The 72,089-nt window shown below is 39.4% G+C and overlaps 1 protein-coding gene and 1 long non-coding RNA gene across 2 annotated transcripts in view; both read left to right on the top strand.

Moving 5' to 3' along the window:
- The first annotated feature begins 42,306 nt into the window (after positions 1–42,306).
- Positions 42,307–47,793, top strand: LOC121992840 (intracellular protein transport protein USO1-like). Its single transcript, XM_042547435.1, has 9 exons — positions 42,307–42,497; positions 42,579–42,729; positions 42,826–43,029; positions 43,118–43,240; positions 43,565–43,602; positions 43,694–43,775; positions 44,104–46,102; positions 47,053–47,189; positions 47,326–47,793. Exons 2-7 carry the CDS (start codon positions 42,652–42,654, stop codon positions 45,904–45,906), a joined length of 2,328 nt encoding a protein of 775 aa, XP_042403369.1. The 5' UTR covers positions 42,307–42,497; positions 42,579–42,651; the 3' UTR covers positions 45,907–46,102; positions 47,053–47,189; positions 47,326–47,793.
- Positions 47,794–71,881: 24,088 nt separating this feature from the next.
- LOC121990347 overlaps positions 71,882–72,089 on the top strand; it is a 1,150-nt gene continuing 942 nt past the window's right edge. The window contains exon 1 of the long non-coding RNA XR_006114563.1: positions 71,882–72,089. This exon is cut by the window's right edge and continues 86 nt beyond it. This is a non-coding gene — a long non-coding RNA (uncharacterized LOC121990347).

The raw sequence follows: 72,089 nt of genomic DNA, 5'->3' as shown, positions 1-72,089 counted from the left end.
TTAAATACATCTAAATTGTTCTTAGTTCTAAGAAGACAGTCTACCTTAATGTCCAAGTCCTATTTCCAATCATTACAATTGGGACTAATAAGTCTTTTTCTATAGTATGACTACTAGGGATTGACAAACATCCTAAGAATCACAAAAATATTTGGTCAAGATCAACTCCTTAAAATCTCCATGAATTTTGTGTATACAAAATCGAAGAAGAGATTTTATTCATTAATTTTATTATCTCGTCAACTTTACTTTATGACGAATAAAATTAATAGTTGATCTATCTTTGATCAAATATTTGGTCAAAACTTTTTGAATTTAAAATAAAATATTGATTCCTCAAACAATATTATTTAAATTCACCAACACCTCAAACACCGTGAATTTTGCATGCCACGTTAGTGTGGACGTATACAAATTCAACATTTGTAAAAGGAGGGTTTTACCCATTAACTATCTTGTCAACGTATCTTTATGACAAATAAAATTATCTCAAACACCGTTAATTTTGTATGCCACGTTAGTGTGGACGTATACAAAATCAATCATTTGTAAGACGGGTTTTAACCCTTTAATTTTATTATCTTGTCAACCTAGTTTTATGACAAATTAATAGTTGGTTTCATTTGGTCACACAAATAATAGCAGTGACTCCGATGGGGAGGATACTATTAGATGTGTCTAAGTGTATACCATTACTTGACACTAAGTCCATTAATAAGATTATGCCCCTTCCGTTGGGGAAGATCACACGCTCTTAATTAACTTCCTATAGTCATCCAAAAATGGAAGTCTGTTCTAGTGATCCACAAACAAGCTCATCCGTTATGGAGGAAGGCACTCAGAGCCAACGCAAGCTTGTTTGCATCACTTACAAACCAGTAATGGAGACCATGGGATTTATTTAAAATCCCTCTCCCACTTAGTTATTTATAAACGAGGAATTTTAACTATGCTAGCCTACTAGTCATGTATACTAACATGCACACAATAGAAAAGCAATAACTAGAAAATCTAATTTTCAACTATTATGGCTTTTATCTCTAGTTGTCCTCCGTGTGTTGTCATCCCAACCTCCTGCCACCGGGTCTAGCTGTCGCATCCATCTTGCTACTAGTTCCACTACGCCTCTGGTCCTTAGAAGGTTCCACGCTTTGCAAGATTCGATCCGCGACATACATAGAATTTTACATTTTGATCCTATATTCCATAAAAGGAATGTACATGTATCTAGATCAAAAATAAAATCCTAATAAAACTAAATACAGCTCCTGCTGTATTTTATAATACAATCATGCACATACAGATAAATGCCCTTGACATGTCCAAGGGTCCAATCACACACATAATAACTAAAAGCCATAATAGTTGGATCCTGCATCCACAAAGTTAGCACATCCTACTATTAACCTGCCTAAATTATGTATGACATGTGCATAATTAAACTAATACCAAATACACAGAGGCAAAACCCTAGCTCTGATACCAATTGTTGGTTGCTACTCAGAAAACTTATAGGTTCCACTGTACAAAAATTTTGTACAAAGGTCTGAACCTTTTCCTAGCTACCATGTGTTCTTTTAAATTAAATTTTGGATTGCCTGCGGAACTTAACACGTTTGATCCAAAACTTAATCTATTTGTTCTTTTAGGTTTTGACTTGGATCTCCTGCGGAACTTAACACGTTCGACCCAAGTCTCCTTAAGTTATTAATTCCATTAAATATTAATTTCCATAAAAGGTTCCCAGTACTGACGTGGCAAGGCACATGGCCTTCTTGGATATGGGAGCAACCACCACCGACTAGACAAAACCTTTAATAGAAAGCTAATATTTAATTTCCTAAAATAACTTTAGGTTAACCAAAGAGAACAATCAAATCACAAGGAAAAGAAAGAAACAAAAGAACACAACTTCGAAAAAACATATTCGAAATTCTAGAACGTAAGCCTCTTGTATTTGGTATTATTTCCATAAATAACTAGCATAATGCGGAAATAAAATTTACTAGTTATACCTTGTAGAAAAACCTCTTTATCTTCTACCGTATTCCTCTTCTAACCTCGGACGTTGTGTGGGCAACGATCTTCCGAGACAAGAAACCACCAATCACCTTCTTCTCCTCCTAGCTAGGTTCGGCCAACAAAGAGGAAGCTTCACCAAGGAAGAAAAACAAAATACTAACCAAGCTCCAAGAGATGCTAGCTTTCTCTCCTTCTTCTTCTTCTTCTCCGAGTAGTATCCGGCCACCACAAGAGGAAGAGAGGGAGAGGTTGGCCGGCCACACCAAGGAACAAAAGAGGGAGAGGAATAATAGATGTTGTTTCTTGTGAAGGCACCCTCACCCCTTCTTTTATATTCCTTGGCCTAGGCAAATTAAGAAATTTAATTACAATAAAATTTCCTTAATTTCCTTGACATGATTTAATTGAGAAAAATTAAATAAAATTTCCCAATTTAATCTCTAATGGCCGGCCACTTCTAGAGGAAATAAATTAGACAAGTTTTAATCAACAAATTAAAACTTCCTAATTTGTTTCCGGAAATTTTAAAAATAAAATTTCTCTTTAAAAATCTCTTCATGGTTGATAAAGGAAATTTCTATAATTTTAATTTTATCAACATGTGGATAATTTTTAAAGAGAAAATAAAATAACTCATCAATCTACAAATAAGGAAAGAGATCTAATATCTTTCTTTAATCTTTTGTAGATCTTTTACAAGAGAGATATTTTAATTTTAATTCTCTTTAAAAAATTATTTCTTCCACATAATAAAAACTAAAAATCCCTTTTTAATTTAATTTGGCCGGCCCCACTAGCTTGGGTTCAAGCTAGGGCCGGCCACCCAATAATATTCCTAGGCCGGCCCTAGCTTGGTTCCCAAGCTAACTTGGCCGACCCCTTATTAGTGGGTATAGAAGGTGGGTATAGGTGGGTATAGAACTCTATAAATAAGAGGCTACGATAGGGACCGAGAGGAGGAATTGGTTTTGGTCTCCCGATAAAATTAAGCATCCCGTGTTCGCCCCGAACACACAACTTAATTTTATCAATGATAATTCATTCCACTAGAGAATTATCATTGAACTACCGCACCAATCCCAAATTACATTTTTGGGCTCCTTCTTATTATGAGTGTGTTAGTCTCCCTGTGTTTAAAATATCGAATGTCCACTAATTAAGTGAGTTACTGACAACTCATTTAATTAATATCTAAGTCCAAGAGTAGTACCACTCAACCTTATTATCATGTCGGACTAAGTCCACCTGCAGGGTTTATCATGACAATCTTTATGAGCTCCTCTTGAGGACATTATCAACCTAGTATCTCTAGGACACAGTTTCCTTCTATAATCAACAACACACACTATAAGTGATACCATTTCCCAACTTATTGGGTTTATTGATTCAACGAACTAAATCTCACCCATTGATAAATTAAAGAAATAAATATCAAATATATGTGCTTGTTATTACATTAGGATTAAGAGCACACACTTCCATAATAACCGAGGTCTTTGTTTCTTTATAAAGTCAGTATAAAAGAAACGACCTCAAATGGTCCTACTCAATACACTCTGAGTGTACTAGTGTAATTATATAGTCAAGATAAACTAATACCTAATTACACTACGACCTTCCAATGGTTTGTTCCTTTCCATCATGGTCGTGAGCTACTGTTTATAATTTATAAGCTACTGATAACATGATATTCTGTGTGTGACACCACACACCATGTCATCTACAATATAAATTAATTGAACAACTACATTTATCATAAATGTAGACATTCGACCAATGTGATTCTTATTTCTAGATAAATGTTTATACCAAAAGCTAGGCTTTTAGTATACACTCCAACACTTTGCCCGACCGAGCATATATGAGCACGTGGGTACTCGTTCGGTTTTCGATCGACCGGTAATGTACTAGAAGTCATTCATAAGCCTAAGTACCTTTATGCTCGGGCGGACTTTGCTCGGGCGAGCATATATGAGTACATGGATGCTCGCTCGACCTTCGATTGGCCGGTAACATGATGAGAATCATATATAAGGCTAAGTGCCTTTACACTCGGGCGGAATTTGCTCGACCGAGCATATAGGAGCACGTGGGTGCTCGCTCGGCCTTCGATCGACCGATAACGTGCTGAGAATCATATATAAGGCTAGGTGCCTTTACGCTTGGGCGGGCTTTGCTCGACCGAGTATATATGAGCATGTGGGTGTTCACTCGGCCTTCGCTCGGTCGATAACGTGACGAGAATCATATATAAGGCTAAGTGCCTTTACACTCGGGCGAGCCTTGCCTGATCGAGCATATATGAGCACGTGAGTGCTCGTTCGGCCTTCGATCAGCCGATAACATACTGTGAGTCATATATAAGGCTAAATGCCTTTACGCTCGGGCGGACTTTGCCCGACCGAGCGTATATGAGCACGTGGGTGCTCGCTTGGCTTTTGATCGGCTGATAATATATAAGGCTAAATTCCTTTACGCTCGGGTGGGGTTTGTCCTGCCGAGCGTATATGAGCACGTGGATGCTCACTCGGCCTTCAATCGACCGATAACATGCTGCGAGTAATATATAAGGCTAAATGCCTTTACGCTCGGGCGGACTTTGCCCGACTAAGCGTATATGAGCACATGGGTGCTCGCTCGGCCTTCACTCGACCAGCTATATATCTTTTCTATCTTTCTCGACCTTGACCTCTCCTTCACTTGCCAGGTCGAACTATCATAACTCATATCACTAGCCTCCCCTTCAAGTCTAGTCAAATGAGGTATAGCCGACTGACTAGACCTAAATCTACTTCTACCCTTTTAATAAATATTAATTTCTCTGAACATTTCATATCTACTACAATGATCCCGTTGTTAGGACCTTCGGATAGCGGCTAGAGAGGGGGGGTGTGAATAGCCGACCTCAAATTATCGTTTCTTCCTACAATTTAGGTTAGCGCAGCGGAAATACAATGTAGAAACGAAAGTGGAGAAGATCAAACCTCAAACACGATGATGTAACGAGGTTCGGAGATGATACTCCTACTCCTCGGCGTGCCCGTAAGGTGGACGAAGCCTATCAATCCGTCGGTGGATGAGACCCCGGAAAACCGGCTAACTACAACTCCTTCTGGGTGGAGAAACCTCGCCACAAACTCTTTTACAACAGCAATAAAGGAGTACAAGATAGAGCAAGAAAACAAGAAGAATATGAATGTAACAACACTCTGCTTGTCTTCTTGTCGACTGGAGTTCGATGAAGCAACAACTTCACGATGCCAACAGCAACTGATCAGCAAACCAGCCGAGGGAAGCTCACACGAAGCTTCAGAAACATAGAGCATAGCAAAGCTCAAATCACAGTCTCGTGAGAAAGAGCAGCACTTTCCTTCATCTACTGTAGAGGTCTTATATCCTGCACCTACGAAGAAGACAAAGAAGACACAAAATCTAGCCGTTGTGTCTCAACGGCTAGGCCTGGACCGATCAGGCCCTAGGCTGATCGGTCCCCAGACCGATCAACCAACTCTCTGTGAGAGTTGGCTTCGAAGCCTGATCGGTCTGTGGACCGATCAGGCTATAGGTGGATCGGTCCACAGACCGATCCCCCTACCTTCTCTGCCTCCTGATCGTTTCCTGATCGGTCTGGTGACCGATCAGATAACTTATAGTGAGCCACTGTTTGGTTACTGATCGGTCACCAGACCGATCAGAAAACCCATAGTATCACTGGATCGGTCTGCTGACCGATCCAATGCCCATGTGGATTTAGAGCTTCCCATCCCTAAATCCTAAGGCCTTCCTGGTCTTGAGAACGAGCTACCGAGCCCTCTCTGACCTAGTCCGGAGAACGAGCTACCGAGCCCTCTCTGACTTCCTCATCCGGTCCAGAGAACGAGCTACCGAGCCCTCTCTGACCTAGTCCGGAGAACGAGCTACCGAGCCCTCTCCAACTCATGCGGTCCGAGAGCAGGCTCCCGAGCCCTCTCTGACCTAGTCCGGAGAATGAGCTACCGAGCCCTCTCCGACTTCGTCCGGTCCAGAGAACGAGCTCCCGAGCCCTCTCTGACCTAGTCCGGAGAACGAGCTACTGAGCCCTCTCCGACTTCGTCCGGTCCAGAGAACGAGCTCCTGAGCTCTCTTTGATCTAGTCCGGAGAACGAGTTACCGAGCCCTCTCCGACTTCGTCCGGTCTAGAGAACGAGCTCACGAGCCCTCTCTGACTTTATCCAGTCCAGAGAACGAGCTACCGAGCCCTCTCTGACTTCCACGTCCGGTCTAGAGAACGAGCTCCCGAGCCCTCTCTGACCTAGTCCGGAGAACGAGCTGCCGAGCCCTCTCCGACTTCGCATGCCAAGCTTCCATACTTGGACTTCTCCCGTGCCAAGCTCCCTGCTTGGACTTCTCCCGTGCCAAGTCTCCATACTTGGACTTTTCCGTGCCAAGTCTCCATACTTGGACTTTACCCGAATCAGGTCAACTCAAGTTGGGTCAACCAGGTCAACCTTGACCAAAGGTTGCACCCACAATCTCCCAAGTTTGTATTCTTGTCAAACATCAAGATACAACTTTTCTATTCTCGTCAAACATCAAAATACAACTCGAGTCAGGTCAACTCGAGTCGGGTCAACCAGGTCAACCTTGACCTAAGGTTGCACTAATAATCTCCCCCTTTTTGATGTTTGACAAAAACCATAATCAAGTTAGGTTAACCCGATAACCTAACTCAGGTTTTCCAATAGTTCTCCAATGTTCTTCCTCGAACATTCTCTGAACATTCTCCCCAAACTCCAATGTTCTACCTTGAACATTCTCTAAACATTCTCCCCCTTTTTGACACACATCAAAAAGAGTGAATCAAGGTCAAGAGTTTCTTCCTAATGAAAGTCTCATACCTTTCATTGAAACCCTTAATTTTCCCCTTGATACTTAAGACAACAATCAACTTAGTGATAATCCCATGTCACTCATCCTCAGAAATCGAGTAAAAACTCCCCCTAAAAGTCAACTCCCCCTTGACCATTAGGTAAAACTCCCCCTAAAGGTCAACTCCCCCTTGACCATTGCACCAACAATGTCTTGGAGAGTTTCAATCCTTTAGAAATCTAAAATACCAACTTCCAGCTGAATTTTCAGACAATCAGTCGAAAATCAACATTTTGGCACGCTCAGCCCTTTACTGGATCGGTCACCAGACCGATCCACACTTCCCTGGATCGGTCCAGTGACCGATCCAGACCTCCCTGGACCGATCAGCATCCCCTCTGATCGGTCCACAAAGTTCTGATAGGAATTTCTGATTTTTCTTCCGAAATTCAGAAACCCCTAAAAATTCACAGAAAATTCCAAAAATTATAAAATTTTGAGGATACATTCTTCATAACATATATTATCATGGAAAAATAGTTTTCTATGAAAATAACTTCCATTTTCAAATCTTGATACAAAGTTCGAAAAACTTTGAAATAGCTCAAGGTTAATCCATCTTTGTATCAACTTGCTCAATGATGAATATTATCACTAGAAAAACTTCATCAAGGTTTTTCAAATCAATTTTGAAATGATTTTAAACCATTCAATTTAGGACCACAATCTTAGGGCTAAATGTACATGACTTGTACACAAGCTTTCCCTATGATCCTCAATTTAGAATTAGGCTCATCTAGGTACAAGAGCTATGCACCTTGATCCTAACTCATAATCCTAATATCTCACACACATCTAAGGTGTATCAAACACATCCAAGTCAATTTTGATGTGAGATATGTGTTTAGGTCATCTTAAGCTAAGTTCTCATGCATTTTCTAGACAACAATTTGATTTCCATATCAAATTGAGTTTTTATCCTTAAATCAATTTAATTGATCATACATGCGAGAGATAATGACATGGCATAAAATAATATCATAAGTGAAAACATGTGCCAATGTCATGATGTCATGTCATAAAGTATGAAACTTAAATAAGGCATGACATATAACTAACCTAAGCATTATCATGACATTTCAAATGATAATAAAATAAATATGATGTCATGACATGGCATATGACAAACAATATATGGCAAATAACATATAAAGGTATAGAAAATACCTAATTCTAGCCTTAGTTGCCATTTTTTGATAATTTTGATCATTTTGCCACAAATCCTATATTCCTAAGTGTAATAGACCTAAAATCATATACTAAAGATTTTTAGATCACTATGTGCCAATTAGATTGATCCTAGAAAACTCCTCAAATGTGGTTGGCACATCCTAATCACCTTAGGAATAATTTTTAATTTCATTTTCAAGGCTTGGTTATACCTTGAAACTTCCTAAAATTCCACCTTTTGCCATGATTAGTTTAACTACCTATCCAAATAAGATGGGCACACCCTAAACCATCTAGCGTGATGAAATCACGCTCCTAAGAACCCAATACCTATTTGAGCTCATTGGGTTCACTAAATATTCACTAGGGATGACTTCCCAAGCAACCCTCTTAATGGCCCTCCTAGGCTTTAAAGCCTTGGTCATTTGGGACTCATCAAAATCAACACTAGGGGTGACTCCCCTTGTGACCTTGGTGATGGTCTTCCTAGCCCTAGGTCTTGTTCCATAATCGAATGGAACATTATGGTAAGTGGGCTTGACCACTTGAGACTTAGGTTTGTGACTCAAACCTCTCATGTCCTTGGGCTTTTGCTTTTGACCCTTATACCCTAGAGTTGACTTCTCCAAATTCTTAAGGGTCTTTTCTAAAGTGTCAAGTCTTGACCTCAAGACTTGATTTTCCTTCTCTAATACCTCAAGTTTTAATTTATCATTTTTCTTTGAGGTATTCCTAGGCATATGTCTAGTTGTTTTAGGATTCCTACCTAGGTTTTCCTTAACCTTAGATGAGTTAATCCTAGGGTTGACATTTCTAGTATAGTCCTTATCTAGGCTAACATGTTTTGCACCTAAGCACATGTATCGGTTTCTATAGTTATCATGCTTATCATTATTGACAATTGCAATAAAGCTACTAGCATGTGTCTTATTAGAATTGCAATAATGTGCCTTAAAGGGTACCTTAGGGTTTGCCTTAGCTCCCCCCTTAGATGCGCTTCTTCTCTTGTCCTTGTGAGGTTGCCTCCCCCTCGGACATTGGCTCCTATAATGTCCCCTTTGCTTGCATTGGAAGCACACCACGTGCTCCTTGCCCTTGCGTATCGGGACTCCGGCTTCCTTGACTTTTGGTGCCGGTGGAGTCTTCCTAATCCTCTTTGGACATTTGCTCTTTTAATGCCCATATTCCCTACACTCAAAGCACATTATATGTAATTTACTTGAAATTAAGTTGCTTGAGTTACCTAGTGTTGAGGATGAACATAAGCTCTCTTCTTCATCCCTTCTGGAGGTAGAGACTTCTTCTTCTTGTTCCAATCTTGAAGAAGAACTCTTCTCCTCTTCTTCCTTAGATGTTGAGTAGCCCTTAACTTCTAATTCCATACCTCCATGATGTGAGCTACTTGGCTCACTTGACTCCTCTTCATGACTTGAATTGGAGCTCTCCTCATGGAACTTAGCTAAGTTGTTCCACAACTCCTTGGCATCGTTGTATCCACCTATCTTACACAATATATCATTAGGTAATGAAAATTCAAAGATTTTCGTTACCTCGTCGTTGATTATGGATTGGTGGATTTGTTCCTTCGTCCACTTCTTCTTCTCGAGAGGTTCTCCTCCTTTATCCATCGGAGGAATAAAACCTACTTGTACACAATTCCAATTTTCTAGGTTAGTCATAAGAAAGTACTTCATTCTTACCTTCCAATACGCGAAGTCGTCGCGATCGTAGAAGGGTGGAATCGTGATGTCTTCTCCAAGTAGATCCATTCTCTAGCTTGTGCTCCCCCGGGTGTTAATCCGACGAAGAGTGACCTCGCTCTGATACCACTTGTTAGGACCTTCGGATAGCGGCTAGAGAGAGGGGGTGTGAATAGCCGACCTCAAATTATCGTTTCTTCCTACAATTTAGGTTAGCGCAGCGGAAATACAATGTAGAAACGAAAGTGGAGAAGATCAAACCTCAAACACGATGATGTAACGAGGTTTGGAGATGATACTCCTACTCCTCGGCGTATCCGTAAGGTGGACGAAGCCTATCAATCCGTCGGTGGATGAGACCCCGGAAAACCGGCTAACTACAACTCCTTCTGGGTGGAGAAACCTCGCCACAAACTCTTTTGCAACAGCAATAAAGGAGTACAAGATAGAGCAAGAAAACAAGAAGAATATGAATGTAACAACACTCTGCTTGCCTTCTTGTCGACTGGAGTTCGATGAAGCAACAACTTCACGATGCCAGCAGCAACTGATCAGCAAACCAGCCGAGGGAAGCTCACACGAAGCTTAAGAAACACAGAGCTCAGCAAAGCTCAAATCACAGTCTCGTGAGAAAGAGAAGCACTTTCCTTCGTCTACTGTAGAGGTCTTATATCCTGCACCTGCGAAGAAGACAAAGAAGACACAGAATCTAGCCGTTGTGTCTCAACGGCTACGCCTGGACCGATCAGGCTCCAACCTGATCGGTCTGGGAGTCTCCTGATCGGTCTGTGGACCGATCAGGCCCTACGCTGATCGGTCCCCAGGCCGATCAACCAACTCTCTGTGAGAGTTGGCTTCGAAGCCTGATCGGTCTGTGGACCGATCAGGCTATAGGTGGATCGGTCCACAGACCGATCCCCCTACCTTCTCTGCCTCCTGATCGTTTCCTGATCGATCTGGTGACCGATCAGATAACTTATAGTGAGCCACTGTTTGGTTACTAATCGGTCACCAAACCGATCAGAAAACCCATAGTATCACTGGATCAGTCTGCTGACCGATCCAATGCCCATGTGGATTTAGAGCTTCCCATCCCTAAATCCTAAGGCCTTCCTGGTCTTGAGAACGAGCTACCGAGCCCTCTCTGACCTAGTCCGGAGAACGAGCTACCGAGCCCTCTCTAATTTCCTCATCCGGTCCAGAGAACGAGCTACCGAGCCCTCTCTGACCTAGTCCGGAGAACGAGCTACCGAGCCCTCTCCAACTCTGTCTGGTCCAGAGAACGAGCTCCCGAGCCCTCTCTGACCTAGTCCAGAGAACGAGCTACCGAGCCCTCTCCGACTCCGCGAGCCGAGTCTCTGACCTAGTCCGGAGAACGAGCTACCGAGCTCTCTCCGACTTCGTCCGGTCCAGAGAACGAGCTCCCGAGCTCTCTCTGACCTAGTCCGGAGAATGAGCTACCGAGCCCTCTCCGACTTCGTCCGGTCTAGAGAACGAGCTCAGAGCCCTCTCTGACTCCATCCAGTCCAGAGAACGAGCTACCGAGCCCTCTCTGACTTCCACGTCCGGTCCAGAGAACGAGCTCCCGAGCCCTCTCTGACCTAGCCCGGAGAACGAGCTGCCGAGCCCTCTCCGACTTCGCATGCCAAGCTTCCATACTTGGACTTCTCCCGTGCTAAGCTCCCTGCTTGGACTTCTCCCGTGCCAAGTCTCCATACTTGGACTTTTCCGTGCCAAGTCTCCATACTTGGACTTTACCCGAATCAGGTCAACTTAAGTTGGGTCAACCAGGTCAACCTTGACCAAAGGTTGCACCCACAATCTCCCAAGTTTGTATTCTTGTCAAACATCAAGATACAACTTTTCTATTCTCGTCAAACATCAAAATACAACTCGAGTCAGGTCAACTCGAGTCGGGTCAACCATGTCAACCTTGACCTAAGATTGCACCAACACCCGTGACACCCTCAACATATATCTTGTGACCAAGTTAAATAGAGGTGTGATCCTAATTTCTACAACACCAACCTTTACTCTTTCTTGCTTCACTTTCTTCTAGAGATATTTTTGAGAGTTATGGCTTCAAATCTTTCTCCTTGGGATCAACTATTGTCCGAGAAAGAGAAGTATTTGGCGGAGGCTATACAAATCTTAGATCTCCATCACTCACACCAAAGAGAGCTGGAAGTATGTCTACTAGCAGCTCAGTCTCAAGTTCAGTCTGAAGTGGCTTTGAGGAGCAAAGCTTATTTGGATTTAAAGTAGAAGACTGAAGAATTAGTTGATCTGAGGGCTCGATATGCTTCAGAAATAACCATTTTGACCAGGAAAGCTCATGTAGACGGTCTACTAATATTACGACAACAATAAGACTTGGACCAGCAAAAAGATAAGGTAAATTTTTTGCAAGCCGAATTAGATCGGGTCAGATCAGAGCTAGCTTCTTTGCCACAAACCCAAGCGGGTGAATCATACAAGTGCAAGAGGACAAGACAAACATCTTCTCTTTGTCCAGGCTACCATTCCACTACATGCCCATACTTGGGATAGGCAGAACAATCTGGTAGCTCCCGGAAGCAAGACAAGTAGAAAATTATTTATCTGTTATATCTGTTTATGGAAGATTCACGGAAGTTCAAGAGTTATGATTATATATATAATTACTGATGACAATATAAAGTTCTATCTTTATATTTGGTTATACTATTTACCTCACCAAGTATTTATTATTATTTATTATTTTATTTTATTTTATTTTTTTTACTATATTTTGAGATTCGCTTGGTTTTTCAAAATGATCTCGTTGGTGATTGGTCCTTTAACGGAAAGAGAATACTCAAAGATATGGTGGCTCAGTATATGATTTGATCTGTTTTGTCTATCATAAATGTCTCTTCCTGGGTGAGCGCCACATAGCATTTTCCCCTTTTTCTAAGCAACCCTTGGTACGCTTTTTATTCGTGTCTTATCACACATTCTTCTTAGTAGATCAATGACTCTCCTTTGTTGAATCGTTTTAATTTAACGACGATCCTTATATTGCCCTAAAATCCTAAGTCTTTTTTTAACTCTTTACTCTTCATCTTCCTCTAGTTACTTTTTGGTGATTCTCTTTTCTGACTTCCTTCAACAACTCACGCTTCTTCATCTTCCTTGGTCTTCTTCTATGACTTTCTTTCCTTAAGGACTCAGTAAGCCGCTTATTCCTTGAGTGTTTCTGTTTTTCACCATGGCTGAAGAATCTTTACTCCCTTAGTACGCTCAAATTCATTCTTTCTTTACCATTGTCGACCGAACTTCCATCCGTTCTCTATATGAAATCCCTAAAGAATATGGTATTAAGTGTTGGAGCAATCCCACTGGTCCGTGTGACCATGTGTTTTGGTGTTTGGGCAAAATATTTAAATTAGGTTCATCCTTGTATTTGATATGTGTATATGAGTATGCAGGTTTGTAAGATATACATATGACTCAGGTTGATGGCTTCGGGTCCGGTGAATGATGGAGTATCGGAGGGATCGTGGACAAGGTAGCAAGGACAAAGGATGAGGGAAACGACTTCGAGGCATACGCGAAGGATGACATTGGGACAAGCCGCGGGCTTGGGTGCATTCGAGGGAAGAGAGCCAAAGGAAGTAGACTTGAAGGCAAGAGGTCAAAGTTGTAATGAAGAGTCAAGTGAGTCGTAAAGGTGAGAGTCAGAGTGCTGAGAGATTGTACTCGGGTTCTAGTCGACTGGTGGTTTCATCAATCGACTGGTGTAGTTGACTGGACAGTTGACTGGGAGCAAACAGAATGCTTCTGTTCACTCGACTAGTGTGGAGCAGTCGACTGGTACTTTTACCAGTCAACTGGTATAGAGCCATTGGGATGTAACGGTTGAATCTCCATAGAGGGCAGTTGACTGATGATTTTGGCAGTCGATTGGTAGGCGGAGTTTTCCAAACCGTGGCCTATATAACCAAGGCTTTGGAGCTTGGTTAAGGCTGACGAAATTAGTGGTGGTAAACCCTAATTAGTAGTCTAATAGTACTCAAGGTTTCCCTTGTGTCCAAGTGATCCTTGGTGAGTGTTGTGGTGAGGTTTTTCCACCCACAAGGAGGTTTGAGCTAGCCGGAGTTTTTAGGGACTAATCCACCGATAGATTGAGGGATCGTCCACCTTACGGACAGCAGTGGAGTAGGATCCCTAATCTCCGAACCACGTTAAACAACGTGTTAGTGGTTTACATTTCCTTTCTTAGTCTTAGTCTTTAGCTCTCCTTGTTTATATTAGTTTGTATTCTGCTACTTAAACTAACAAATGTAGGAAGCACTATTGATTTGGGGGCGCCGTCCATTCAACCCCCCTTTTAGCTGGCCACCGATCCCCTACATTAAGGTTTCGTAACCTGACGCTCATCCCTATCTTCCTCTTGATGACTGCATTACCTTTTTCAAAGATCAGTTAGTTGCGGGTTTACTCATTCCCATTCCTCCATTCTTGATAGATATAAGTCAATATTTTGATATTCCTTTACAACAATTTACCCCAAACACTTTTAGATATCTATGTGGATTGTATATGGTATTTCGCCTTTTCAGTATACCTCTTACTCCTCAATTTTTTTTCATATTCTCTTATCCCAAAAAAATCAGAGCCAGGAGTATTCCACTTTCAATCTCGTCCGAAGATGGTGTTCTTTGAAGAAATGCCTTCATCCATCAAGGTTTGGAAATCACTTTTTTTTCTTTATCAAATTTCCTAGGTCCGTCACCTGGTCTACTAAGTGGAAATCTTCTTTCCCCTCTCTTCATGACATAAGAGAGCTTTATCAACAACCAGTTTTTTCTGAATATTCCAATAAATTACTGGGTCATCGCTTTCACATTCACCAATGGATACGCGGTAATCTTTTATATCTTTTTGGCCTAAGTCCTGTTCAAAAGAGCCTATAATGTTTCTTTGGTAAGTTCTGACATTCTATCTATCACTCATTTATTAACTAAAATACTCTTTTATTTGTTGTAGTAGATGCTATATTCAGAGCTTTGGTTGACAAGGCAATCAGCTTAGAAGAGGAAGAATTATTAGCTAAGGAATAGGAGCTCAGGGCAGAACTTAACATCGCATCAGCTCAAGCATCTGATGCTTCTTTACCTGAGCCTTCTACGCAACTAACGCTCACTTCTAGTTCTCATACCACTTTTGGGGAGGCATCCACAAGTTTACCTCCAGAGGGCGCCCCTTTGGAGTTATAAGAATAGGCACCAGAAGCTACTTCCACAAGAAAATGCTCCGGGTGGAAGTTAACATTAGTGTCCCTCCCCAAGAAATGAGCTATATTTGCTCCTAAGGATATACCTATAGGAGATATTCAACCCTCTTCTCCGGAACCTACCCTCTCTTCCTTATACGCTACGCTTGCTTCACCTATTCGACCACTAGAAGATCCTTTTCTTCTAAGTGTTGATTTGGATCTTGAATTCATGATGATTTTCCTAGAACCACTTCCTTTACCTACCCAAGGAACTCAGGATCCTCCTATACTTCTTTTCTCTCCTCCTTCTCTTCATAGTTCCTTATCATCTTCTTCCATATCTTCTTCTACCCTCCTAACATTATTTGGGGAGGGGGGGGGGGGGGGGGTTCTTTAACTGTAGTTTGGGCAGAGACATGTAAAGAACTTGAAAAGCTCACCTCTGCTAATCTGGTCGATAGGTTTTCTTTCGAGGAAACTAAGGTAACATGCCCTTGGTTCCTTTGTTCTCCCTCATTAATGCATTCTAACCATAACTTTTCTTTGTACAATGGTGGGTAATAGGTATGAGTGTGACCCACCAATTATATGATTTATCTCAAGAAAAAAAACACACTCAAGAAGCAAACCCTTGGAGCGTCTTCCTCTCACACTTCTAAAGAGTTAGCGGAGTTATCCAGCCAGTTACAAGAGACTCAAAAACTTCTCAAGGCAAAACTTGAAAATTCAAGTAAATGGAAAGTTTCTGCAGAGAATTTTGAATCTCGAGCTAAATCAGAGACCATCCTTCTCACTGAACTGACATCCAAAGTGGATAAGTATACTGCTGAGAACACTCAATTGTCATCTTAGTTACAAACGTTGAAGGATGCCCATACTCTAGAATTGACTGCTAAAGATTCTGATTTGGAATCTAAAAACTCTGAGCTAGACTCTCTACATTCATCCTTAACCACAGTTAAAGCAGAGCTTTCCTCCAAAGAGTCTGAATTAAAAGCCTCTCAAGATGCTCTGGCAGATTATAAGGCTGGTGAAGATGAAGGATTTGAAAAGAGGAAAAGAATACTTCTAGAATCTCCTGAATTCAATGCTTCTATTGCTGCTTCAATTGGCAAAGCCTTCACCCATGGAGCTGAGGGGGGGGGGGGGGGTGTAAAGCAATTAAAAAACAAAGGACACCTAGTTTCTGCCCCTCCAGCTAACTTCTTAGACCGTCGGGAATTACTTGATAATATACCCCCCGATTTGTTTCCTAAGCTGTTCTAATTTTCAAAATGCTTCTGTAATGAAGAGCAATTGTTAACTTTTTTCTTATTTCCTATAAGAAAATTATCCTTATTTGATAACAATTTTTGTCCAACTCCTTCCGATCGGGCAAGCTCACTCCTATGTTTAATTTCGCCCGCACTTAACATTCGACTGACCTTCGATGACCAGTCAGGTTTACTTCTATATTAGTTTCATCCAGACTTAATATTCAGCTGACCTTTGGTGACTGGTCGAGTTTACGTCTATGTTTAATTTCATCCAAACTTAATATTCGGTCGGGCTTTGATGACCGATCGAGTTTACTTCTATGTTTAATTTCATTCGAACTTAATACTCGACTGGGCTTTGATGATCGATCGAGTTTACATACATATTTCTTTAACTTATTTTCAGACTCGATCGGCCAACAACAATTGACCAAGCCTACACACACACACACACACACACACACACACAACATTTTAAACTAGTCTTGAAATTCGATCGGTTAGTACTGACCGACCGAATTTATAATACCGGAAGTGTATTTAATCTCTTTTAGGATCTCAGAATTTTTTAACTTTGGTAATGACTTTAATGTCTTGGGAATGTAACCTTTTATATTGGTTATCACTACTATTTTTCTATTGGTGATACATGTATTCCTGACGTCTGAGCCGTACTTATCTCATCATGTTCGCCGCCTTATCGATCCATCCAATGACTCTTTTTTGATCCCACTTCTCTCTTCACCTTAATCTAATGTTCCTACTCCAAACACCTTTTTCGATATCATACCCTAGCTTTTAAAATGGAAAAGAGAGGAAAATTCCTAACACTTCGTCTTCTTCCTCCAATCTGCGTATCTTTTGTTCTTCGCTTTCTATTAACTATTCTTGTTTTCCCTACTCCATCCTGTTAACAATGTCGACCTCCGATAAGTGGTACACTCAGTGCTCTTCTGAGTTTTCTGCATCGGAAGCCTGTGAGCTTCAATGAAACTATAACTTCCCTACATACCTATCCATTCCTACCTCCAGGGATCGTCCTCATCTTCCTCCTCCAGAAAATGTGATGATTTTTTGAGAACAGATTTTATGTGGTTTCAGATTTCCTATTTATCCTTTCTTTGTTGATATTAGTAGATATTTTGGCATTCTCCTAAATCAACTCATCCCCCAATCATTCTCTATTATGGTTGGTTTTGTTGTCATTTCCCGTTTACTCGATTTTCCTTTATCTCCTTGACTTTTTCATCACTTTTTCATTCCTTGTCAAGTGGAAGATAGGGTTTTTAAATTTCAATCACACCCTAAAACCACTATGTTCCATAGAATTCCTCCTTAAGGAGAATGGCGGGATAAGTTTTTCTTTATGCATCTTCCTTCTCCGCCGCTATATCCCATAGCCTAGCATCGACACCTTTCCCCTATTACCCAATTAGGAGATATCTCCGAAGATCCCATTCTTCATTCTTCTATGGGGAAATTGGGAGCAAAGTTTAACTTGCTTGCCCTAATCATCGAAGGCTTATTATTTGCTTTTGGTCTTAGTACAACCTACACAACATTGGATGTTTCTTTTGATAAGATTATTCTCCTTTCGTTGTGAAGAGTAAAAAAAAACCTCGTACCTCATCCCCCTGTCCACTTTCAGCTACCATAGCTACTTTTGAACAAGTCCCTATTATTCCTTCCAAAATCTCCCACTCTAGAGGTAAAGAACTCGCTTCTCCTGCAAATGTTCATTCCAATTTTGCATTAACTATGATGAGACCAGGACTTCTCATTCCTATGTCTTGTGTTATTCCTCCAGCTGCTCCTTTACCTGAGGAGGTACCAACTGCTCCTGTGGATCCATTGCCCCTTCTTCTGGCTTTACCTTCTTCTTAGAACTCCTTGTAGGAGATCAATTACCTTCGGCCCTATTATAGCACCTACTGAATAGGATCCTTCGTTAGCGAGCCTCTCATCTCCTGACCCATCTTCACAGGCTTTTGAACTTTCTTCATCTTCACCATTTATAGCCTCCACTAGCTCCTCCATCCTCTTCAAACAATCCCATGGACTACCTTCCCAGCTTGGTCAAACTTCTACCCCTGCCTCATATGGACTACTTCAGCTAAAGGGGTCACTAGGTGAATCCTAGTTACAATCTCAGGCACATATGAAAAGATCTAGGTGAATAGTTCCCACAGACAGCGCCAAATTTGATCCTATTTAAAATCTGTGAAGACATGCGCTGGCTCCAGTGAACGATGCTCCTCGCTGAAGATAACCTCCTGGAGATCTGGAAGAAGCCCTCCACTACCCTACGCATAGCGAGATAAACCAACAAAGTGTTAGTGATCTAAGATCGGGGTGGGGATCCCTAGCTAGGTCCTCCGACGCTCAAGTCAGTTTCTCTCTCAAAGGTGGAGGAAAGGAAGAAGAACAATAACTGAAATGAAACAGAGTTTAGATGCTAGAACTTGTGTATCTTGCCAATAGAGAGCATCTCCCTTTTTATACTACCTTATATGACCGCCTAGTCATGAAGTAGTCCCCAGTTTGTTAGGGTTTGTTAGGAGATGAAGTCATCTTCTATACTTCATGCAATAATCTTTTAAGGAACCTTTTTTGTACCCCAGATGTATCTATTTTGTCATTTATGACTTCTATTTATGATGGGGACACATCATTATAACTGAAGAAGTTTCTAGAAAATATTTCTTGCCAAATATTTTGTTGGGCATGTCTTGGCCGGTCGTTCAAGCAGACTGCATATATTAAGAATGTTTTTTGTTGAACATGTCTTGGCCAGTCGTTTAAGCTGGCTGTATATATTAAGAATACCTTTTGTTGAGCTTGTCTTTCGGGCTTTGCTCGGCCGGTAACATGTTAAGAACCATATATAAGGCTAATTGCTTGTATGCTCGGGCGACCTTTGCCCAGTCAAGCATATATGAGCACGTGGGTACTCACTCGGCCTTCAATCGACCGGTAATGTACTAGAAGTCGTTCATAAGGCTAAGTGACTTTACGTTCGGGCGGACTTTGCTTGGCTGAGCGTATATGAGTACATGGGTGGTCGCTCGGCCTTCGATCGACCGGTAACATGCTGAGAATTATATATAAGGCTAAGTGCCTGTATACTCGAGCGACCTTTGTCCGGTTGAGCATATATGAGCACATGGGTACTCGCTCGACCGATAATCTACTAGAAGTCGTTCATAAGGCTAAGTGCCTTTACACTCGGGCGTGTTGGTGCAACATCCCTCAGGTCAAGGTTGACCTGCTTGACCAAACTTGAGTCTTGGTTTGAGTTTCGATGTTTGACAATATAAGATTGATTGAAGAAGAGTCAAGTAGGTCAAGGATGACCAGATACTTGACTGGGAAGTCCTAACTGGGATGTTAGGAAGAAGGAAAGACCTAGTGAGTGAAGCTAGGCAGTGAGGAAAATCCTAGTAAGTGAAGCTAGGTGAAAGTCCTGGTGAGTGAAGCCAGGCAGAAGAAAATCCTGGTGAGTGAAGCCAGGTGAAAATCCTAGTGAGTGAAGCTAGGTGAAAGTCCTGGTGAGTGAAGCCAGGCAGAAGAGAAGTCCTAGTGAGTAAAGCTAGGCAGATTGGAAGTCTTGGTGAGTGAAGCCAAGGACAGGGAAATCCAGATGGGTCAAGGTTGACCAGACATCTGGTGAAAGTCCAAGTAGGTCAAAGGATTGACTTGATACTTGACACGGAGAGATCCAGATGGGTCAAGGTTGACCAGACATCTGGTGAAAGTCCAAGAAGGTCAAGGTAGTGATCGGATACTTGGCAAGATGAAGAAAAGTCCAAGTGGGTCAAAGGGAGTGACCGGACACTTGGTGAGGGAGTCCTAGCAGGTCAAGGGTGACCGGATGCTAGGCATGATGAACCAACATGTCAAGGTTGACCGGAGTTTTGTTTGGGAGGCTTGGGACTTGGTTTTGGGCAAAAACCAGAAGCCGAATCGATCAGCCGATCGATTGGCTGGAGCCTAATCGATCGATCGATCGATTAGGGTGTCCCTGCGAGAAGCCTTCATCCCAATCGATCAGTGGATCGATTGGGAGGAAGTCGCAAGCGCACAGAATGCCTCTGGATCGAACAGCCGATCAATCCAGAGGTCCCAATCGATCAGTGGATCGATTGGGAAGGTGCTGTATGTCGCGATAAGCCCTGGATCGATCAACCGATCGATCCAGGCGAATTTCCAGAGATCAGAGGCGCTCTGGATCAATCCATGGATCGATCCAAAGCCTCCCCGATCGATTGGGAGCAATCCAATCAATTGGGATCCGACCGTTGGCGCAGATAAAGGCCGTTGGCGTGCGTCTTCTTCGGCAGAACTTCACCGATTCATCTCAGATCACTTCAGCGCTTACACAGCTTCTCCACAAAGATTAGATCGCAAGTTCTTGAAGGTTCTTGGAGGTTTTCCAAGTCAAGAGGCGGATCTACAGCTAAAGAAGAAAGCTTGGGTTAGGGTTTCTATACTCATTGTAAGCGTTTGCTTGTATTTGTGTATCCTTTCCCTTTCTTCTTGTAGTGTGAATTTGTAGGGCTTCTCCGCCTTCGTTAGTTACTGAAAAGGAGGGTTTTATTAGTGGAGGGTGCGTGAGTAGGTGTGAATCCTTGGACTAGTCACCTCGTGTGAGGTGGATACCAAGTAAACCAACCTTGTTAGCGTTGTGTGGTTTGTTTCTTGTATTTCCGCTGCGCATCTTTGAAGAAACAAGAAATGACGAGCACCTAGCACGCGACAAGCTATTCACCCCCCCTCTAACTACTTTTCGGTCCCAACAAGTGGTATCAGAGCGAGACCGCTCTTCACCGGAATCATCGCCGGAAGGGGCAAACAAAACAAGCAAAGCTAGAGGGTGAAGAAGTTGGAGCAAATTCATCAAAGTCAAAGAATTCAAGAAGCTCAACTTCAAGATGCAATTCCAAGATGGATTTGGATTTGACACAAGGGTGGCTCCACCGTACATATCTACAAGCTTCGATCTTTAGAAATCAAGGATCGAGAATTTTTTAATGGTGGAGATAGAGCAATGGTTTGCTCTTATGGAAGATTTTGAAGCTCCAAAGAACTCCAAGGGAAAAGCTCTCAAGAAAAGCAAATGGAGTAAGGAGCAACTCCAAAGATGTGAGGCCAATGACAAAGTGACCAAGCTTTTGGTTAATTTATTGCCAAGCAACATCTTGGAGCAAATTGGAGAGTTTGAAGATGCCAAGGAGCTTTGGAGCAAATTGGCAAGGATTCATGAGATCCCCTCCACTGTACCAAATCAAGGAGAATCCAAAGAGGGCGACTCAATGGATCAAAACCAAGAAGAGGAGGACTCCGAGGTTGAGAGATGCTCAACCTCCGAAGAGGAGGTCCAAGAAGCTTCATCCTCAAAGGAGAGCAATCAAAAGAGCAAGGAAGGAGTATATTCCTTGTTTCATGTACAAGAGGATGAAGATGAAGAAGAAGGTGAAGCCTCCACCTCTAGGATTGAGGGGGAGCAATCTTCATTGACAGCGGAACAAGAGTAAGAAGAATCCTCCACATCCGGGTCAAGAGAAGAAGAGGATGAAGAAGCTTCCACCTCCACAAGTCAAGCAAAATCAAATGGAGGAATATCACCTTCGGATCAAGAGGAAGTTTCTACCTCCGGATCCAAAGGAGAAAGTGTCATCCCTACACAAAAAGGTATAAACATTTTAATTAATAATAAAAATCATATTATATGCTTTGAATGTAGGGAACATGGGCATTACAAGAGCAAATGCCCTAAATTGGCCAAAAAGAAGGGCCAAGTGGCATTAAAGGGCAAGGAGAAGCCCAAGGAGACCATCCCCGGAACAAAGAAGAGCAAGGAGCACATTGTGTGCTTCTCTTGCAATCAAAAGGGGCATTACCGAAGTCAATGCCCTAAGGGGAAGAAGGTGGTCAAGGCTCAAGGAGGAAGCTCAACTCAAGGGGGAGCCTCCAAGGTAAAAAGAAAGGTAACCTTTATTGAGCCTATCCCTTTGAATAATGGTAAAAAGCATGATAGTTCAAGTTTATATCATTTAAATGCTATTTACCATGAAAATAGGAAGCATGATAACATTAAAGAAAAACATATAGCTTATCATGCTAAAACCTCTCAACCTAGATTTAAAAAGGTAGATAGAAATTTAGGCAAGAACCCTAAGGATTCTAGGTATTTGCCTAAGAAGAAGAAAAATCAAGGTTTTAGTGAAAAACCTAAGGTTGAAGAATTATGACAAGAAAATCAAGTCTTGAGGTCAAGACTTAATAATTTAGAGAAGACCCTTAGAAAAATCACAAATATGACACAAGGGTCTAAGGGTAAAAATCTAGGGCTAGGAGTATCAAAGTCATCCAATCGCCATAGAGGTTTGGGATACAAACCAAAGGCCAAGAAGGATGTAATTTCCTATCATAGGGTTCCATATAGTTATGGAACAATCCTAGGTCTAGTGGGCAAGCCAAAAATACTAGGGAGGTCATCCCTAAGAGTATTTTTGCAATAAAAGTGACCAAGGCTTCTAAAAAGCCAAACAAGGTCACTAGGAAGGTATCTAGGGAAGTTATCCCTAATGAATATCTAGAGCATCCAAGGAGCACCAATAGGTTTTGGGTTCCTAGGAGCATCTTCTCTACCCCATAGATGGGCTAGAGAGTGTCAACTCTAAGAAGAAGGGTAGTTAACCTAACTTTGAAGAAATGACACTCAAGGAGCATTTTCAAGGTTATTATTAACCTTTGAAAATGAAATGGATTTATGAGGTACTCTTTGGAAAGAGTAAAATGTGCCAAAATTTGAGAAGTATTAAGTCCATTTTATAATGGTACATATTGGGAAAATCATAAGAACTACAGAGTTGGGATTTTGGTATGTTCTTAGGAAATTAAAGGTAATTTATGCCTTAATTTAAAAGTGCTACTCTTGTGAAAAAATGAGATATGCCAACATTTGAGTAATATGCTTGATTTCAATTGGCATAAATTAATCAAGAGAATTAGAAATGCCAATTTAGGTTTTGGCATTTTCTTAAAGCACTTTTGGGCAATTTAGGTTTAATTTTAACTTAGCTAAGGACTAAGGATACTTAGATAGGTAATCTAGGTAATTTTATTTATGCTAAACCTTGCCATGTTATGTTTGCCCATCACATGCCATGACACCATATTTAGTTTTGTATTTTTCATTCATGACTTATTATGAAAAAAAATACAAAAACACCATGTCATGTCATACATACATCATGTAATTATAGGAATCTTTCTTTTGAAAGCTATTTCATTTTGATGTATGCCATAACATTATCATGCATTATGTTTAATTCCTTTAAAGCAAGGACAAATGACATTTATCAACAAGTGTTGTCAACAAGTGGTATTAACAAGTAACATCCTAAGTGGATGTTCAATATCCATAAAATGCCTAGATAGATATGCATGATCCCTAGATTAGGGCAAAACCAAACTTTACATCTCACAAAGACCAATAAGATGACTTGTATGTGTTTTAGTGTACATTAGATACAAGTGAGATGTTAGGATGATGAACAAAACTCAAGATGTTGATTTAGTGCATTCTTTTGAGTTTTAAGTTCATCAAAACACATAGTTATGTGTTTTTCCCATCATTGGGAAAGCTAATGTACAAGTCATGTGCATTAAGCCCAAGGAATATGGTGGGATATTGGTTTTGAAATGTTTTTAAAAATAATTTTGGAAAACCTTGGTGAAAGCTATCTTTTGAGAGTAATCACCATTGAATAGTTAGACACAAACTTGAAGAAAACACTAAAATTTTTACAAGGTTTCAAGTTTGTGTCAATCTTTGAAAATATAAAGTATTTTCTTAGAAAACTATTTTTCCTTGATAGTATATACCCTAAATAATGTCTACACAAATTTTTACGATTTTTGGAAGTTTGTAGATTTTTCTAGGGGCTTCTGAAATTCACAGAAAGTGAATTTCAGCAACTATCAGACCTCAATCGATCACCCGATCGATTGAAGGATCTCAATCGATCGGGCGATCGATTGAGATCAAGCTTCTCGCAAACAGAAGCTTCCTGGATCGATCCACTGATCGATCCAACCCTCCTAAATCGATTAGTGGATCGATTCAGCAAGGTTCAATCGATTGGAACCCAACTCCAATCGATCCAAGTTGTTGATTTTGGCTGGGAAGGCCTGATTTCAACATCTTTGAACATATTTTAGTCTAGGTAATCATTCCAAACCCCTGAAAATACATTTGTATACATAAAAAAGGGTGTTTTCATGTGGAAAACAAGGATGAATTGGTTAAGGAAGGCTAAGTTGAAGTTTAGGTTGAGGTTTGTTTAAAATTTTGAATATTTGAACCTCAAAACTTCTAAAATTGGGTTTCCTAAAGTTTTAGGGATTCCAAGTCATTGTTGGTGCAATGACAGGAGTTACCACCATGTCTTTAGGGGAATGGACTCTTTAAAGACATGAAAATTATTTTTCATGAACCTTGAAAGGTGGTTAACCTTCCGTTAAGAACATGCTCAAGGTTGAGCGTTTGAACGTTAATGGGGAATGAATATCCTCATTGTTCAAGTGGTTTCAAGTGGATAATGCTCAAGGATGGGCATTTGCCTACTTAGGGGAAGAATGTAGGGTTAAGGATAATGAAGGGTATGGGACCTTCATTATCGTATTGATCACAACGAGTGAAGTTGTGAACAACGATGAGCAACTCTTCAGGGGGAGAGTTTTCAACAAGTGAATTTGTTGATGTGTGCCCAAAAATGGGGAAATGGTTTGATGTGTGCCCAAAAATGGGGCAATGGTTTGATGTGTGCCAATAGGGGGAGAATGAAAGGGAGTAAGTTAGGCTTTCATTACCTAGAGGGAGTTTGCCCTCTTAGGGGGAGAATGAAGGGCTTAACTTATGTATTCATTACCTAGTGGCATGAAGAAGGTTTAGGCTATAGGATTAGCCTAACTTACATGTTGGTATTGTCAAACATCAAAAAGGGGGAGATTGTTGGTGCAACATCCCTCAGGTCAAGGTTGACCTGATTGACCAAGCTTGAGTCTTGGTTTGGGTTTCGATGTTTGACAATATAAGATTGATTGAAGAAGAGTCAAGTAGGTCAAGGATGACCAGATACTTGACTGGGAAGTCCTAACTGGGATGTTAGGTAGAAGGAAAGACCTAGTGAGTGAAGCTAGGCAGTGAGGAAAATCCTAGTAAGTGAAGCTAGGTGAAAGTCCTGGTGAGTGAAGCCAGGCAGAAGAAAATCCTGGTGAGTGAAGCCAGGTGAAAATCCTAGTGAGTGAAGCTAGGTGAAAGTCCTGGTGAGTGAAGCCAGGCAGAAGAGAAGTCCTAGTGAGTAAAGCTAGGCAGATTGGAAGTCCTGGTGAGTGAAGCCAGGGACAGGGAAATCCAGATAGGTCAAGGTTGACCAGACATCTGGTGAAAGTCCAAGTAGGTCAAAGGATTGACTTGATACTTGGCACGGAGAGATCCAGATGGGTCAAGGTTGACCAGACATCTGGTGAAAGTCCAAGAAGGTCAAGGTAGTGACCGGATACTTGGCAAGATAAAGAAAAGTACAAGTGGGTCAAAGGGAGTGACCGGACACTTGGTGAGGGAGTCCTAGCAGGTCAAGGGTGACCGGATGCTAGGCATGATGAACCAACATGTCAAGGTTGACCAGAGTTTTGTTTGGGAGGCTTGGGACTTGGTTTTGGGCAAAAACCAGAAGCCGAATCGATCAGCCGATCGATTGGCTGGAGCCCAATCGATCGGTCGATCGATTGGGGTGTCCCTGCGAGAAGCCTTCGTCCCAATCGATCAGTGGATCGATTGGGAGGAAGTCACGAGCGCACAGAATGCCTCTGGATCGAACAGCCAATCGATCCAGAGGTCCCAATTGATCAGTGGATCGATTGGGAAGGTGCTGTATGTCGCGATAAGCCCTGGATCGATCAGCCGATCTATCCAGGCGAATTTCCAGAGATCAGAGGCGCTCTGGATCGATCCATGGATCGATCCAAAACCTCCCCGATCGATTGGGAGCAATCCAATCGATTGGGATCCGACCGTTGGCGCAGATAAAGGCTGTTGGCGTGCGTCTTCTTTGGCAGAACTTCACCGATTCATCTCATATCACTTCAGCGCTTCCACAGCTTCTCCACAAAGATCAGATTGCAAGTTCTTGAAGGTTCTTGGAGGTTTTCCAAGTCAAGAGGTGGATCTACAGCTGAAGAAGAAAGCTAGGGTTAGGGTTTCTATACTCATTGTAAGCGTTTGCTTGTATTTGTGCATCCTTTCCCTTTCTTCTTGTAGTGTGAATTTGTAGGGCTTCTCCGCCTTCGGTAGTTACCGAAAAGGAGGGTTTTATTAGTGGAGGGTGCGTGAGTAGGTGTGGATCCTTGGACTAGTCACCTCGTGTGAGGTGGATACCAAGTAAACCAACCTTGTTAGCGTTGTGTGGTTTGTTTCTTGTATTTCCGCTGCGCATCTTTGAAGAAACAAGCAACGACGAGTACCTAGCACGCGACGAGCTATTCACCCCCCCTCTAGTTACTTTTCGGTCCCAACAGGGCGGACTTTGCTCGGTCGAGCGTATATGAGCACAGGGGTGCTCGCTCAGCCTTCGATTGGCCGGTAACATGCTGAGAATCATATATAAGGCTAAGTGCCTTTATGCTCGGGCGGGCTTTGCTCGGCCGAGTATATAGGAGCACTTGGGTGCTCGCTCAACCTTCGATCGATCGATAACATGCTGAGACTCATATATAAGGCTAGGTGCCTTTATGCTCGGGCGAGCTTTGCTCGACCGAGCATATATGAGCACGTGGGTGCTCGCTTGGCCTTCGATCGGTCGATAACGTGCTGAGAATCATATATAAGGCTAAGTGCCTTTACGCTCAGGCGGGCTTTGCCCGACCGAGCATATATGAGCACGTGGGTGCTCGCTCGGACTTCAATCGGCCGATAACATACTGTGAATCATATATAAGGCTAAATTCCCTTACGCTCGAGCGGACTTTGCCCGACTGAGAGTATATGAGTACGTGGGTGCTTGCTCGGCCTTCGATCGACCATTAACATGTTGTGAGTCATATATAAGGCTAAATGCCTTTACTCTCGAGCAGGCTTTGCCCGACCGAGTGTATATGAGCACGAGGGTGGTCACTCGGCTTTCGATCGACCGATAATATATTGCGAGTCATATATAAGGCTAAATGCCTTTACGCTCGAGCAGACTTTGCCCGACCAAGCGTATATGAGCACATGAGTGCTCGCTCGGCCTTCACTCGACCGACTATATATCTTTTCTATCTTTCTCGACCTTAACCCCTCCTTCACTTGCCAGGCCGACCTATTATAACCCGTATCAACGGTAAACCACTTTCTAAATACTTCTCAAAATAGTCTTGCCTAAAGAACTTAATACTAAGTTTTGGTTCAACTAGTTCAGACTAGATAGGGATAGCTTCAGTTAGTATCATTAAGTCGATTGCACCAGTTTGAACACATATGATTCTCCTAGATTTGCTTTCAACTTAGCTTCCCCGACTTACTATTATCCTAGTCTTTTTTGGAACTAAGTTAAAATTTTCCTAATATTATTGGTTCTAAATATCCAGGTGAGTAGGTTAAGTGACAACTAGTTTGTTGCCTCCCCCTGAAGCATAGATTTTATATTTTATGTTTAAGTAACAAATATTAATTTTTGGTACATAATATTGGTTTGATCCTACTTGCTTTGTTAGAGAAGCTTTTGGAATCCATGCTTGGACTAGGTTTCTAACATTTTAACTTAATAAAGACATATAAGGTTTGTTGTTTGAGTTAGCTTCATATCCAAATCCAGATTTATTGTACATAACTCATTGAGATCCAAGCATCATATTCAAATACTTGGAGCTCAAGTTGAACTTTTCCAACATTTTCTTGAGTTCCTCTACTTACTTTTCAAGTTAGAATTTTCTTCTTCAAGTTTTGTAACTTGAGTTGAAGTTCTTTCTTGAACATGGTCAGTTGAGGGATTCAAGTTGACTTGCTCCTTAAGGTAGTTGACTTCCTTAAGTAGTAAATCATTCTGAGCATTAGATTTAGTTCTTTTCTTAAATAAACATTTAATAACTTTGCGTATTTGAAATTCAAAAAATAAATTTACCTCTTTTGGCCCTTTTAAAATGGATATAGATCCATGGTTTGACTTAGACTCAACTCGTTCTCGGACTTGGACTCGGATCCTTCGATCATTGCCATAAGCACAAGATGACTTGATTGCTTTGGTTCTTCCATATCCGACTCCTCCAATGAAGATTTTTCCCACATGGCCTTAAGTGCTTTCCTTCTTGCAGACTTGGTTTTCTCCTCCTTTATGCTAGGGCAATTGTGCTTGTAGTGACCCTTCTTGTTTCACCAGTAGTAGGTTATCTCCAATTTTGAGATGGTTGAAATGTTTTGTACTTTCTTTGGATTCTTTCTGTTGAACTTCTTTTCAGTAAACATTCTTCTTACTATGTCTACTATTTTTTCTTCATTGTTTGAATCCAAATCTAACTCGCTCTCAAGTTCTTGTTTTGACTTTGAATTGGACTGAGCCTCTTTGATCTTGTTTTGACCTGCATACCAAGTTATATCCTTCTCGGTCTGGCTAGTATTAGTTTGCTCATGTAATTCCAATTCACAAAATAATTCATTTAACTTTATAATGGAAAAATCTTTCGAAACTTTATAGGCATCTACCATCGATACTCATAGTACATTTCGAGGGAAGGAGTTTAGCGCATACCATATCACATCTCAATTTTCTAGATGGTGGCTGATGAGGTAGAGTCCGTTGATTATGCCTTTTATTCTTACGTGTAGTTGAGTTGTAGTTTCTTTGTATAACATTTTAATATTGAACAATTGATTTAAAAGATCTCTTTTTGTTACCTTTGAATCTTCAATTCCTTCGTGCAACTTAACTAGTAGATCCCATAGTTCTTTAGCATTTTCGAAGGAGCCGACTCGGTTTAGATCTTCCTTTGTCAAACCACACTGGAGGGTGTTCATTGCTTTATAGTCGATATGAGCCCTCTTCATCTTTTGATCCCAATCTTCTAGATCTAGTGGTTCTCCCTTTTTGCTTAGTGATTTATATCCCTTTTTGATGCTAAACCACATGTCGATGTTGGACTTCAAAAATCATTCCATCATTCTCTTCCAATAACTAAAATCTTCTCCATTGAAGAGAGGCGGATGAACGGTGTCGTAGCCTTCTTGGTGAGAGTTTACCATTCTAGTATAGAAAAATAAAATGACCAAGATTTCTATGACTTTGTCTTGGGATTAGTAGTGCAGGATAAAAAATAACAACAAATAAAAAGTTAGTCTAAAGAAAAGAAAAAAATGCTAGAAAGGCGGTTAAGTCTTTTCAGAATAGTCTTGTTCTGATACCAATTATTGGATAGTGAAAGAATGAGAGGGGGGGGGGGGGGGAATCTCGTAGCTTTAAAAACTTTTCTTTTCTTTCATAAAAACTAAAGAGTTAAGCAGTGGAAATAAAAATAAATAAAGACAAAAGACAAGTCTATTTTTTTACTTGGTTTGGAGCCTTAGCTTTGACAACTCTTATTCTAAGGCTCGCGATTGTCTATCGCTTTCGTTGGGCAATCCACTACATAATCAAATGATATTACAATTATGAATACAATGTACAAGTAAGAATAAAAATACTGACAACAATGAATATAACAAGATGTGTAGGTTGTCAAAATCCTCTTGGCGTTATAGTAGTTGTCGCTTGCATAAGTAGAGAATGAGCGCAGTAGAAAATTAGAAAGTAGAAGTTGTGTCTGGCTCGGAGCTTGATGGCTTCTTTAATAGGGCTCATTTCGTCGATTGATAAGAGGTTTTTTCGACTGATAAGAGGTTTCGTCGATTGAACCGATCAATCGACTAATCACTCTATCCATCGACGGGTCCTCTGATCCTTCCTTGTTTGCTGTGATCTGATCCATTTGATCGAGGAAATCTTGTTGTTCCATTGACGGATCAAGATCTTTCCATTGACTGAACCTTGCTTTCCCTTCTTTCTCAGATATGATTTGCCCAATCCCTATGATCACGTTGTTCCATCGACTGATAAGTCTTTATTCGTCGATTGAACAATTTTTTTTTCCTTTTGTGCTCTGATTCAAATTTTACTACTGAACACTCTTTTCTATTGATGAAATGATCTTGAAAAAAAAAGATTAGAAAATTTATCCTGCAAAATAGAGTTAGAGCATAAACCTACAAAACAGGATTAGTACAAATATAGTATGCATGATTAAGACAGTTAGGACTGTCTTGATCTCAACTTAGAAAACTCCGTTGGTTTCTTTAGTTAGATCATCACCTAAGGTTTATCCCTATCGAGACACGACCTCACTGCACTACCTCTAGTATCTTACCTCAATTCATCTGCCAAATATTGGGTTCTTCAGACTTGTTTGGACTTAATCGCTTAACATCATATCAACTATTAGGACTTCCACTTGATTCAATATCGGGTTCTCCAGACTTATCGAGTCCACCTGCTAGTCAGGTCCACTTGACCCATCTAGACTTCCTGCCTGGTTCCATGACCTGGTGATACTTTTCTTACCTAGTATCAGGTCCAGCTGACCTACTAAGGCTTTCCGAGTTGAGAATCCTGCACACTAGATTAATTCATCAGATAATAATAAGACTTAATTTGAACATTTGACAACATCAAAATATATGTTTGATTATAGTGCTCCTTGCACCAACAGTTCTGAGAAATGATGTTCTATCTTGATGCCAATAACCTTGCAGTAGCTGCTAGTTGGATGATTAGATAGAATGCTTTCCCACACTTTTCTTTCAATAGCCTTTAACATGCCATAAAATTGTTGAACTTCAAGTGTTGGTATTTCATATATATTGGAATGATCAACTACATTCATCACATCATGAACCATTGATTGCATTGCATTCTCAATAGATGGTGATTCCCCTAGAGTAGTTATGTCAGATGAAGAAGCAACTGAAGTTCTGTATAATGAGACAAATAAAGCTTTCCGTTATAGTACCAGTTGTGGTAATTTGGAATAAATCCTTTTTTACATAGATGTACTTTTATAGTATCCTCATCACGAAAAGCTTTATTTTTTACATTTTGAATGATTATACAGACAACGTAACTCGACATCATCTATACATTCTGGATGATTCTTTGTAAAGTTCACAAACTCTTCAACTTCAACAAAATATTCATCTCAGATAAATTTATTTTCTAATCTATTATACATCCAATCTGTGTTCAGGTACATTGTATCCTAATGAGCATATATAAAATTTACAACATTACAAACACAAGATTGATTACTTAGCAATTATACAATTAATACAAGAGAGGTATTACAACATGATTCCATATATAAAAGAAGCAATAAAAAACTTAGCATATTATTATGTATACATCCATTAATCTAAGAGAGGTACTATACACATGATTCCATGTATTAACTAAGCATGCCATGAACACAAAAAATAAGTATACAAGAAGTTGCTCAATTAAAGGAATCAAAGTAGGTTAAAATCCTACAACTTGCCAAACCAAGTTAAAATAATCCAGAATCATATTTAGATTTTTATTCTAAACATTACAACCAACTAGTTGGCTGAGGCCTCGTGACTAAGTTTAACATCGCAACCTAGGCAGATCTGGTCAGCCAAACTCGCAGCACACCAAGTTCTTGGTTGCAAGCTTAGGGTCGGCCAAGCTCGTGATAGCGAGCTCAGGCCAGGCCAAGCTCGAGGTTGGAAAAGCTCATGGTCGGCCAAAAAATAAGCTGCTAGGGTTAAAAACGAGAGGAGAGGTATCATACTGAGAGCGAGGAGGAGAGGATGCCAGAGATTAGAGGGCACAGTCGCTGGAAATATCGCCGGAGAAATTGGGAATCGTCGGAGAGATTGGGAATCACCAGAGAGATCATTCTCACGAGGAGTTTGCGAGAACGGGGTTGAGCCCTAATTTTGATCCCGATATTAGTGATGGAAATTTATTTCAGCCACTAATTAAAGATGAAATTCAAATTCCGTCTCTAATTAGAGTTAGACTTTAAATTTCCATCACTAATATTTAAATACAGTAATGATAATTAGCAACAGAATATATTATCTGTCTCTAATTAGAGACAGAATTTAAATTTCATTGCTAAATAACGATGGATAATATATTCAATTGCTAATATTTAAATATAGTAATGATAATTAGTGATAGAATATATTATCTGTCTCTATTTAGAGTAAATTCCGTTGCTATTAATTATAGATTAACTATGTTTTTTTATTATTAACGATCGATGTAGAGATGTAAATATAATTCTGTCTCTATTTAGAGAAGGAACTTTAAGTTCGTCTTAAATTAGAGACGGAATGTTAATTCCATCTCTAATATAAAGATGGAAATATATTTTTATCTCTAATTCCATAGCTAATGATGATTTTTTAGTGGGTGTTTGGTTTGGTAAGAACTTATTTATGTTTGTTCAATACACATAAGATTGATTAAGTTAACAAGCTTAAATAACTCATTAAACTAAACAAATAAATTTGAATGCATGTGTTCAACTTGTTAATATTTGTGAAACAACATTCGTGAATATTATTTCTAAACAGTTCATCAATAAAACTATTATCAAAATGCTAAATAAATAATGAAAATTTTAAAATGAATAAACAAGTTTGTATTATCAAGTTCAATAATCAACCAAATAGATTTAAAATATAAAAATTTCAAACAATCAAACACACTTGAATTGAGAGTTCAATAACATCTAAACGAACCAAGTTCAAACCAATCTTGAACCAAGCTCAACCTCATAAAAAATAAACTAAGACAAACTTAAACAATCATTTCAATAACTTGGTTCATTTTGAGGTTCGACTTGGCTTGATTTTCTTATCAAACATGATTGTGCTGGAGCAATTCCAATGGTCCATGCAACCATGTGTTTTAGTGTTTGGGAAAAAGTTTAAGTTAGGTTCACCCTTGTATTTGATATGTGTATATGAGTATGCAGGTTTGCAGGATACACATATGACTCAGCATGATGACTTCAGGTCTGGTGAAGGATGGAGCATCCAAGGGATCATGGACAAGGCAGCAAGGACAAGGGCCGAGGGAAGCAACTTCGAGGCATATGCGAAGGATGACATTGGGGACGAGCCGTGAGCTTGGATGCATATGAGGATGAGATCCGAAGGAAGTAGGCTTGAAGGTAAGAGGTCAAGGTTGCAAAGAAGCGTCAAGTGAGTCATGAGGCTGAGGGTCTGAGTGCTGAGAGATTGTACTCGGGTTACCAGTCGGCTGGTACTTTCATCAGTCGGCTGGTTCAGTCGACTAGACAATCGACTGGGAGCGAACAGAATGCTTCTGTTCGCTCTGCCAGTGTGGAGCAGTTGAGTGGTATGTATTCCAAGAGGTCTTGGTTGGTGTTGTGGTGAGGTTTCTCCATCCACAAGAAGCGACTTGAGGTAGCCATAGTTTGCCGAGGGCTAATCCATCATGGATCGGGATCATCCACCTTACGGACAGCTATGGAGTAGGAGCCCTAATCTCTGAACCACGTTAAAGGAAATGTGTTAGCGGTTTGCTCTTTCCTTTATTGTTTAGCTTGTTTATTTTGTATTATTCTGTTGTCTAACTAATAAGTGTAGGAAGAACTGTGAATTAGGGGCAACATCTATTCAACCCCCCTTCTAGCCGGTCATCCGATCTCGAACAAGTGGTATCATAGCGAGGACGTTATCCTTTGGAATAATCGCCGAGGAAGCAAAAGATGACCGACTTGATAACACCTCCGAAGTTTGAAGGAGGAGGCTTATGGGACATCACCTATTGGATGATGAAGATAAAAATATTCTTTGAGATGGATTGGGACACAATGATGGTGGTGGAAGATCCGTTCGAAGTTCTGAGAGACAAGAATGGGAAGAATCTCTGACCGTGATATTGGACAGAAGAGCAAACTTCACGGTCAAAGGCAAATTCAAAGGTAATGTTGATTTTAATTGATATTTTGCCTTCTAACGTGATAAGTGATGTAGGTGAATATGAGAATGCCCATGATTTGTGGAGCAAAGTGAAGAAAGTTCTAGGCAAAGAACTTATGCCTACACAAGAAGAAGAAAAATCTGAAGAGGAGGATGAAGTGACTCAAGTAGTGGAGGAGCAACTGGAAGTTGACTCATATTCAACATTCGAGGAGGAGAAGGATGAAGAAAGACCATCCACAAGTGTGGATGAGGAAACATCCTCAAAAGTTGAAGAAGAAGCCAAGATGGATGAAGAAGAGGTCTTGGAAGTCAATCTTACAAGCGTCTCTACCGAAGTCAAGTCAAAGGATCACATTGTGTGCTTTGGTTGTAATGAGAAGGGACATTACAAGAGTAGATGCCCCTTGCTTAAGAAGTTAAAACCTAAACCCACTCAAATTATTTTAGATACTAATGTGGATTGTAGGAATGATGGTGCCAAGAAGAATAAGGAGAAGAAATGACACATAATGTGCTTCATGTGTGGTGAGCGGGGACGTTACCACATAAAATGCCCCAAGAAGAGGGAGATTAAGAAGCTAGCACATTTGAAAAAGTGGGAAAAGAAGAAGAAAAGCTCAAGTAAAGGGGGAGCTTCAAGGGTAAGGGAGGTATACCTTAACTTGAATTATCATTCAAATTCTTATGTTCCCATGCATGCTAGGGAAAATAATGATTATCATTATGTAGCAATGAAAAGTTTTGACTTTAAATATCATGATAGAAATAAGGTCAATGTAGATCATAACCCTAGGAGATTTGTGTATGATAAACCTAGAAATGGTAGACCTAAGGAAAACCAAGGCATTAATCTCAAGAAGGGGAGACACATGCCTAGAATGGGTAGGTCTAGGAATATCCAAGGTGGATATGTTGATTCTAGGTTTAAGAATCTAGAAAGGAAAAATCAAACTTTGAAGACAAAGCTTGATCATTTGGAGAAAATCCTAGAGAGATTCAATATTGGATCTAAGGGATTAGATATGGTGTTAGGTAGTCAAAGACCCAACAATAATAGATCGGGTTCGGGATTGGGTAGTCAAAAACTAGGACTTTAGGTCAAGGTTCAATTGAACCATTTAGATAGTTTTAGATTTTATGTCAATCTTGGGATCGGTGATAGATATATTTTTGAATATATTTTTCCCAAGTAGACACGAGTAAAACAGACATCTCCATTAAATTTGAAGATTTTTGGATGTTTGTAGAATATTTGGCGCATTTATGAAGTTAGGTTAGAAATACTATTTGGGATGAAAATAGTGTGACAGTCGACTGATAACAGTATTTATCAGACATAGAATGGTTCTGTGGGTTTGTTTAGATAAGAGCAGTCGACTAGTGTTTTTGGCAGTCGACTAATACAAGTTTGAAACTATTTTCAACATTAGTTTGTGACCGGGTTAACTCGCATTGGTGTATGAGATCCTTGGGGGATAAATACATGAGTTTAGAGTTAGTTTGGATGATAAGTTTTGACAATTAGGATATTGTTGGAGCTTTTTGATATTAGACAAAGGGGAGAAGTAAGGTTTAAGTGGGAAAACCTGAAATATCTTTATGGTGGTGAAAATCCTAGATCAATGAGAAGGTTAGGTGTAAGGGGAGCCTTGTGATAAGTTCTTAAATAGCCCTGTGGTAAAATGCCTAGCTCAATGGAGAGCTTAGGTGTAGGGGGAGTCTTGGGATAGGTTCTAATGCATGTTTGCATTTTCCATTCGGTGGTGTAAGTCCAAGTGTGTAGCCTTGACAACATAAGTTCATTCGGCGGTGCAAGTCCAAGTGTATAGCATTGGCAACATAAGTCCATTCGGCGGTGCAAGTCCAAGTGTGTAGCCTTGGTAAAGTAAGTCCATTCGACGGTGTAAGTCCAAGTGTCTAGACTTGGCAACGTAAGTCCTTTCGGCGGTGTAAGTCCAAGTATGTAGCCTTAGCAACATAAGTCCATTTGTTTTAGCATGTTTATTTGCTATTATATTTTTCCTAACTTAAAAGTATTGCCAAATATCAAAAAGGGGGAGATTGTTGGAGCAATCTCAATGGTCTGTGCGACCATGTGTTTTGGTGTTTGGACAAAGAGTTTAAGTTAGGTTCACCTTTGTATTTGATATGTGTATATAAGTGTGCAGGTTTGCAGGATACGCATATGACTCGGCTTAATGGCTTTGGGTCCGATGAAGGATGGAGCATCAGAGGGATCATGGACAAGGCAGCAAGGACAAGGGCCGAGGGAAGCGACTTCGAGGCATACGCGAAGGATGGCATTGGGGATGAGTCGCGGGCTTGGATGCATTCTAGGGACGAGAGCCGAAGGAAGTAGGCTTGAAGGCAAGAGGTCAAGACTGTAAAGAAGCGTCAAGTGAGTCGTGAGGGTCCGAGTGCTGAGGAATTATACTCGGGGTACCAGTCGATTGGTACTTTCATCAATCAACTGGTTCAGTCGACTGTGTTAGGACCTTCGGATAGCGGCTAGAGAGGGGGGGTGTGAATAGCCGACCTCAAATTATCGTTTCTTCCTACAATTTAGGTTAGCGCAGCGGAAATACAATGTAGAAACGAAAGTGGAGAAGATCAAACCTCAAACACGATGATGTAACGAGGTTCGGAGATGATACTCCTACTCCTCGACGTGTCCGTAAGGTGGACGAAGCCTATCAATCCGTCGGTGGATGAGACCCCGGAAAACCGGCTAATAGAAACTCCTTCTGGGTGGAGAAACCTCGCCACAAACTTCTTGCAACAGCAAGATAGGAGTACAAAGATACAGCACAATACAAAGGCAGTAAGAATGTAAAAACACAGCTTGCCTTCTCGTCGACTGGATGAAGCAGTAACTTCACGAAACACCTACAACAGCAGGAACCAGCCGAAGGAAGCTTCCACGAAGCTTCAGGAAAATGAGAGCTCAGCAAAGCTCTGATTGCAGTAAGATCAGAAAGAAAAGAGAGGCCAGTAACTATACTGTAGAGGCACTCGACCCCTTTATATCCCTGAACCTGCGAACCTGTGAAGATGGCAGAAGACACAGCAGAAATCTAGCCGTTGTGACTCAACGGCTAGAGCTGGACCGATCAGGCTCCACCCTGATCGGTCCAGACCTTCTCTGATCGGTCTTGGGACCGATCAGGACCTATTCTGATCGGTCCCCAGACCGATCAACACGCTTCACAGAGAGTTGCCCAACTCTCTGATCGGTCTGTGGACCGATCAGGACTCAGGTGGATCGGTCCACAGACCGATCCCTCTCTTTCTTCTCCCGATCTTCTTCGCTTCTGTATGATTATTGATCGGTCACCAGACCGATCAGGTAATTCACATAAACACACTTTTTGGTTACTGATCGGTCACCAGACCGATCAGTCAACCAGCGTATCACTGGATCGGTCACCAGACCGATCCAGGTTTAGAGCTCCCAGCCCTAAACCCTACCTGGTCCTGAGAACGAGCTACCGAACCCTCTTTGACCTAGTCCGGAGAACGAGCTACCGAGCCCTCTCCGACTCCATCGTTCGGTCCAGAGAACGAGCTCCCGAGCCCTCTCTGACCTAGTCCGGAGAACGAGCTGCCGAGCCCTCTCCGACTTCCCGTGCCAAGCTCCCTGCTTGGACTTTTCCGTGCCAAGTCTCCATACTTGGACTTTTCCCGTGCCAAGCTCCCTGCTTGGACTTTTCCGTGCCAAGTCTCCATACTTGGACTTTTCCGTGCCAAGTCTCCATACTTGGACTTCTCCGTGCCAAGTCTCCATACTTGGACTTTTCACCAGATGTCTGGTCAACCTTGACCTATCTGGATTTCCCTTGCCTGGCTTCACTCACCAGGACTTTCCAACTGCCTGGCTTCACTCACCAGGACTTTCCCTTGCCTGGCTTCACTCACCAGGACTTTCACCTGGCTTCACTTACCAGGATTTTCCAACTGCCTAGCTTCACTCACTAGGACTTTCCCTTGCCTGGCTTCACTCACCAGGACTTTCACCTGGCTTCACTTACCAGGATTTCCCGAATCAGGTCGACTCACCTCGGGTCAACCAGGTCAACCTTGACCAAAGATTGCACCCACAATCTCCCAAGTTTGTATTATGTCAAACATCAGAATAGAACTTTTCTATTCTCGTCAAACATCAGAATAGAACTTTTCTATTCTCGTCAAACATCAAAATACAACTCGAGTCAGGTCAACTCGAGTCAGGTCAACTAGGTCAACCTTGACCTAAGGTTGCACCAACAGACTGGACAGTCAACTGGGATCGAACAGAATGCTTCTGTTCGCTCAGCCAGTGTGGAGCAGTCGACTGGTACTTTTACCAGTCAACGGTATCGAGCTGTTAGGTTGTAACGGTCGAAATTTCACAGAGGACAGTTTACTGTCACTTTCACTAGTCAACTGGTAGGTGGGATTTTCTAACCCGTCGCCTATATAACCAAGGCTTGGAAGCTTGGTTAAGATCGACGAAATTAGTGCTGGTTAACCCTAATTAGTAGTCAACAAGTGCTCAAGAGTTCTTTGTTTTCCATGAGGTCTTAGTTGGTGTTGTGGTGAGGTTTCTCCACCCACAAGGAGCAACTTGATGTAGCCGGAGTTTGTTGGGCGCTAATCCACTGACGGATTGGGATTGTCCACCTTACGGATAGTCGTGGAGTGGAGCCCTAATCTCTGAACCACGTTAAAGGAAATGTGTTAGCGGTTTGCTCTTTCCTTTATTGTTTAGCTTGATTGTTTTGTATTATTCTACTGTGTAACTAACAAGTGTAAGAAGAATCTCGAATTGAGGGCAACGTCTATTCAACCCCCTTCTAGCCGACCATCCGATCTCCAACAGATTGAACACCACAAAACTTGGGTCGGCTTAACTTGTTTATAGCCTCTAGGTGCGTGTTCTTTTTCCAACAATGAAAAAAATAAAGAAAGAGAGATTGTGGTAGAATGTAGGGCTTTAAAGGAACAAATGTTAATGAACAAGCTAGGTGTTCAACTTGATAAGAGCTTATTTTATGTTCATTCAATACACACAAGATCAATTAAATAACAAGCTTGAACAACTCGTTAAGTTAAACAAACAAGTTTGAACATATATGTGTTCAACTCATTAATGTTCGCGAACAACATTCGTGAATAATATTCATGAACAACATTCATAAATAATATTTGTGAACTGTGTTCATTAATAAAACTCTTATCAACATACTAAATAAACAAAGAAATTTTGAAAATAAATAAACAAGTTTGTATTATCAAGCTCAACAACCAATCAAACAAACTTAAAATATAAAAGTTTAAAATAATCAAATAAGCTTAAATTGAAAGCTCAATAACATCTAAGCGAATCAAGCTCAAGTTCATATAAAAGAAACCAAGTCAAGCTTAAACAATTATTTCAACAGTTTGATTTATTTTAAGTTCAGCTTGTCTTGGCTTGGTTTGGTTATCTTATAAAACAAGATTGAACACCATAAAGTTTGGCTCATCTTGACTTGTTTATAGCCCTTAGGTACTCTTTTTCCAACAATGAAACAAAGAAAGAAATAGAGATTGTGGTAGAATATAGGGTCGTAAATGAACTGAACATTTATGAACAAGCTTAGTATTCGGCTTGATAAGGAAGAGAACATCGACCCGCAACAAATGGAGGAGGATTTATTCGATCACATAGTTTGAGCTCCTAGAATATAGCGCCCTTGGACCAATCTATTTGATTGTATTGAAAGGCCCACTGAATTGGAATTTCCCTATCGGGTCAGATCATTTTAGGGCAAGCGGAGCATTTATCATAAAGAGGATGAGCTTCAAGAGCATGAGGAGGAGTTCTTGCAGAGGGGAAGAGATTGTTTATCTTCGTTCAATACACATAAGATCAATTAAATAACAAGCTTGAACAAATCGTTAACCAAAACAAATAAGTTTAAACACATATATGTTTAACTTGTTAGTTTGTGAATAACATTCGTGAACAATGTTCGTAAATAATGTTCACGAATCATGTTCATTCGTTAACAATATTTGTGAATAACGTTCATGAATCATATTCAATAATAAAACTCTTATCAACATGCTAAATAAATAAATAAATAAACATTTCAAATAAATAAACAAGTTTAAATTATCAATTTCAATAATCAATCAAATAAATAAAAATTTTAAATAATTAAATAAGTTTGAATTGAGAACTTGATAATATCTAAACGAATCAAATTCAGACCAAGCTTGATCAAACTCAAGTTCATAAAAAAAAAAAAAAGATAAATTTGAATAATCATTTAAATGACTTAATTTATTTTAGATTTGACTTAATTTAATTAGATTATTTTATTAAATAAATTTCAATATCTCAAAATTTGACTTGATTTGATTTATTTACTCTCAATGGAATCTTTGGGTCGAAGAACAAATGTGCGAGTAGTTAGCTATGATAAGCAGCGATTGATCCAACTGTGTCTAGTGTGACAGATTCAAACAAGAGGCCCAGTGCCAAGCACGAGGAGAGAAGAGGAGACCATGGCCATGACGCAAAATGCACTATGCCCAGTACACTACTTAATGTGTGCTTGAGCCTCCATGCCCAGGCTTCGCTGGCAGTGCATGGTGTGTTTGGCCTTTTTGCTGCCCATGGACGGAGGCAAAGCAGTGCACATGATTAATTGTGGGAGGAGGAGGGCCAAGGCCAGCAAGTACTTCGCATTAACCATGGTTAGATCTGACAGTAAAGCACCACTTTTTGTAGGGTAAGTCATCGGGCAGTGCTGCATCCTTACACAGTCTGGCTTAGGCGATGGATCAGTCAAACAGACATTCTGCTCTGGTTTTATTTTTCCTTTTGTTTTATACTTCATTACTTATCCATATCTCTAATATATATATATTTAAAAAGTATATATTTTAGTAATTCCATTCCATGTTTAAGGGAGTAACTTTTTTGAGCGTTTTTAAATCCTCGACAGCAAAAATAAAAAATAAAAAAAATAATTTTTTTGATAATTTTAAGTTTCCTCATCTTGTTCCCTCCTTTTCATTACCCCCATGTGAAGTTCCCATAGTTGTTGTACGGATCTTCAACAGGACTGTTCCAGTCCAATATAAAAAAAATTATTAGCTATGTAAATTTCCATCTCTAGTCGTTACTTAATCAAAACCCCAACACCCATTCCTTGCCTCATTGTCTTAGCTCAACTCAATCGTGAGCCCATTTTTTTTTTTGTCTTGCCTCATTGTTATTGTTGACTCCCAATCTCTTTAGGTCAACTACTCCTAATGACCCTCCTAAGATATGAACATAGGTAGCTGATGATTTCTTACATGTTCGATTGAATACAGATAAAACTTTCAATCATCCTCAAGAGAGATATCTTTCACTCTCCGTATAATTTCTATACAAAGACTTTCTTATATAAGAACACACTAAAAGTAACTTGTACCTTGCCTCATGACCCTACTTGTCCACCCTCAGATCCCCAAAAAGACCTTCACCCCACATGCCCAAAAGGTCAACACCACACTAAATCTAAAATACACTTAGAATTATCAAACACAAGCAAACCATTTAGATTCCATCATCATCTATCTTGATTCTTTTTATTAATGATAATTTTACCTCCGGAGCTACGATATAATAGTAAGATATCTGAATTATCATTCAGATACCTATGATTTAATCCTCAGCTATAATAAATTTATAAAAAAAAATATTTTTAAATGAGATATACAATTAAAAGATGTTAAACTTCTTGATTTACTTGGCTAGTGGGAAAAATTTATGTGACCAAATTGATCATCCAGAATAGTCAATAAGATTAAAAGAAAGACCTCATCAGAATTTCTAAAAAAGTAAAAGTAGAAGGGGTAAACTGAAAATTTTTCATATATTAAATTAGTACAGCAACGGATAAACCTCGCTTTTTCAAAAACCAACCTGTATATTTTTATTATTTTATCGTGCAGAAGCTTCTCATTTTTGTTCTGAAACTGCTGCTCTTCTTCTACTCATCAATGGTGAAGGAGACCGAGAGCGATCGAAAAGAGCTCGGACCTCAGATCTGATTTCTAGTTCTCTTCGAATCTTTGGTGCCTTCGCCAGCCATCGCATTGCTGATTGCCGCCCCCTTCGCGCTGGCCTTTTGGTGAGTCAACGTCTGAATTCAATCCGCTTGCATAACTGACATTGATCGATCTCTGAAATCCACTTGCCGATTCCTTTGAAGAAATTGGTATCGGGTGAGGTTATCGCCCTGCATTTAGCTGCCGAAGGATGGAGAACTGAAGCGGAGATCGAAGATGTTCAAGGCGGCGCGATGGAGGAGCGAGAAGAGCAAGACCAAAGTTGTGTTCCAACTGCGGTTCCATGCGACTCAGGTCAGTGTCGCATTGCCCAGAAATAAACAAAAATGTGATCTTTTAGAGAGGTTTACCGAGGGTAATGTATTTTGCCGTGCCGTTACATTTTGGTAGGTGCAACCCACGGGACGGGAGGCGGTGACGGTGACCGTGATACCAGCAGACGCCGGCCGGCCGACGGCAAGATCGGAGAGGGTACCCGTGGTGGAGGGGGCCTGCGACTGGGTGAATCCGGTTTTCGAGGCGGCTAAGCTTGTCCGGAATCCAAAGACGGGAAAGATGGATGAGAAAGTCTACAGATTTGTGGTTTCCGATGCTGTATGAAAGATTCTTGAATCTTTCGGTTTTGCTTTTGGTTGTGTACTGTGTGGAATCCACGACGATTAGTTTGGGAAATCGTTTGCAGGGATCGGGCAAAACCAAAATTTTGGGGGAGGCAAGCATCAACCTAGCAGATTATACTGATGTTTTCAGGCCATCCTCTGTCGTTCTTCCTCTGAAGGGATCGAACACTGGAGCTTCTTTACGTGTGAGCATTGAAACTTTAAGAATTGATGAGCATTGATTTTTAGTGCCCCTGCTCGCCATAATGCAGAATAACTCAAATCACAAGTTTTCTCTCGCACTGTCTGTCTCTTCAATGTTCAAACCCTTTTTTTTTTATCTTTATAATTTTCTTAAATCGTATTGTTACTACACAAAAGCGAAAAAAGAAGAGGAATAAGATCATGCATTGCCTGTGAAGCAAGCATTTAGTTCTAACCGTGTGTGTGTTTGTGTGTGTGTGTGTGTCTGAACAAGCATTTAGTTATGACTGCATTTCCTGATCATTTGTCTTTTGCTCAAAATACAGATATCCATCCAGAGGCTGCAGGATGATGATGAAGGAAGGTATCTTCTTTTCAATACTAGTGGGGTTGGAGGAATACACTTTGTAGGGGTTGATTTGGCTAATCATTAATCTCCATGACCCTTTTTTCAGGGAAGGAAATGATATTGAAGAAGCAACCATGAAACGACAAAGAAGAACATTGGAGTCTCAGTTAAGCAAGTGTGATGATGAGGTGAACCGCATCGACTTCTTTTTTTATATGTTTATTTGAACAAAAAAATTTGCTTGAGATTGTTCTAGCTATGGTGTCAGGACTTCCAACTTGATAATTAAAAGACTCCCAATGAAAAAATGCCTAAATGAATCTCATCTCTTCCAAATGTTCAAATGCTCATAGCTGTTTTTTTGGACATGTTTGGTCGTTTATAAGGCAAATCCTTAACACTTAACGGTATTAGTATTAGAAATATTTTCTTCTGTAAGAAAGCGAGAGCTCATTCCAATTGCATTTGAACCCTCTTAGATTATTATTGAACTGAACTATGATATTTCTTCTTCAGGATGGTTCAGAAATAAACAATCAGGCTGCAGTCAGGTTCTCATCAAGCAGGGGCATCCCTCTCCACAATGCTGATTCCAATGGAAACCTCCAAAAGTCACACACCTTCGATGCCATGTCAGCTTCAGGTTCAGATACTGGTTCAGGAATATATACACCAAGAGAGAATGCTATCGTGTTGTTGCCTCTTACCAACAATGGCACTTCTAAAATGAGGATGTTCAGTTCAGATGCATCCACAAGAAGTTCCAGTGATGATGGTTTGCATGAGATATCACATGATTCAGAGGACAGTTTTGAGAAATTAAAGAGCGAAATAGATATTTTAACTAGAAAATTGGAAGTGTCAGATCTAGAGTTGCAGACTCTACGAAAGCAAATCATCAAGGAGAACAAACGAGGGCAAGATATTTCAAAGGAAATGAGTGATCTACAAGAAGAGAGAGATGCACTTAAAAGAGAATGTGATGAACTCAAGATCTTAGAAAAGAGGAGAAAGTTTGACACAACTACCAGCTTGCAGCATGACAGAGATGATCTTGAAGAAATTCAGCAAGAGCTAGATCATGAGAAAAATCGGAATGTCCATCTTCTCTTGCAACTAAAATTGACACAAGAAGCAAACTCTGAGTTGGTGCTTGCTGTGAAAGATCTAGAGGGAATGTTGGAACATAGGCATAATGAAACATTATCTGATAATTGTAGTAAAATGGAAATGAAAGACACAGTTAATTTGGATCTTAAAGCCACTAAATTTGGTAATGGATCTTCACATCTGCACAAATCTGAATGTAAGCAACAGATACCCAAAACAATTTCTGTAAGTGACAATGAAGAGGAGTATGCATTGGTTGCACTTATAAATGAGCGTGATGACATGAAGTCTGCTTACTCATTGGAGAATAAGATCATTGATCTCAATAATGAAGCGGAATTTTACAGGAAAAATTGTGAAGAGCTAGAAATGCAAATGGAACAACTTTCTCTGGATTATGAAATTTTGAAACAGGAAAACCATGATGCCACAACAAAGCTTGAGCAAATGCAACTACGTGAACAACTTAGGATGCAATATGAGTGTTCTGCACATTTTTCCATTATCAGTGATCTTGAGTTACAGGTTGAGTTATTGGAGAAAGAACTTCAGAAACAAACTGGAGTGATTGAAGCGGATCTAGCAACCATCACACTAGCTAAAGTTGAGCAAGAGAAAAGAGCCATAGTAGCAGAAGAGACATTGAGAAATACTAAATGGAACATTTCCAAGAGTGTCGAGTGTTTTCAAGAGGAACTCAGGAGTCTTTCTGCATTTATGTCATCTACATTTCAAGCTAATGAGAAGACAGTCATGCAAGCACTTAAAGAAAATGCCAAGTTGCAATCACAAAAAGGGAACTTGGAAAGAATTTTGGAGAAATCTAATAAAGATATGGTGCTATTACAGGAGAAGTACCGAGTGAAACTCAAGCAGCTAGTAGGTCTAATAGGTATCAAGTCAAGAGATGTAGAAATGTTGAGCTTGAAACTAAAAGATAAGAGCAAAGAACTAGACAACCATAAGTTATCTGAGGAAGCATTGCAAAAAAACTTCATAAGAGAGTTGCAGTTACTCAAATCTGAAGTGGCAACCCTCCAAGATGAGAAATCTTTTCTCTTGGAACAGAATGGAGAAAAAGAAAAGTTGCTAGTTGAGATGGAGCTACTAAGAATAAAATTCATAGAAAGTGAGATATCTTTGCAAAACAGAAATCTGGAAATTGATTTTCTTAAGAAAGAGATAGAAACTTTAAGAGAGAGTCAGTAAATCATTGGTGAACATAAATGATCTTAGGCATACAAAAGATGGAGATGCTATTCTTGATACGATGAAATCCAAGGCACCAAACCAAATACTAAAGCAGAATTCATTGAAGCATGCCTCAAATGGTCTTTTGGAGGAAAAGCAAATGACTACCGACTTGGTGGAACAAAGTGAATGCAACAAGACAACAAGTACAAATGTAAGGACCAACATGATTTCAGTTTAGAATGTAAATGTCCACATGAGATGAAAATTAATATTTTGTAGCTCACATAACTGATTACCAAATTCATTGTAGCACGTAGATACACAGATCTAGGGCATGAGCACCACAAAACATGAGTGCAGAACACAAACACTTCTGTGAATGTGCACATGAACACAGTTATACAAACAAAATGATATTGCATAACTTGTTCACATAACTGCTCATCGCTATTTCATCATTTCTTATTCACTTAAGCTGTTTCTGTTGTGTTTACTATGATATGTTTCAATAGGGACTAGACTCATTGGTTAAAGACTCAGACAAGGATCCAAGCAATACAATTGAAGTAATGCAAAGCATTCAAGTACCTGGTGATAAAGAGTATGAGTTAGGAGGATTACAACCTTAGTCCGTTTCTGAATTCTCACGAATTAATTTCTATATAAGTGTAATATAATGTTTTTTTTCCAATTTAATTATCAACATGTACAAACTAACTTAAAATTTCATTTCAATTTTTTTTTCTTCTGAATTTCATGACTTCATACAAACACACACCATATTTTCATTATTTATTGCCAACAAGTATTCTATGCATTTTCCTTTGTTTTTTGATTATACAATTAGTACATGATCAGTTCAAATTGTTTTGTCTGTTGATCCTGTACTTTGTTCGGAGGTCAAGTTATAAAACGGTGAAGATCTTGGAGATGATTTTGCTCTTCTTAGAACAATTGAGTATGCTCATTTATTATCTCATTTGATTGGGTTCAAAACATCACATAACTAAATACGGTAGAAGGGTCAATGAAGTACTGGCTCATTTGGAATATGTGTAGATTGTATTTTACCAGTACATGACAGTATGCCTTAACAATATACATGCACATGTATGATCATCTGAGTGAAGACATGGCTCATGGATTGTTTTTCTTTTTCAGGATTCCAATAATTTTCATCAGATACCGAGATTCACTAGAAACAATGCCCAGTGCCATTTGGAATATGTACAACAGCTGGAGGAAGACAAAGGATGCGTACACAACAAAAATGTCACAGATAAAGAATCACAGAGAAGGTGAATGATCATATAACGCCTTTATTAACTTACTCGTTTGTAAATTGAAACTTTACAACTTATTCCATAAGTTGCTGTTTGAAAAAACTTACATGAAAAACTTACTAAAAGTATGCTAGATTATGGTTATTTACAGGTTTGCAGAATCTAATTTAGATGAAGACAAATCAGTTTTTGTTTCTTCTGCCTGTGATCAGAAGGTTATGGAGAAAGTGTTAAGTGAAATGGCGCTTCTGAAGGAACAAAATGAATTGATGGTTTCTGAACTGAAAGAAATGCAGGAAAGATATTCTAACATAAGCCTGAAGTTTGCAGAAGTAGAAAGTGAAAGACAACAACTCCTCATGACAATACGAAGTCTTAAAAATGCTACAAAAAATTAGTTCCCCTTGTTCTGTTCTTTGTTTTGGTTATTGAAAGGAGTTTCTTGTATAGGCAAGCAATTGGGATGTACAACTTGGTAAATCCATCGCAAGGTACCTATAGCTTCTTTAGCAAACACAATGTGTAAATTGATAGCATATAATTTCTTCATCGAGTGCAATATATTTTGCTGAAATGTAGTGATGTCAGTTGTGTTGACTTTGAGATGAATTAATACAGATTTCTATTGGTATTTGAATTTTTAGTATGTTCTTGGAAAGCAAAAAAAAAATCCCTATCAAGCATAACCAGTTAGCTTGTTGCATTTTATTGTGAGCTAGAAGTTGTGTTCATTTTCTTGTAGATTATCTTATCTCAAATTTGGTAGCAATTTCCTTAATTGTTATCACGAATCGTATGGCTCAAACCTCTTTATTTGGTGTGGTGAAATGCTTGAGAACAAGACTAGAAAGCTGAGAGAAGAGAGCATTTGGCAACAAAGTGATCGGTTTTGAAGTTGCTAGAAAAATCTGAATGGAACAGGTTATTAGTACATTAAGACTGATATATAATATCAGAGGGGGTTCGAATCCAAGACTTGAATCGTACTCATCCAAAGAGTGTGAACATTATTGCATGCAGTGGATCATTATCAGGATACAGTTTGTCACTGGTAAAAGTTTTGAGGAGAGAAACATAGTCGTCTTATTAAAATTAAAATATATCTGGAGAAATATAGAGTACAAGGCTTATATGAGTATAGCTAAGTTAAGTAACATATTCTAAAAGCTATAAATACATAATTCTATTACCTCCCTCCATATCAGTGGGATCGGCTCTAGGGGGGCCGCTGATGTGACGGTTCCACATTTTTTTATAAATAAATAATTCTAATAAATATATATAATCTAACATCCCTTCAAATTCACGATGCTTAGCTAATTAAAAACATTGAGAGTTTATCAGATAAAAAAAAAATACAAAGTGAAAAGAGCTTTGGTAAATATATTAGCTATCTGTAGTGAGGAAGGAACGAAAGGTCACGTGATAGTGCCAAGATGTAGATGATGACGAATCAGATGACAATCAATCTCAATATGTTTTGTTCTCTCATGGAAAATTGTATGCATGTAATCTGAATGACACTCTAATTATCATAATGAAGAGCAGTAGGTCACCGAAGAAGAATTTTCATATCTGCAAGCAACAAATGTAGTTAAACAATCTCATAAGTGATGATAGTCATGACACGATACCCAATTTTTGTGAAAGATCTAGAAATAATATCTTGCATCTTACTCTTCCAAGAGATAAGAGAATCTCCAAGAAAAATATAGAAGTTGGTGGCCAACTTACAATCAGTAGGGTTGCCCACCCAATCATCATTATAGTATGTATGCAACTCTAACGAGAAAGTAGAAGAGAATAAGAGACTCTGAAACTGAGTTCCTTGAAGATACCACTATATGAAAATCAATAATAGACTTCAGCTATGATCCGAAGTAATAAGTAGATAATTACCGAAGTAGACGCATGTGAAGTAAAAGGGTCAATTTATTACTTCACCACATAATTACTGAAGTCTATCACCGGTCCAAATCTAGTTCAAAATCGGACCATTTTTGAAGTAAAAATGGCTCTATTACTTCATCGAGATCAATAAAAGTACCGAAGTGATTGATGATATATTACTTCATAGGTTACATTGACTGACGAAGTAAAATATGTATATGACTTCATAATTTTTATATTCTGGTGTAGTCAATGTTTAATTTTACTTCTGTATAATTTAGCATGGTCGAAGTATTTTTTTATTGTATTACTTTCTTGTAGTATAGAGGTAATAAAGCATATTTTACTACAATAAAAAAATTTAATTTAGCGAAGTAATACATACGAACGACTTTACAAATTTGATCAATGGCAAAGTAAATAGTTTATTTAACTACGCCATTATTTAAATTTATTAAAGTCTTTTGTGTTATATTACTCCATTATTTTTATTTATAGTGTCGAAGTAATTGACCATATTTTACTATAATACAATTTTAATTGACAAAAGTGTATATCATAATATTTTACTATAACACAATATTTTTCACTACCAAAATTGAACAAATATATCACTAATATCTATCAAATACAATCTAAAAGTGTATTCATAAAAGACATGTTTAACCATAACCCAAAAACTTTTGTATCCATAAATCTCTAAATACAATCTAAAATTTATATCATAGTCTGCACTTAGGCACCCATATAGAAGTAGATAAATTTGCTCCATTCACTTCTAACTTCATACTGAGATTGATTATAATAATGTTTATTTTTTTGATGCTACAAACTGAAATATTAATAGAAGTTTGAGGGTCAATAAAAAATGACTCCATATTTTATAAAGAAAATATTTCATAAAGAAAAAAATTTACCTTCCTCACCAATTGTGGATCTTCATCCAAGACTATCTCTTTCATGTATCGCATCACACAATATCCATATTCAACACCACCATTTTGTTTAAGATTACCCTAATGAAATTGAAAATGTCATGCAAAAAGTCACAATCCAAATAATAAGAATTATTAATTGATGTCTAAATACATAGTCACAATACATACTATCAATTGTTTAAAACCGGGTCCTTTTGAAATATCCCTTGATACATTGTATATCTTAACCCCACTACATTATAAAAAATAGAAAGTTATTTTTTCAACTTATAATGAATTGAATGTATTCAAAATCAATATAATATACTACCTACTTGATCACAATAGTTTGCCAAGCATGGTCTCGGTTCTTGTTACTCATAGAGTCCAATAAATATATCATATTCTTATCTTCATTAATTATAGTCAGGATCCAATGATATCTGCACAAATGAAAATATAACATTAACTAGCATGTAGTAAGAATTGATAAATAATTAAAATCTTACACAGTGTTATATGGGATGAAGCAGATGCTATCTCTGTTCGATGCTCCCAACTGAGTAGTAATATGTTGTGACAATTTACTGTCTTCTTCGCCCACACTGCATGTAGGTATGTGACTAGGATTCACAAATGAGATATACTCAGTTTTATTTTCTTTCTTCAAGTATTTGTAAAGGTAACTATAAGGTAATTGTAAGGTAATGGCAAAGTAATGATAACAATTTATATTTTTTACATCTTGAATTTCATATTTTAATTATCTTGATCTATAAAAAAACAGAAGGGAGAAAAACATGGATGCTAATATAAGAAAAAGTTTGTTAATCCTATTCACATATTTCACATGGGCATCCTCATTGCTAATTTTGCATGATATGTCTATGAAATATTATGAATAGAAGAACTATAAAAGGTTTACAATGACTCGACTCTAATTTATATAATCTTCAGCAACATTCTTAGTCTATATTCCATGGAACAAACTAACTTGATGAGTATATTGTGATTGATGGACCTAAAGAATCTGTTTACAACAAATGAAATATGTGCTAGCATTTTTGTCATTTATATATATAAAAAACCATCCCAGAACATTATTCAAGTTAGATTGGATGATTGAGGACCCTAGATAATTTAGTATGTATTCATCCAAAAGTCCATAACATTGAAAAAAAAAGATGAATAGAGATGCATATATATGTACAAAAAATGTATTTGAGTATCTATTTTATAGTAAATCCATTTCAGAACAATCTCTTCAGTTAACATAACGAACAACAAAATAAAGTAAACAAGTAGTGAGGAAACATTTCAAAGGAAAGGAACCCGTACTAAAATTTAGAAAAGCAGTACTTTTATTCTCTATATCATACTTCCTCTTTCTACAATATAGATTCTTAAATATGGATAGAAAAGCTAGAGAAGATAGGGTACCAAATTCAAGTGAATAAAACAAAAATAATTTTAGAACTAAAATGAAGGATAGTAAGAAGCCTCAAGGACAATATAGGCTTCACCTTCCAAACAAAATCAAGGTAAATATGGGAAAAATATAGAAGCCAAATTTATTAACAACTTACATATCAAAGAGTTTAGTAGGTGTCCGCTAATGACCAGAATTGAAGATCAAACATCTGAATCTATCCACTTATGATTATCAAAGAGTTATTCTTCAACTTTTTGGGCAAGCTCACCCTTTATAAGCTTTAATGGATCTAGTGATGGGGAAAAATATAAATGCCCATTAGTAGTCCATTTTAACTCTATGAAGAAAATTAGAACTTATAACCTTGGTCTCAAAGTTCTGTTAGATTATAGTTGTTCTCAAAAAATATAACCTTGTTCTCAAAATTGGAACTCTATATTATGTATATCCTTATTCTCAAAGTTCATCTAGATAGGAACTTATAACAATACCGGGATAGTGGAGACTATTGATTACCACGATAACCAACAGCTTACTATTATTGAGAATAAGGATATAAATAACCGAACATTCATCTTATTGTTTTGTGGTATGAGTTTCCACACTTTTGATATGCACATTAATGTGTTACATAACTAACTAGCACATTGTGAAATAGAAAGTCTAAACAAAAATGGAATAGATATATACTATGATAGCAAACAATTTCAACCACGAATTTAGCCATCACATTAGAAATAAAAACATAAAGTAGAAATAAAAGAAGACTAATCAAATTGCAGTTGATGTATTAAAAAGTTATCAATTCAACTTGGGCATGAGTATCCAACATGGAAGTAGATCTAAGTGTTAAACACACCCACAAGAGTCCAAAAACACTCATTTATCACCATACTTATAGCTAGTGCTTCTCAATTATCTTAACCACTACCTTAAATAAGTTGGACCATATCTTTACATTTGTTTTATTTACTCGAAATAAGGCAGGAATTACTAAGCAGAGTAGGATAGAGAACGCCAATGAAAACTTCATTTTCATATTTGGGTATCCCATGTTGTCTTCTATTAAAAGGATAAATTTAAATTCCAAAATATTCAAGTGTCAGCATGTACAGAAATGAAGTTGTTGGTGCGGGAAGTATCCGATGATCGAATCTGAGTTTTGATAATGGTAAAGGGTTCAAAGTTAAGATTATTTGTGATCTAATGAGATTGTAGGAAAGTCCTAAGTGTTCTTAGGTAAAAGTCCTAGCTGCGGTTAGGCAGGTGGAAAATCTTAGGGGGTGGTAACCCTAGGCGAAAGTCTTGGAGGGTCGAAGGCTTCGGACAAAAATCCTAGAGTCGGGGACTCTTGGTTGAAATCTTGGTGTCGCGAACCGGGTGGAAATCTGGGCGGGTCGTAGAGCGGGCATCCAACATGAAGACTGGAAGCTTCAGACGCTAAGCAAAAGTTCAGTTGGTCTAGAGGATCAATCTGACAACAGATAACTTCTCCTGAGAGGAGTAGGTGAGGACGCGTTCCCCAAAGAGTGAACAATAGGCGTCGGTTCGACCTAGAGTTTCATCGAAACTCAAAGTCAGAACCAGACAGTCAGAGGTTGTCAAATTTCAGTTTATATATATTATTTTATGCCTGGACTAACTTTATTTTGCAGAAAATAAGGGGGTGGAAAAAGCTGGTCCGGGCGCCCGGAAGGGGTCGGGTGCCTGGAAGGGGTCCGGACGCCCCGAGCTAGTCTGAGCGCCCAGAGTCGGTCCAGCCGCCCGGAACTCAAAAGTTATCGGCAAGCTGATGTGGCATATGCGGAGTGGCCGAGCCACGTGGTTCAAGCACCCGGAGGGGTTCCGAGCGCCCGGAGTAGCTTATAAAAGCAGCTTCGACCAGGAGCTTCAGAACAACAAAACGAACAACTTCCGCTTCTTCGAGCTGCTCAGAAAACGCTTCCACGATGCCCGAAAGCTCTGACGACCTTTCTTTTGGAGATTTTCTCAGACAGAGCTGTCGGTATTGTTTTTACTTAGAAATTCCTTGTACTACAACTGTAATCATTTTGTACTATTCTAGATTGATTAGTGATTGTCCATCGAAAGCACTCTTACGTGCAGCCCTTGGAGTAGGAGTCACCACATGCTCCGAACCAAGTAAAATCTTGGTGTTTGCGTCGTGTGTTTTATTTTCCGCTGCATGTTTTACTCTAAACGAACGAATTAGCCATGAGCGCTATTCACCCCCCTCTAGCGCTTTCGATCCTACAATTGGTATCAGAGTGAGGTCGCTTCGAATCGGTGAAACCACCATTCAAACAATTTTTTCGTGGTAATTTTTATTTTTTGAAGCCAATCAGAATCGGTAAAATTGTCGTCTTCTAATTTTTTTTGATCGAATTCTTTCGTTTCTCGAAGTCGGTGTAACACCACTCAAGCTCGCCTTTTTAATTCATTATCCCGCACTACTAATCCAAGACCAAGTCTTGGAACAAGTTTTCTTATTTTTTTTATGTTGTGCTAGATTTTTAAATGACCTACCAAGAAGGCTTCAACATGGCTTGCCCACCTCTCTGCTCCGGTGAAGATTTTGGCTACTGGAAAGGGTGAATGGAATACTACCTCCAAACCCAACTCGAGATGTGGATGATCATCAAAACCGACATCTCACTCCCACTCGACGACACTAGAAAACCAGTATCTTGTGAGAACTGGGACGCAATTCTGATGAAGAAGGTCGAGGACAACGCTAAAGCGACATGCACTCTGCACTGTGGTTTAACAAAGGAGGAGCTAAATAGAGTAGGCCCATTCTTACGTGTTAAAGAACTATGGGAGAAGCTGATCGAGCTCCACGAGGGAACTTCCGGCACGAAGGTAAATAAAAGAGATTTGATTTTAAATAAGTTATATAACATAAAAATGCAGGATGGCGAATCTGCGATTCAACTACATGCACGCATCCAAGACCTTCTCAACAGTCTCCACGCAATCGGACAGAAGGTGCAAAATCATGACGTTATCAGGTATGCATTAAATGCATTCCCTAGGAACACCTTGTGGGCATCAATGGTAGATGCTTACAAGGTCTCTAAGGACCTTTCCTCCATTAGATTAGATGAATTATTCTCAGAGTTTGAATTACATGAATAGACTAATACACCTATGGCCAAGAAAGGCATTGCCTTGATTGCAGGTACGAGCAGAACGTAGGAAGCAAAAGTAAAGCACAGAACTGAACCCGAGTCCGAAGAAGAACCAGACTCAGATGAAGACGATGATGAAATCACAGTCGAGCTGGTGAATCTGGTACGAAAACTCTATAAGAAGAAGAAGGGATTCACTAAGAAGGACATCAAAAAGGTAATTCAGTCCAAGATGGTACAAGCAAGTCCAAAAATAAAGACCGAGGTAACCTGCTAAGGCTGCAATAAGAAGGGGCATATCAAAGCCAACTATCCGAATCAAAAGGAAGCGAAGAAGCAAAGGAAGAAGAAAGCACTGCAGGCGGCGTGGGATGAGTCTTCCTTCGAAGATTCTAACGAAGAGTTCGAACAGACGATCTTCCTCGCGCTTACGGCTCAGGAACAACTCGACGAATCAGAAATCGAGAGCGAGTCGAAAACAGAGTCCGAGAGAAGCCACGGATCCGTATGCGTTTCTGAAGGGCCTAACCCCACTGTAAGTACTTCTCAGATAACTAAACTGCATAACTTAGTTAATTATCTTATGTGTAAGTTAGCCAAATCCAACGTCCGGGTCAATTCACTCTAAAAGGAGGTAAAACTTCTTAAGGAGGAGACTAAACTTAGTTCTTTGATTGTGTCAAGTCAAAATGGAAGTTCAACTCAAGTCCAACAACTTGAGGAAGAAAATTCCAATTTGAAAACTCAAGTTAAAGAACTTAAGGACACGTTGGAACGATTTACCTTGGGTTCCAAGAATCTTGATCTAATTCTTGGAAAACAAAGACCTGTATTCAATAGATCCGGACTTGGATTTAAGGATAAATGAAAATACAAGTCTTACTTATCACTTGTAAATAGAACTAATAGAAAAATAGTCCAAGCATGAGTCCCCAAGTCAAACTTGGTTAATCAAGTTAGACTTAGTCAATATTGGAACCCCAAGGATTAGATCCATTACCTTGATAGACCCTATCGAGGTTATGATTCAGGGGGAGCCAATAGAAAGACCATCTTTATCGATAAATAAATTTGTTTGATTCTTGTTTTTACTGCTTTATTATGCATGCTTATACTAGGCTAGATAAGGATCTAGGCGTGATTTAGACTTGGCTAGTTAGACCTAGGGGTTTCAAAAAGGAAATTACATATCCAATTTCTTTGAAAGGCTTTGTCTAGAAGTGGTGGATGATCTTATACCCAAGAAGGTCTAGTGCCTCGCCACAGCCTGGAAGCCAATCTTTGAAATGAATATTTAATTGACTGATTGTAAAACCCGAGTCTAACTCAAATATAAATCAATCTTTAGATGATAATCTAAATCAAAGATAAAATTAACCATCTCACAAAAATCTATAAGGTTCCCTGATTGATAATTTAGAAAAGGGTGAGATAGACTTAGGTAAAATTTAGAATTAATTAATAATTTAATAAATTCTAATAAATCTAATTTAATAATTTAATAAATATATTTTAATAAATCTAATTTAATAAATTCTAATAAATCTAATTTAATAATTTAATAAATCTATTTTAATAAATCTAATTTAATAATTTAACAAATCTAATTTAATAAATTTAATTTAATAAATCTATTTTAATAAAATCTTAATTAATCACTTAATAAATCTTAATTAACAAATCTTAAATCTTAATCAATTAATAAATCTATAAATCTTAATTAATAAATTTTATTCATTTATTAAGTCTAATCAATTCATAACTTAACTTAATTTAATAAATTCAATTAAACACAAAATCATCTCACAGTTACCCATAGGAATAACATGTTTAACAATCTAGACTGGGCAAGATGGAGTAGTAAGGAGCTAATTTCAATCAAACTATCTTTTGATCCGTCAAATTGAACCAAATTAAATACTTTATGTTTAGGAACATAAAGATTTGGATCAATGGGTGTTAGATAGTGGATGCTCCAGACACATGACTGGAGACAGATTGAAATTCACTAAGTTACAACTCAAGAACTTAGGGTCAGTTGCATTCGGCAACGACGAAAATCTTAAGGTAATCGGAACAGGTAATATCAAACTAAGTTTCAATTTTATTATTCAAAAAGTACTATTGGTTGATAAATTGAATTTTAACTTACTTAGCATTAGTCAGTTATGTGACTCTGGGTACTTAGTCACATTTTCAAAATCTAAGTGTTTAATTAAAAATGTTAAAAATTATGAAATTTCACTTAAGGGAATTAGGAAAAAAAATATTTATACAATTGACCTATCAACCTCCTCACTAAAGTGTCTCCTAACACTACAAAAGGAAACTAAGTTGTGGTACAGAAGACTGGGTCACACTCATACCAGACTCATTTAAAAAATGAGTCAAAATGACTTAATTAAAGGTTTACCCAAATTAAAAATATAAAAAATATAATTTGTAATGCTTGCCAACAGGGTAAACAAACCAAGTCAACCCATAAGTTAACCAACTTAAATAGAACTAACTCGATACTTGAGCTCCTACACTTAGACATGTTTGATTCACATGGAGCCAAGTCACTAAGCAAAAACCAATATTGCTTAGTTATAATTGATGATTACTCAAGATTTACTTGGGTAAAATTTCTAAAAACTAAAGATGAAACCTTTAAAATCTTTAATAATTTTTGCAAGTTAATAGAAAATGAAAAAGATACTAAAATTAAAAGAATTAGAAGTGATCATGGAGGGGAATTTGAAAACCATAAATTTACTGAATTTTGTAAAATTAATGGATACAAACATTAGTACTCATGCCCTAGAACCCCCCCAACAAAATGGTCTAGTAGAACGAAAAAATAGAACCCTACAAGAAGCCGCTAGAACCATGTTAAATGAATATAACCTAAATAATCAATTCTGGGATGAGGCAATAAATACTGCATGTTACATTCAAAATAGAATTTTAATCAATAAATTATAAAATAAAACTCCATATGAATTATATTATAATAAAATCCCCAACTTAAACTATTTAAAAGTGTTTGGATGTAAAGTCCACATTCTAAACACTAAAGATTACTTAGGAGAATTTACATCAAAATCAACCCAAGGAATCTTTTTAGGGTACTCCACAATCAGTAGGGCCTATAGAGTCTATAACAAAGATACCCTAAAAGTTGAAGAAACAACTAATGTGATTTTTGATGAAGAAAATAACTTAACTAATTTAACAAATGAAAATGTCAATACAGAAAAGGTTAATACAAGAAACATAGACGATGATGAAAATTTTCAAATTAAATCTAGTAAATCACAAGAACCAATTATTGACCATAATATAAGACCATCAAGAATAAGTATCAATCACCCATCTGACCAAATTTTGGGTGACCCAACCCTAGGAGTTCGAACTAGATCATCCTATAGAAACCTAAGTCAGATAGCCCTTATTTCCAAAATTTTGCTAAAAATTGAAGTTTATATCAAATTTGGTTTAGAAAGTTGTTTTAAAATTTATGTTTCCAAGTTTTTATCAAAAGGTTTTTCAAATCTTGACAAAGTTTTTTGACAAAGCTAGGTATTTTCAAAAGTATTTCTAATTTGGCTAAGGTTTTTTTGCAGAACAATAATTTTTCAAAATTGAAGTTTATCTAAGTTTTTTTTGAAAAGCAAAGTCATTTTCAAAGCTTCAAAACTAGCTAAGTTTTTGGTAAACCCTAAATTACTTTTCAAAGCTTAAAACTTTGCAAAGTTTTTTCTTCTTCTTAATTAAAGTCTACTTTCAAAACTATGAACTTACCAAGTAAATGCTACCTTTCAGGGGGAGCTAAAAAGTTCCTATCCTTACATCCTTTTCTCTGTTTAGTATTTTTGATATATGGCAAAGAGAGAGAGAAAAGTGAAGTTAAGTAGTGAATAAGTAATTAAGGGGGAGCTACAACAAGTTGTTCTAAATATTGCATCTTTTTAAATTGCACTTGCATCTTGATATTACATCTTTTTGTGCACATTTATGTTCTTATAATCAAGTTTTGTTTTACTTAACTTTGACTGTTGTTGCCATAATAAAAAAGGGGGAGATTGTTGGTGTGAGAACCATCTGACGATTGAACCTGAGTTTTGATAATGACAAAGGGTTCAAAGTTAAGATTATTTGTGATCTAAGGAGATTGAATAAGATTGCAGGAAAGTCCTAAGTGTTCTTAGGAAAAAGCCCTAGCTGCAGTTAGGCAGGTAGAAAACCATAGGGGGTGGTAACCCTAAGCGGAAAGTCTTGGCGGGGCAAAGGCTTCGGGAAAAATCCTAGAGTCGAGGACTCTAGGTTGAAATCCTTGTGTCGTGAATTGGGTGGAAGTCTGGGCGAGTCATGGAGCGAACGTCCAGCATGAAGACCGGAAGCTTCAGACGCTGAGCAAAAGTCTAGTTGGTCTGGAAGATCAATCTGGCAACAAGTGACTTCTCCTGAGAGGAGTAGATGAGGGCGCATTCTCAAAGAGGGAACAGTAGGCGTCGGTTCGACCTAGAGTTTCATTGAAACTCAAAGTCAGAATCGGACAGTCAGAGGCTGTCAAATTTCAATTTATATATATTATTTTATGCCTAGACTAACTTTATTTTGTAGAAAATAAGGGGCTGGTAAAAGCTGGTCCGGGCACTTGGAAGGGGTCCGGACACCCCGTGCTGGTTCGGATGCTCGGAGTCGGTCTAGGTGCCCAGAACTCAAAAGTTATCGCCAAGCTGATGTGGCGCGCGCGGAATGGCCGAGCCATGTGGTCTAGGCGCCCGGAGGGGTTTTGGGCACCCGGAGTAGCTTATAAAAGAAGCTTCGGCCAGGAGCTTCAGAACAACAAAACAAACAACTTTCGCTTCTTCGAGCTACTCAAAAAATGCTTCCACGACACCCGAAAGCTCCCGACGACGTTTCTTCTGGAGATTTTCTTAGACAGAGCTGTCGGTATTATTTTTATTTAGAAGTTCCTTGTACTACAACTGTAATCATTTTGTACTATTCCGGATTAATTAGTGATTGTCTATCGAAAACACTCTTACGTGTGGGACTTGGAGTAAGAGTCGTCACAGACTCCGAACTAAGTAAAATCTTGGTGTTTGCGTTGTGTGTTTTATTTTCCGCTGCGTATTTTACTCTAAACGAACGAATTAACTACGAACGCTATTCAATCCTCCCTCCTCCCTCCTTCCTCTTGCACTTTCGATCATACAGAAGTAACACAAGCATGTAGACTGTATAACAATGATTGATTAAGCAAAAAACTAAAAACAAAAAAAAGAAGGCACGATGAATAGTGCATTTTACTAGTGCAGATATCTTTTACATCCTTTAATTCATTCTTTAGTTTACTGATTTTGAGAGCTCTTATCAATATATTTGTTGTGGCTGTCATGATTACTGGACTCTTTAATTCACCGAAATTAAGAATGAGAAATCTTAGTATGACAACTCCCTAACAATGTGATAAAAAAATGTATTGGAAAAAGATACATCCATGAAGTAATTGTCTAGCAAAGTTAGGAAAAATGTGTAGTAATAAGCAAGTTAGGGAAAATATAGAATGTACATAGTTTCACTTGTTCCTATGAATCAAGATATCAAAGAACATAAATCCACTAGGACCATTAGATATTACTACATGTAACATTGAACAAAGGCAATAAAGTATGAGCACAAAAATACATCCTAGTTACATTTTTTTAAAAAAAAAGGCGAGATGAGAGAGGCAGATCCATAGCTTTTAGGGTTCACAGTGATGGAATGTCGAAGACGAAAAATCTGTCGCGTAGGAATTTTGTGAAATGAGGATTGAGTAAAAAAATAGGATTGTGTTGGAACCCCAAGTTGTTTTGATATGATCAAATAAGTTAAGTTAGGTCCTGTGGTGTTTTGACCCTTTGTCTAAGTGTGCAGGAACTTAGGAGCACAAGAAGTCGAGCGGAAGACGCAGCTAAAGAGAAGGACGATACGGGAGAGAGAGTCAATGGGCTCGGTGCGTCTGAGGGACAAGGTGCTGTGGAAGAGTACACCGGCGGACGAGAAGGGAGCGTGCGGTGTTTCCGAGGGACGAGAAGTCTGAGCGGAAAATTGCTCAAGGAGTAAGAGACGCATCCAGCAAGAAGGTTGACACGGGAGAGAGCTGACGGGCTTAGTGCGTCTGAGGGAAGAAGAGCTGCGAATGAGTATGATGGCGGATGAGAAGGAAGCACGTGACAATTCCGAGGGACCAGAAGATGGAGCGGAATCCTGCTTGAGGAGAAGGCCGAAATTGGGTTCGGGTGAGCCTTATTTCGGTTGGCCAAAATCACCCAAGCGAGCGGAGCGGCAGATCTGGACCGAGGCAAGCAGAACCGGAGCAGAGATCCCGGACCGCAAAAAGTCAACAAAGTTGACTTTAAGGGTCCGGGCGCTCGGAATCAATCCGGGTGCCCGGACCAGTCTGAGCGCCTAGAACCCTTCCGGGCGCCCGGAATGCGACTTTGACCATATCACGTTTGACTGTGATCCGTTGCGAAGGGGATAAAGTTTTATCCCCTTCCAAGCGGCTGGAACCCTCTATGCGCCCCTGCCCCTTCCAAGGCTATAAATACAACCTTGGTCCAGAAACTTTTAAATGAAAAAGCAATAGTAATACAACTCTTGTGCGCTCTTCATTGTTAGTTTAGCTTCTTATTTTGTGCTTTCACTGCTGCAAGAGGCTTCTCCGCCTGAAGGAGATAGTTAGTGCGTTTACTTCCTTGGTTTAACAACTTCCCCAGTTGTAACCAAGTAAAAGTTGTGAGCCTCTTCTTTTAGCTTATTTCTTTATTTCAGTTTATGCAAGTGTTCTTTTAAAAGTCCGAGAAGGGTATTTGTTTTTATATTTTGCAGGGATATTCAACCCTCCAATAGTCGGCCACCAACGGTCCCCAACAAGTGGTATCAGAGCCAGGACACCTCAGAAGGACTAACCGCCGACTGAAGCAACGAGATGGCTGGATCTAACATCTATCCACCAACGTTAGAGGGGGATTCACGTTTTGGAAGTAACGAATGGAGGTATTTTTTAAAATAGATTTCAGTATTTACTAATAATGAAATATGGTTATGAAGCACCAAAGAATGAGAATGGAGAAGAAATTGAAAAATGCCTCTGAACCAAAAAGCAGCGCGACGATTTCATGTCAAACGGTAAGGCTGAATATCATCTCATAAGTGTACTACCGGTGGAGGATCTCGACAGAATCGGTAACTACCAAAGTACAAAAGAACTCTGGGAAAAGTTCTTGAAGCTCCACGAAGAACCGATTGAAGCCGAATTTGACTCCTCGATGGACACCGAGTCGTCGTCAGAAGAATCCGAGACCGAAGAAATTTCTGGGACAACCCTTATAGCCAAATTCCTTCCCGAGGACACAGAAAGCTCATCCCAGATGAGCATCGATGAAGGGGGAGAGTCTTTGGAAGAAAGCAACTCAATAGAGGGAGCATCAAAAATCAACAAGGTAAGTCAGGTATAGTCTCTACCACCTGACCAAATGTTTAAATTTAACTAAAGATGGTTGTATGCTAGAAAAAGAAAATAAAAAGTTGAAATTAATTTTAGATAAATCGTGTCTGTTAGAAGATTTTAAAAGATTAGAATTAGAAAATGATAAATTAAAATTAGAAAATGATAATTTGAAAATACAAGTAGATATTTTAAAAAATCATGCATGCTCAAATAATCAACATATTAGAAAATTGTATGGATTAAATTGGTACCTTAGATACCATTGTTGAGGACCATTGGTGGCCGGCTAGAAGGGGGATTGAATAGCCCTGCACAATATAAAAAGAGATATCCTTCTCGGACTTATAACTTAAACAAACACTTACGTAAATTGAAATAAAGAAATAAGCTAAAAGAAGAGGCTCACAGGATTTACTTGGTTACAACTGGGGAGGTTGTTAATCTAAGGAATTTGAAGCACAATAAAGATCTCCTTCAGGCGGAGAAGCCTCTTACAGCATTCAAGCACAGAAAATGAGAAGCTAAACTAAACAAGAGAAGCACACAAGGGTTGAATATCAAATTGCTTGTTCTATCTAGTTTCTTGGACCAAAGCTATATTTATAACTTTGGTCGGGGCGTCTGGAGGGTTCCAGGCACCTAGAAGGGGATAAAACTTTATCCCCTTCGCAACGGATCATAGTCAAACGTAATCTGGTCAAAAGTCACATTTCGGGCGGCCAGAAGGGTTCCGAGCGCCCGGACTGGTCCAGGCGCTCGGATTGATTCTGGGCTCTTGGACCCTTAAAGTTAACTTTGTTGACTTTTTGTGGTCCGAGCTCTCTGCTTTGGTTCTGCTGGCCTTAGTCCAAATCTTACGCTCCACTTGCTTGGGTGATTTCGGCCAACTGAAATAAGGCTCACCCGAACCCAATTTCGACCTTCTTGAGCAGGCTTCCGCTCGAGCTTCTCGTCCCTCAGAATCGTTGCGTGCTTCCTTCTCGTCTACCACCGTACTCATCCGCAGTTCTTCGTCCCTTGGATGTACCGAGCCCGTCGGCTCTCTCTCGTGCTGGCCTTCACGCTGGCTGCGTCTCTTGCTCCTCGAGCAATCTTCCACTCTGGCTTCTCGTCCCTCAAAAACACCGCACTCTCCCTTCTCGTCCGCTGGTGTACTCTTCCGTGGTGCCTTGTCCCTCAGACGCACTGAGCCCGTCGGCTCTCTCCCGTATCGTCCTTCTTGCTAGCCGCGTCTTCTACTTGACTTCTTGTGCTCCTAAGCTCCTGCACACTTAGACACGGGCTAGGTGCATTTGAGGGACAAGGTGCTGCGGAAGAGTACACCGGCGGACAAAAAGGGAGCGTTCGGTGTTTCTGAGGACGAGAAGCCGGAGCGGAAGATTGCTCGAGGAGCAAGAGACGCAGCCAACGAGAAGGTCGACACGGGAGAGAGCCGACGGGCTCGGTGCGTCTGAAGGACGAAGAGCTGTGGATGAGTACGTAAGCGGACGAGAAGGAAGCACGCGACAATTGCAAGGGATGAGAAGCCGTAGCGGAAGCCTGCTCGAGGAGAAGGCCGAAATTGGGTTCGGGTGAGTCTTATTTCGGTTGGCCGAAATCACCCAAGCGAGTGGAACAGAAGATCTGGACCGAGGTGAGCAGAACCGGAGCAGAGAGCCCGGACCGCAAAAAGTCAACAAAGTTGACTTTAAGGGCCCGGGCGCCCGAAATGCGACTTTGACCAGATCATGTTTGACCGTGATCAGTTGTGAAGGGGATAAAGTTTTATCCCCTTCCAAGTGCCTAGAACCCTCCAGGCGCCCCGACCAAGGCTATAAATACAACCTTGGTCCAGAAGCTTTTAAATGAACAAGCAATAGTAATACAACACTTGTGCACTTTTCATTGTTAGTTTAGCTTCTTATTTTATGCTTTCACTGCTGTAAGAGGCTTCTCCGCCTGAAGGAGATACTTAGTGTGTTTACTTTCTTGGATTAACAACCTCTCTGGTTGTAACCAAGTAAAAGCTATGAACCTCTTCTTTTAGCTTATTTCTTTATTTCAGTTTATGCAAGTGTTCTTTTAAAAGTTCAAGAAGGGTATTTGTTTTTATATTTTGCAGGGCTATTCAACCCTTCGATAGCCGGCCACCAACGACCCCCAACAAATTGAAGGGAAAAGTGTCTAGACTGTTTCAAATTTATTACTTTAACACTTACGAATAAATATTATGAAATAAAATATTAATTAAAATTATAAAATAATATTTACTTCGTCATTTTTATAACTGAAATTGATTACTATATATTACTTTAATTTATGAATTCTAATCACCAAAGTAACCTCTGGCGAAGTCTATACTCGAGAATGCGAAGAATATTAGGACCAAAAGATTTCAAATATCTCCACAATGGTATGATGTTGTCTACTTTAGGCCTAAACTCTCATGGTTTTACTCTTGGGATCTACCCAAAATGCCTCATACCAATGGAGATATTTTTTTCTTATAAATCCATGATCTCTCCCATGTGTTTTCAATGTGGGACTATATTTGTAACCTTGTAACCCCAACAATCTCCACCTAAAACAAAGGACCATAGGACCCCCCCTCAACCATGTGTCACTCTTGACCTGCTCAGGGGCTCCTCTCAAGCATCATGTCACTAACCCGTTCAAGGCCTCCCCTACTTCGTTTAAGGTTTCACCCACATGGTTCGATCTTGGATCATGACTTTGGTTCATGCTTCTTCCGAATGTTAGTCCGGTGAAGAGCGACTTCACTCTGATACCAATTGTTATGACCAAAAATGATTTAGATATCTCCATAATGACATGATATTATCCACTTTTGGCCTAAGCCCTCATGGTTTTATTTTTGAGCTCTACCTAAAAGACCTTATACCAATGGAGATATCTTTCCCTTATAAATCTATGATTTTTTCCATGTGTTTTCAATGTGGGACTATGTTTGTAACCTTGCAACCCCAACAAAGAACAACAACCCAATAAACTATGGTTGATGCAATGACAAACTGACTAACCACATGCACAACATGAGCACGAGTCATAGTAAGACAGACCAAGATTCCCACAACAGTACAGTAGAGGCTAGGATCTGACAAAGGAGAACCATCTGGGCAATGACAGAGCTAGTTCGGGTGATCTACTTGGGATGTGGGCCTTGAGTGTCAATGCCGATGTTGTCATCCCAGACTAGCCTCTTCTTTCCGCCAATGCCGACCATCACTTGAGCTAGACTCCTTTTTCCGCTGATGCTGACCTAGGCTAGCCTTCTCTTTCCCATACTTTTTTTCTTTCCTCTCACATAAATTTCTTTCTCACCCCCATTGGGCCCCTGAGCTACAACCCAGGTAACCACAAACATAGCTCCGCCCTTGCATTTGAGGGAGAGTACTAAGCATGAGTCTCAAGAGGAGTATCAACTACCTTATTGTCAGTGAGACGTGCACATTCAAATAGATCAGCTATGTACTTTGATTGAGATAAGAGACAACCTTTTGGCAAAGAAGAGATCTCGATCCCCAAAAAGTAGTGTAGTAAACCCAAGTCTTTTATAGCAAAATAACGAGCTAATTCAAAGACTCAATCTATCAAAATCATCACTGTAGGATCGAAGGCATGTGAGGTGGGGGGGAGGGGTGAATCACGTGATTTAAAAAACTCATTCTTTTTCAGCATTTTAAAATTGAGTGTACAACAGAATTAAAAACAATAAAGCAAGAAAACTAGAAATGAAAAATAAAAAATGACATAGTTGATTTACTTGGTTCAGAGCCTTCGAGGACTCCTACTCCATGACCCAGGCCCTTAGACCTATTGATGGACAATCTGCTAAAATCCTCTACCGATAAACTCCTGGTAGAGTAATCATGTACAAAGAATAATAAGAGAAAAGTATAACATCCTATACTTCCTTTAAACAATAATGTAAATGACTTGAAATTGCAATGTTATCCAACAGAATGATATCGAAGTGTGGAAGCTCTGTGTTGGCAGAGTTCAAACGTAGATGAGTAGTAGAACAGTAGTGGTGTGAGAATGTAGCAGCAGAACAGTCAAGGAATCATGTAGAAGATGTGTGCATTGAGTGTTGTCGCTGACCTCCTTTTAAACAGTGTTGGAAGCACCTCCAAAGCTTTAGGGTGCCTATAATATCGCTTATCCGATCTACAGAGTTTAGTTTTTATCTGCGCGAGGGTGCCTCCAATGGCTCCTAGGCACCTCCAATGGCTCCTACGTGCCTCCAATGCGCTCTGAGGTGTCTCCAATGTGATCCATGGCGTCTTCGCTCAGCGAACTTCTATCCCCGAGGTTTATCCGCGCGAAGGCACCTTCGCCATATCTAGGGCATCTCCAATGAGCTTCAAGGTGCCTCCCAGTGGCTTTGAGGTGCCTCGAGCACTATTCATTCGAGGCTAAGTTATGAATTTTAGTTCCTACAAAATCTGTTAGTCTAAATAACAAATGTACAATGCAAAACAGAGTTAGCATAATAGAAATAAGACAATATTATTAATTAGATCCTATTTTACCAAGACCAGAATTTAGTCATGATCTCAACTTCGACTTCTAAATGGATCTATGCTGGACCAACACCTATAGTCCCACTAGGACTAGTCCTCACTAGATCACTCTCCTCCAGTGCTCACCTCACTTACCATTATATACTTACTTAACCTTGATCTCTTAATCCACCAGGTCTTCCTGCTAGATGTCTCATCTAGACTTTAGCCAATCTTCTGGTCCTCCCTTACCCGATTGGACTTCCTGTAAACTGTCTAATCATCTCTGGCTCAGCTGGACTTCCTGCCAATCGACTGGTCCTCCCTGGCCTGATTGGACTTCAGCCTGATGTCTGGTCCTTATCATGTATTTCAGTCCTATATACTTGGTAAAAGGATTAGAATATACAACATCTAACTTTATCCATTTGTCATTCATTAAAACCTAAGTTTAACTTATTGGTGCTAATTGTACCAACAATCTCCCTTTTTTGATATAATAATAATTTAGGTTTAAGATAGAAAAATATATAGAAAAAATAATATAATGAATATTTTTAAGAGAAAAAAATAATTTAGCATTTTGTTTATCCTCTTAATTATTGTTGGGTTATGATTTTAGTTTTCATATTTTTCTTATCTTAAATCTTTACCTTCCCCCTTTGGCATTCATCAAAATATAAACTAAGAAATATAAGTAAACAAGAGAAAACAATCAATAAATATCCAAAAGAGTAAACATATATACTAAAAAGAGACCAGTAAGTAAGTCAAACATGTAGAAGGTACAAGCATATCAAACAAAGGAACATAAACTAAAGTACGAAATGTCTAAGGCTCATCAGCTGATGGAGGAGGAGGGTGAATCAAATGTAAGATACTCTGAATATCCTCCAACTGTTGATCCATATGTCAAAAGCCAGTGGTCATCTCCTCATGGAGAGTGACCATCTCCTCACGGACATGAGCAACAGATTGCTCGAGACGAGAGGAAGACTCCTTTAATCTAGAAATGCGCTCCTCTAATGGTTGGGAAGTGGACGGCGAGGTCGAAGATGTAAAGATATTGGGAAAGGTGAACTCTGACATCTCCTCCTTTGCGGCCTCAGCTACCTCGACGACCTCGATGGGTACTGCTGGAGGGATACCCCCTCTCCAAGTCAAACCCCCTAGCAGTAACCTCTATATGGACTAATGCTAACTGTCATTGACCAAACATGTCATACTTACTAAGGGGAGTGAGTGTGCCCTAAGTAACATCAACTCTTATGACCAAAAATATAAAGGTCAACACATGGCAATAAGACATATGGATGCGTCCCCTAGTGACTATGCTAGATGCATGAATAATATTATGAAAGATATGCAGGGAAATATCTATGTTCATCTACTAACATAATATCTATGTTCATCTGTTGACATAATGTATAAAGAAAAAAAGAGTGAGATGGACGCATCATAGCAACGTCATGAGATGTGACTGGTAGGATACAGGTGGTAAGGACTCGATATATTACATAATCTTGCACTCTCAGGGATAGTTGTAGGATCAAAAAGCTCACTACAGTGGGAGTGAATAATGAGAGTTACTTTTTCACTTTTTATCATAAAATAATCGAGGAAACGCAGCGGAAAGAAAGAATTAAGAGAAGAGCACAAGAGGCAACACTAACATGTTGTTTTTTACTTAGTTCGAAGTTTGTGATAACTCCTACTCTAAGCCCATGATCGTTGATAGCTTTTTTTGGGCAATTCACTAAAGATTCATTAAGTACAACAACCTTCGATTACATGTAATGAAATGCAATTAATAGTAAAGAGACCATTTCACCAACAACTCAAAAAGAATAGCACGCAAGCACGAAAGTTGTATGAAAAGTTGTGTTTAAGGTGCTGGTTGAATCTTCTTTTTATAGCCTTGTCCGGGTGCTTGGATCAGTCCCAAGCGCCCCTATCAAGATGACGTGATGTGATCTCAACGAAACTCTATCTGCCAAAAGTTTATCCTTCTCTAGGCGCTTGAACCTATTCGGGTATTTGGATCTATTCGGGCGCCTAGACTCTGACGTGTTCTAGCCAATCAGCATGCGCTAACTCCTCTACTCGAGTGCCTGGAATTGGGCAAATCCAGGCGCCTAGACCTGGTTGGGCGTTAGAACTTTTGGGTGCTTTGACCCTTCTTGGACACCTGGAGACCCCTTTTTTAGCCAACTTTCGGCTTCGATTTCTTACACCATAGAGTTAGAAAAATAGGCATAATATAATGATTTGGACAGTTTCGAGATTGTCTGGTTCTAGCTTTGGATTTTGTTGAAATCCTAGGTTGAACCGATACTTACTGTTCCCTTAACAGAGAATATGTCCTCATCTACTCCTCTCAGGAGAGATTACCTTTATCAAACACCTGTTTGGACTTTTGCCTAGCTTTGACCTTGACCTTCGGGACTTTAGCTAGACGTCTGATTCTCAATCCGTCTAGATTTTCACCTAGTGTTCGCCACCCCCAGGACTTCCACCCGATGTCCTTGATCAGCCAAGTCTTCTCTCCAATCCACTTGATTAGGACTTCATGCCCAAACCCCTTGACCAGGATTTTGTGCCCAATCCACTTGACCAAGGCTTCTTTATCTAGCCTCAACTAGGACTTTCCTACATACTCATGTAACCTTGTTAGATCACAACAACCCTTAATTTTAAACCTTTATCAATACTAAAACACAGGTTTGATTAGCTGGTGCTTCCAGCATCAATAATCCCCCCTTTTTAATTTATGGCAACCTAGTTTAAAGTCAAGTAAAATATAGTATTAATAAAATTCTAACACAAATGAAAACTCTTTTATTTTTTTTAAAAAGTTTTTCAAGTGTTAAAAAATTTTAAAATTTTCAAAGTAAGGATTTTTCAATTTTTCTCCTCCTTAATTTAACATTCTTCCCATTTGCATTGGATTAGTAACTTCCCCGGTTGCAAACCAAGTAAATCTTTTTGTCTTGTACTTATTTTTATGCATTGCAGTTTCGTTTATTAAAGTGTTTTTCTAATCTAAAGTCAAAAGTGTTGGAAAGAGTATATTTGCATTTTTAGGGTAATTTACCCCCCTTTTGTCGGGCGCCCGGGACCAATAAATGGTATCAGAGCAAGGACGCTTCAGAAGGACTAACCGCTGATTGAAGCCAAGAAATCGATGGTCGGGCCAAGCTTTAACCTACCAAAGTATGAGGGGGAGTTCGCACACTAGAAACGCCAAATTGAGGTATTCCTAAGAATAGATTTCGAAATTCTTTTAATAATAAAGTATGGTTTTGTATTTTCTAAGGATCAACAAGGAGAAGAGAAAGAAGAAAATCAATGGATGAAGAAGGACCAAAGCGACTTCGTAGCAAACAACAAAGTGAAATATCACTTACTAAGTGTATTACCGCCTCAAGAAGTCAATTACATTGGAAGCTACAATTCAACAAAAGAACTCTGGGAGAAATTCCTGGAGCTCCATGAAGGGGCATCTAAAGAAAAGCTTGCACGACAAGATATTCTTTGGGGTAAGCTAACAAACCTCTGTCTGGAAAAAGGTGAGACGATAACTGAACTACACGCGAAGATCAAGGAGTTGATCACCGGACTGATCAATCTCGGTGAAACGGTAACCAACTGGGATTTGGTCTGCTACGCGCTCAATGAATTTCATAGAACTCTAGAGTGGGCCTCAATAATAGACACATATTACATCTCTAAGGACTTGGAGGTAAGTACCTTAGAAGAACTCTTCTCAATATTAGAATTACATGAAACTAGATGTGAAGGCACAACAAAAGAATCTATTGGGGTTGCAAGGTTGCAAACATAGTCCCACATTGAAAACACATGGGAAAGATAGTGAGTTTATAAGAGAAAAGATATCTCCATTAGCATGAGGCCTTTTGGGTAGAGTCCAAGAGAAAAACCATGAGGGCTTAGGCCCAAAGTGGTCAATATCATACAATTATGGAGATATCTAAATTCTTTTCGATCCTATAATTGGTATCAGAGCTCGAGCTGCCAGAAGGTCTAACCGTCGACTGTGCACAAGAACTATGGTCTGATTGAGCCATGTGGGTACAATATTGACCTCGAACAAAGAAACTGGGGGCTCTTATGTTCGGATCAAGAGGACCAAACACTAGACAGGAAGTCCTAGTTGTGGCCAGGCAAGGAAGTCCTAGTAGGTCGGGTGGATCGAGGGGCAGGAAGACCTGTGGGTTGAGGATCGGACGTGGGAAGCCTGTGGTCCTTTGTTTGAGGGGGGCGGGAGGAGTGTTGGGGTTGCAAGGTTGCAAACATAGTCCCACATTGAAAACACATGGGAAAGATCATGAGTTTATAAGAGAAAAAATATGCCCAAGAGCAAAACCATGAGGGCTTAGGCCCAAAGTGGACAATATTATGTAATTATGGAGATATCTAAATTCTTTTCGATCCTACAGAATCAAGACAGAATCTAACACTGAAAGCCAACAAGAAGGATGAATCTGAGTTAGACTCAGATATGGAAGCAGACTAAGAAGCTTATATGGTAAAGAAGTTTAAAAAGTTTTTTAAATCTAACAAATTTAAAGAAATACAGACAAGAAAAAAATCCAAGAAACAAAAGAAAGGTTCGATGCTACCATTGCCAAAATGAAGGGCATATAAAGGAGGACTGATCAGAACTCAAGAAGGGGAAGGATAAAGGGCAAAAATCTCAAGGCCACTTGGGATGAAAGTTTGTCATCCTAGTATGAAATAGAAGCATATGCCGGACTAGCACTAATGGCTAGTCACAAAGAACTAAGCAACTCGGAAGCTAGCAGTGATGCAAGGGGAGAATCAAGTTTCAGATCCGACATGGTAAGTGAAGTATGCCTCTTACTTCCTAATCAATTATATTTTGGAATAAAGTCCATGTCTAAATCAATGTGTAAATTGAAAACCAAAAATGATAAATTGAAAAAAAAAATTTGAAATAAAAATAATCTTAGTAAAATAATGTTTAATAGAGAATTTTGATAAATTTAAAATTGAAAATGCTTAGTTGAAAGAACAAATAGAAAATTTAAAAAATTCTTCATGTTCAAATTTTGCTATTTCAAATTTAAGAAATTATCAAGGGTTTGTGAAATACCGAAAAATGGCGAATAATGATAAGGGAATTTTTCGGAATTTTTCTGGATTTTTTCGGAGCTCGTATGGCTCAGGTTACGGGGATAGAAACGGGGTCCGGAAAAGCCTGTTTGGACTACCCCATTTAAATGAGGAAAAGTTGAATTTATTTATTTGTTTTTGTTTTATTTTTCCTTTTCTTATTTTCCTTTTTCCTGTTTTCTTCCCCGCGAGCCCGTCCCTTGCCCTAAACTTCGCGATGCCTTCTCCTCCCGTGCCCAAACCGCCATGCAACGGTTCCCTCTCCTCTTCCTCTCCTCTGGCCGACGCGACGCCGACCTCGATCCGCCGGCCTCTCAGCCCTAGCGCCGACCCTCATTCTCCTCTTCTGAGCGCCGGCAGCCGAGCACCTCTCCTTTGCATAGTGTTCGTGCCCTAG

Source organism: Zingiber officinale, chromosome 6B (genome assembly GCF_018446385.1).
Source record: "Zingiber officinale cultivar Zhangliang chromosome 6B, Zo_v1.1, whole genome shotgun sequence".
Taxonomy (NCBI): Eukaryota; Viridiplantae; Streptophyta; class Magnoliopsida; order Zingiberales; family Zingiberaceae; genus Zingiber; species Zingiber officinale.
The sequence above is the reverse complement of the archived record's forward strand: the minus strand, read 5'-3'. Positions and strand labels throughout refer to the sequence as shown.

What these genes read in the sequence shown, in the direction of transcription:
- LOC121992840 (XM_042547435.1), top strand. Translation starts at nt 42,652, where the DNA reads ATGTTCAAGGCGGCGCGATGGAGGAGCGAGAAGAGCAAGACCAAAGTT. An exon ending in GATTTGTGGTTTCCGATGCT is followed by an intron (nt 43,030 to 43,117) that starts GTATGAAAGATT and finishes AATCGTTTGCAG; the next exon opens with GGATCGGGCAAAACCAAAAT. An exon ending in ACACTGGAGCTTCTTTACGT is followed by an intron (nt 43,241 to 43,564) that starts GTGAGCATTGAA and finishes CTCAAAATACAG; the next exon opens with ATATCCATCCAGAGGCTGCA.